Source organism: Sarcophilus harrisii, chromosome 4 (genome assembly GCF_902635505.1).
Source record: "Sarcophilus harrisii chromosome 4, mSarHar1.11, whole genome shotgun sequence".
Classification (NCBI taxonomy): Eukaryota; Metazoa; Chordata; class Mammalia; order Dasyuromorphia; family Dasyuridae; genus Sarcophilus; species Sarcophilus harrisii.
This window is the reverse complement of record NC_045429.1, coordinates 322,459,896-322,520,843: the sequence shown is the minus strand read 5'-3', so window position 1 is coordinate 322,520,843 and position 60,948 is coordinate 322,459,896. Positions and strand designations below refer to the sequence as shown.

The window sequence follows — 60,948 nt, the reverse complement described above, 5'->3', positions numbered from 1 at the left end:
ATCAAAAACTATTTAAAATTTTTTTGATTAAAGCTTTTTATTTTCAAAACATATGCATTGATAATTTTCAATATTCACCTTTGAAAAACCTTGTGTTCCAAATTTTTTCCTCCTTGCTTTCCCCACACCACCTTTCCCCCTTACCCCTTCCCTAGATGACAAGTAATCCAATATGTTAACCATGTGCAATTCTTCTGTACATATTTCCGTAATTATCATACTACACAAGAAAAATCAGATCAAGAAGGAAAAAAACTGAAAAAGAAAACAAAATTCAAGCAAACAACAATAAAAATATTATGCTTTGGCCCAGACTCAGTTCCCACAGTCCTCTCTCTGGGTGCAGATGGCTCTTTTCCTCACAAGACCATTGGAACTGGCCTGAATCATCTCTTTGTTGAAAAAAGCCACATCTGTCAGAATTGATCATCATATAAAAACTAATTTTTCTAAATTTCACAGGACCCCAAATAAAGAATTCTTACTCTAAACTAGAAGAGGGTCACATCTTATAAAATTCTCCCTCCTAGAATTTGTCTTCAGAAATTGACAAGTTAGTTGTTTAAAGGCTACCCAGCAAGTTCTAATTCCATCAAGCTTCGTTGAAGACCTTTGCACCCTTCTATAAAGGAGATAGCAAAAAATGTAAATTTTTCTTATTTAAAAACCTCAACATTCCTTTTTTTTCCTATCTACCTCCTTGCTTTCTATGGTTTCACCATCTGGGAAGAGTTGGGGTACAGGGTAGAAGGAGATGGAAGTCAATTGATAAGGAATGCTTTGATCAACTTCTAATCATACTTTCAGACCTTTGAAACTAAACTGCAGGCAACATTTACTAAAAGGAATTTTATTATAAAACATGCCGCATTGGATGTTCCGCTAATAAGAATAGCTGTATTAAACTTGTATTCAAAAGGAGGCCATGCATTCACTGAAATGTGGAAAATTATATGCTAGCTCATCAGAAGCTCTTTTCTATTTGTAATCTTCCCCAATAAGCATGTTTTTCTGTCTCACTGATTTCAGAGGGCATTTTTGCCAAAATAACAGCATCCTCAAAGCCAGAGAATTGTATTGTTGATCTATTATCCCTTCTGTATAGAAAAGTAAAGCAGATTGAAACAAATGTTGAAATTTACATTTGTATAGCAAACAACAAAGTCCTTTTAAGAATTAAAAAAAAAAAAACCAACAACTCCTCCCCTTTTCCCCCCCATGCTTGTGCCACTTTTCCTCCATCTTTGCTTCTGTTATCTACAACCTCCTGGATAATTTTCCCAAATTTTTCATTCACTTTAGTATTTGACTTATGGTCTTCCCTTTCACTCTGCCTCCAAATGATTTTTAAACAAACCAGTACTTACATGGAGCCACGGTCTTATTGGTTCAGAAATTTTCCATCCAGTGATGAAGATCACAATCTATATCTTTCCATAATTTGGCCAGAGGGAATCTTTCCAACATTCTAGGGGCCTAGATTTCTCCTGATATCACAAGAGTATATACTTGATGGGTACTCTCAGAAGGTCTTTGAACCAGGTGTTCAGTGTTATTCTATCTTCCAAGAAATCTTGAGTGATGTTAACGGTTGGATGGAAGATCCTTTGTTGTAAAAGAATGGGTGAGGCAGTGCTTTGTTCTACCAAATCAAATGGTTTTTCATAGCCAACAACTAATTAGCATATTGGGATCTTTTATTTTCTATATGTCATAATTAATTGTCAAATGGTAAAGATGTGGATCATTGTTGCATATCTCTTGTAGCTACTATTAATATTATTATCTTGATAATTATTTTATATAATTGTATAATTATATAATATTTTATAGTTTTGACAGTTATTTTAATGCTCATAATTCTTACATACTTTAATACTTATAATTTATTAATATAATCAATTTGTGTATAGATAACTCATAGAATTTGTATAAATGGGAAAGTAGACACATAGATTGGTAACTGTTATTGCTTTCATAGGTTTTTTTGGTATTAAGAAGATTGAAGAGTTTTTTTCAATACTCTTCCTCTCTTTCAAATTCCATGTTCTTTTTCTAATTCTTCTTTTAGCACATCTGGAACTGTGATGTTAAGATATTTTGTCATATTTTCATTGAATTATTTCCCCCTCCACTGTCATTCTTTTAGTTCAAGTTCAATGTTGGTCTGAAATGAGATACTTGTGAATTGCTGAACATTTAACAAAAAAGGCAGTTTATGTACCCTTAAAACAGCCAAGTAATTTGCAAGGATATACAGCCAATATATAGCATCTCTGAATGCCCCTCCCTTTCCTCCATCTGGAAATATCTGGTCAGTCAAGTTATCATGATATAGAGATTCTTTTGGTCTCTGCACCCCCCATGTCTAAGAGGCACCTAAACCACATGGATTGGGCTTTTTATTGGCCTGAGATCAGCAAGCTGTGTCAGAGAAATTGGGATCAATCACCTTTCCTGGGGGGAAAGAAACTTCACCAGAGAAAGGGAAACTGGAGCTGAAGGCAGCTGTGTGAGAGTTATTTGTGGAAAGAACACTGTGTCAAAGTAAGGGCAGCTGTAGTCTTAGCACACTTGTTTATCAAGCGTTGACCCCATGGTTTGCCACTTCAATTCTGTGCCAGGCTATCAAACACAAAGAAATGATAATTTCAGAGGAACCAGGAAGACTTGTAAAAATTGATGAAAGAAATGATTATTTTAGTTTAATAAGCTAATTACTGAATCAGGGCCAAGGATTTTCCCCTCTTTTTACTTCCTTATCTGAAATCAACCAGCATGAGAAATCTTGAGCATAAGCTATGGATTTCTGATCATTGCATTTACTCAGACAGGTCTGGGAAAATGTGGAGTCACATTTTGTCAGACCTGTGATGTGGAAACTGAGGTCTCTTTGACCAAGATTTAAGTGACCCAAGACCTTTATAGTAATAGAGCCCACCTCTCATTATAATATTTATTATCTCACTAATTGTTAACCAATCAAAATTAATTGCCACCCTTCCAAATACCTACTTTTCCAAGAGCATATATATAAAATGTGAGCTCATCACCATAAGGGATCTTTGACATTTGAGAGTATCATTGACTTCTTTTTATTAATAAACATGCTAACATTATTGGTAAAATGACTATCCAGAAATTATGTCTCTAGAACTTTTTAAATGTCATAATGTAGAATAAAGTGAACAGCTAGGACAGTTAAATGGCATAGTGCATAGAACACTAGTCTAGATTCAGAAAGTCCTGAGTTTAAATTTGACCTCAGACACTTATTAGTTGTGTGATCCTGGGCAAGTCACTTAATCCTGTTTGCCTTAATCCATAGGAGAAGAAAATGGCAAACCACTTAGTAACTTTTTCAAGAAAACCCTAAATGTCATGAATTGTCAAGATACGACTGTGATGATTAAATAACAACAAAGTAAGCAAAACCAGAAGGACAAATTATAGAATAACAAATTGTAAAAATGAGTGACTTTGTAAGTCTTAAGAACTCTGATTAATGCAATGACCAATCATGATTTCAGAGGACCTGTAATGAATGCCACCCATTTCCTGATGGAGAGATAATAGAAACAAGAGGCAGAATGAGATACACATTTTGGATTTCTTGACTATGAATATTTGTAAAAAAAGATTTTGTTTTTCTTTTTTTTCCTTCTCAGTGGGGAGAGGGACTGCAAAGGGAAAAAATAAATGTTGATTAGCTTTTTAAAAAATGTAATTGAAAATGGAAAAAAAAAATTGCACTAACTACCCCCCTAACCCTTTTGCCATCCCTGACCTATAAATCTTCATTTACCCTCATCATTCAGTTTTTTTATTTGTACTTCAGGGAGCCTATCACTATAGAAGTTTTCAAGATCCATTCATTCATCCTCTACAAATTTTGTTTCCTGCAACCTTAGGTGGGAACTAATTGCTACTCAATATTACTTCAATTACTGATTCCTTTTTTCCATTCCTACAGTAACTATTTCACAAACTTTTAATAATAACTAATAATAATAGTTAGCATTTATATAATGTTTTAAGATCTGCAAAGTACTTTACAAATATTATTACATAAGATATTCACAACTACCCTAAAGGAGTAGGTACTATTATTATCTTCATTTTACAGTTGAGAAAACTAAGGAAGGCACAAATTAAATGAGACTAAGTAAGATTAGATCACATACCTACTAAGAATATATGAGACTGGATTTGAATTCACATCTTTCCAACTCTATCTACTTCATTACCTACTTAGCTGTCTTTCCTTCTAGCTTATCAATATTAATGTACTGCTTATCCACACACACACAAATACACATGCACACATATACCATATCCCTTCATATTTATAGCAGAAGACCTGACCTTATACTTCCCTGAGAGTTAAAGTAATCCAGGAGAAATTTCTCAATTCTATCAGCATTCTCTCTCTTCTTCCCTTTGGTCAGAAAATTAGAAATATTTTACCCTTTTATCTGCCTCCTTGACTCCATATTATCTGATCTTTTCCAAAAATTTGCTTCAACAATTATCCTCTCTGTCAAACATCTTCAATCTCTCCTTTGCCACTGGGTCACTGTCATTTATTAAAAAGCATTCTCAGTCTCTCCAAATCTTAAAGAAGACTTCCCTTGACCATTCTACTCAGCACCAGGTTTGTTGTAGAAAGATGAATTTCTTGACCACAACAATTCTTGAAACCTCCTATTGCATAGTACACTTGAAATCCACTTTGGTGCAAGGAATTTTTAGACTGTTGAAATAATAATAGCTAGTATTTGTATGGCACTTTAAGGTTTACAAAGTACTTTACATATATTATTTCATTTGATTCTCCCAACAAGCCTGTGAGTTAAATATTATTATTATCTCTATTTTACTGATGAGGAAACAGAGAGAGATTGTTACTTTCACAGGGTCATTCAGCTAATAAATGTCTAAGGCAGGATTTGAATTTAGATCTTCCTGATTCTGATATAACATTCCTTTTCTATTTAATTATTTAAAATAAAGTTCAAACTGTGCGGCCTGTCATTCAAGACCCTCTATGATTTGGTGCCATCAGCTTCTCTTAACTCATATTCCTTCCCTCAATGAATTGTATGCTGCACCCAAATTGAACCATTTTCTATCCCCTAAATATAGTGTATATGGCCTTGACTCTGGGTATTGTCTGTGCTTGGAATGCTTCCAGTACCCCTTTTTTACCTATTGAATTTCTAATGTTACATTTGAAAATTAAGGAAAACTGAGAGACAAAGGTCCAAGCATTATCAATTTATTAATTAGGCTGGCAGTAACCAATAAATTGGAGGAATGATTCTCTCAATTACCAAAGACCATGAAGAAGTGCTTATTAGTCTTCATATAGTTTTGGGAAGTACAAGAGAATGAAGAACACAGTTGGGTAATAGAGGAAGAAGATATAAATGAATTCAGGGCAAATAGCATCATGGAAATGGCAACAACATGACTGGTGGCTAGCAACAATGTGAGACTAGTAACTATCCTCTCTGTCATTAAGAAATGTTAATTTTTTATGAGACATCTGTATCTTGTAATCTTTGCTGGGGATCAAAACTACCAGATTTGCTATCTTCTTGAAAGAGATTTTTTTTTTAAGTTCCCTTAGTTGCACAAGAATAGGCAAGGACACATGAGGTATCTTTTGGATACCTTAACTTGTGGGGCTTAAAAATAACAGAAGTCCAAGGGCTACTAGTGTGAGAAATGACAACTTTTCTTTTAACATCTTTAAACTAATTCAGAGGGAAAGATCAATTCTTGCGATCAACTCAAGAATATAGAACAATAGTTTTAGGCAGTTGTAAACTCAATTATGAAAATCAATAAAAAATAAAATAAATTATATTATAGAATCATTACAGAAACTTAAGAAAATATTTTGATCTTCTTACTAACCATTATTTAAAGCTCAATTCAAATGTCATTTTCTCCAAGAAGCCTTCCATGAATGTTGAGAATAAATGTTGAACTCCCTTTGTTTTATAACCTTCTAATCCACTTATCACATAATATTATGAATTGTGTTTATCTTCATTTTTTAGCCTTTACAAGACTATGGACTCCTTGAAGATGTTAGTATCTAATCTTTCCATCTCTGTGCAGAAATAAATAAAACCTATTGTTGCATTTGGGCTTTATTGTATTATATTACTAATGAGGTTTGGGATCCTAGGAATATAGCAGTAACTTCCCAATCCTTTGAACATGTATAATCTGTTCTGCTCTGGTGCTATCCTAATAGATGCTTGGAGAGCCTGTTTCTAGATATGCATAATGAAGGATCCAATCCTCCACTTCAAAGCATGTGCTAGGTACATAACTTTTTCCTTTATGCTTGCTACATTTTTTGAAAACTTTTACTTGGCTCCTGAGCTGGAATTGAGTGTGCATATAAAAAGCAATAACCAGCCAAATTGTTCTTTCGTACAAGTGAGTATCAAAACTATAGTTTTTCCAGCAGCAATGTCTGGCTGTGAGAGATGGATTATAAGAAAAGCAGAGCAAAGCAGAACACTTTCATCCTGTGGTACTGGAGAAGTCTTTTGAGAGTCCCTTGGATAGTAAGAAGGTTAAACAGTCAATATTTAAATAAATTAATTCAGGTCATTCACTGGAAGGTCAAATACTGAAGCTAAAGCTTGAATACTTTGACCACATAATAAGAATACAGGACTCATTGGAAAAAAGCCCCTGAAATTGGGAAAGATTGAAGGCAAAAAAGAAGAGAATAGCAGAGGATGAAATAGAAAGAAAGTAGAAGAACAAGAACGAGAATGAGAACAAGAAGGAGAATAAAAATAAGAATAAGAAGAACAAGAACGAGAATGAGAACAAGAAGAACAAGAATAAGAACGAGAACAAGAATGAGAACAAGGAGAACAAGAACGTGAACAAGAATGAGAACAAGAAAAACAAGAAGAAGAAAAGTGTAAAAGTTCACAGAAACAATGAAAGTGAACTAAGACTTCAAGAGGTGGTAGGGAATAGAAGGATTTGGTGTGTTATAGTCCATGAGATCATGAAGAGTCAGACAAAACTAGACTAGTGAGTGACAGCAACAACAGACCAATGAGATAAGAACTCTTAGCCTAGGTGGAGAGATGTGGTCCCAATGTGGCCTTGAACAGGTGGCATCTTGCTTTCTTTGCATTTTTGTGTTTATTCTTTCTGTTCTTGGGTAAATATAAGAGACGGAACAGACTAGCTTTGGCCTTGGGAGACTAAAAGGTCAGAAATGCCATCAGAGATTCAGAAACCAGAGTCCAAACCAGAGTCTGCTAGCAGCAGAGTTTCTGCTGGTGAGACAGCACAGCCTTGAGGAACAGACTGATTGACCATCCCCAACAAGATTAACTTACCTTGCAAGCAGTGGAGTGACTCTGTCCACTTCATTGTAAGCAACTTGAGGGCAGGCACTGTCTTTTGGCTCTTTTTGTATCCCCAAAGCTTAGCACAGTGTGTGGCACATAATAGGCATTTAATAAATGTTGATTGATTGATAGCACAATTAGAAGTGAATATGATAGGATGAATATTTGTAGGATCAACTTTATTAAGAGTAGTCACTCTTCATAAGGAGTAAGGTAGGAAAGAGAGAATGTGCCTTAGAGTTTTTTGGTTGTTGATTTTTGGGATTTCTTTTAGGGGAGTGAGAATGTGCTTTTACTGCTGTTCTTGCGTTATCTTCCCAGTAAATATCCTTTTAAAAACTGCTAGTTAAATAAATTTGTAGATTGAAATTATAAATTTAGAAGTATATTTAATGACAAAAAGATATGAATTGCTTATCAGTCATATCAAGGAGATATAATTATGTTAAATAATACTGAGGCAGCAATTACCAACGAGTTCTATTGGGGTGGGAAGGGGAAACACAACAAATGAGGACTCACCCTGACAATATTAGAAAACTCTAATGCCCCTCAGGAGTACTCCTAAGACCCTGAGAAAGAGATGTAGCCAACCATACTCTGGGTTTAGACTGTGTATGGATTAGTAAAATAAGAACATTATTACAAGAATATAAACTTAAAGATAGTAGATATCTTCGGTCACCAACTTTATCTCCCTCATTTTATAGTTGGAGAAACTGAATCCCAGAGAAGGACTTGTCCAACACTCCTGTAGAAAAACTGGGATTTGAAACAATTGTTAATATGCCAAATCCATCCAGCATTCTTTCCACTGAATCACAAATTTTGCATGTGAGGATTTCTAAGGGGTATTTTTTCTAGGGGTATTTTACTTTGAAATTTCAGTAATGAGTTTATCTGACTGACTAAAAACCATTACATTGAATTCCCAATCCCCATATTTATGCCCACCTGCATTTTTTATTTCCTTCACAAGCTAATTGTATAATATTTCAGAGTCTGATTCTTTTTGTACAGCAAAATAACGGTTTGGTCATGTATACTTATTGTGTATCTAATTTATATTTAAATATATTTAACATCTACTGGTCATCCTGCCATCTGGGGGAGGGGGTGGGGGGTAAGAGGTGAAAAATTGGAACAAGAGGTTTGGCAATTGTTAATGCTGTAAAGTTACCCATACATATAACTGGTAAATAAAAAGCTATTAAATTTTTAAAAAATGAGTTTATCTGACATGAGAGATATTTGGGTAATGAACCCTTCTTGCAGCCCCTGAAATATCAACAAAGCTAACTCTGTGTCTTATATATCCTTGATATTCTCCAAAGTGTCCCGCATGACACTGGACACAGAAAGATTGTGAGATATGGATGGATGGATAGATAGATGGATGGATGAATGAATGGATGGATATGTATATATATATATATATATATATATATATATATATAGTCAACAGTATTTAATTGAATATTTCCAGAATAGATCCACCAGTTTCCCCATTACTCCAAACAAGTAACTGTAAAAATCTTAGCATCAAAGGGGACTACTTTAGAAATCCTCACATGCAAACTACTCATCTTATATATAAAGGAAATTATGTTTCTCATTCCAGAAACCCCACTATATAGAGCATATAGTGCTTAGTTCTGTGCAGCTGTAATTCTGTGCTCTTACATCTAATATTCTCATATCTCTGTCCTGTCTCCCCTAATCAGCTGTAAGTATCTCAATAGCAAGGATAAACAGACACATCCTGTCTAATATCATTAATTGGTTCCCGGAAAACATGACTGTAGGTGAAACAAAATTATAGCGAACAATCAGTTTTATGGGTTATGAATGAGCAGTTAGCCAAGATGTAACAGGAGAGGGCTGATGAATAGGGTTTGACTGTAAGGTATTCTTCATGCTAATTGGAAGCAATGTTGGGAAGAAGTATACAGGCAACTCCTCTGTAACTTATGCTCTTGGAAAACTGCCTGAATCACTTCAAATTTAAGTGACTTGCAATTATAGTTTGTATCAGAGAGAGGGCTTGACTGAATCAAGTCTTTCTGAATCTAGGGTCAGCCTTTTAGCCAGTATGCAGAAGGAGCCAGATTTTCTACAACCATTCCAATTTCAGATATTCTGGCCTCTTGTCCTCTTAAACCATTAAATGTTTCAGAAACATTAGTTTCTTCAGTAAACAGTTACCGAAGAAATCAAGTCAACAAGTATTACAATATAGATATATATTCCAGATTTTAAAAAATTGAAATTCATTTACATTAAAACATGATTTAAATTAAATTAAAACATGAGCTTTGTCTATGGTTAGGCATGTAGTACGGATACATATGGCATTTGGCATAGTGCAGACAACAGAGGAAATCTTCCAGCACCATATTTCTTGTCTTAAAATACCCCTTTGCTCTTCCTTTTCCCACTTCTGGCAGCGGGACAAAATTGATTTGGCTGCTAAGGGTGTGCTAAAACAATGAATACTTTCAGGCACTAATATAAGTAGCTATTTTGTCTGTGGTTCAAAGTTATATTTCTTTTCTTGTCACTTTATTATTTTAAATTTTTAAAAAATGTTTGTTATATAGTTTAATATTTTCCTAAGACTTGCTATGTAAATAAATCCATGAATTAAAAAGCAAATAAGTTTTTGTCAAACCTCACATCTCAATTTGGAGCTAGGAAAATATGAGCCCCATATGAATAGTTGCTGTGATCTATATATATATGTGTATATGAATCTATCAAATTCTATTACAATGCCCTCAAATTTATTTTTTCTTCTTCCCTCCTTCCCTCCCTCCTTTCCCTTACTCCCTCTTTCTCTCTCTCTTTCTCTCTCTCTTTCTTTTTTCTTTCTTTTTCTTTCTTTCTCCCTCCCTCCCTCCTTTCCTTCGTTTTTCTTTCTTTCTTCTTCCCTCCTTCCCTCCCTTCCTTCCTTCCTTCCTTCCTTCCTTCCTTCCTTCCTTCCTTCCTTCCTTCCTTCCTTCCTTCCTTCCTTCCTCTCTCTCCCTCCCTCCCTCCTTCTTTCCTTCCTTCCTCTCTCCCTCCCTTTTCCTCCCTCTCCCAGCTTCTCTCTCTCTCTCTCTCTCTCTCTCTCTCTCTCTCTCTCTCTCTCTCTCTCTCTCTCTCCTTACACTTCCACTAGAGGGCAGATATTTCCCACAGATAGAATCTGCAATCTTCACAATGAGTTCCAGTTTCTGGCAGCAGGACACTCTATTTCCCTTCCTTTATTAGCACTCCCTCCTAAGTTTATCCTTCTATGAGCTCACCCTCTCCCTACCACTCACCATCTAATAAGATCCTCTTCTTTCTCTTTTCCTATCCCTTCATCTAGGTTGCCTGCCCTCTCTCATATCTTCTTAGAGTCCCACATCTATCTTTTGGGAATGGAGCTTACAGAGAAGGCTGTCAGTGTTTTGTTTTGTTTTGTTTTGTTTTTTGTTGTTGATTTTAATGAATTGTCTCCTACCAGTTCTTCCTTCTTTCCAACTGAGGGAGAATGGAACAGAAAAGACATCTCTTAGGCAGACAGGACTTATGCTCTTTCATTTGGCAAGAAGAGAGTGGCACTTTATATTTAGAGTCAGCTGCATTCTTGAATAATGAATTCCTGAAAAGCAGGATGGATAACCTTGGCTAAGCACCCCTAGCAACTGGCAGGAGACTGAATCCTTGATTGGGATGATCTTGCTCATAGAATAATTCTTGTGTTATTGTCACCTTGAAGGGGATTAGTCCAGACCTAAAGTTGCTCATATCCCCAAACCCACAGATTAGAGATCCAATCCTACTCCCCAATCACCGGCTATTAGGGATAGGCAGCTGCTTCCTCCAGATCTTTACCGAGGATACAATTTTCCTGGCTTTCCCACTGTATCTCCTTCTCATTTCAAGGCTCACTGAGAAATGTTTTTTCCTCCTCTCCTTAATCTCTCCTTAGGGATTATTTTAGGGTATCCCAATGATGCTCCTTACAGCACCAACAGAGCATTATTAAAGATCTTTTCATACACAGACTACACAGTCTGGGTACCTGGATACCTGCATATTCCACATATATCAAAGGCACTACAAAATGCTTTTCTCTCATATATAGAATAAATCCTGTTGCTTACTGAGACCTGTATGCAGGGCTGATCAGACCAATGAATTGATAATATTTCCAATAAGCCATCCAATCTAGGATGGCTACAGAAAATATACACAGGCATACATTGATTTTTATGAAGGACTTATCTGTAAGCATGCATATATATGTGTGTGTGTTGGCACTGCACAAACGTAGGGGTGCATGCACCTCAAAATGGGAAGTGTTTTCTCCAATAAACCATCGTACTCAGAGTGAGGCTATTGCTGCTTCGTACAGCAGTTCCCTTCATGCCTCCTCAAACAAACACACACACACACACACACACACACACACACACACACACACACACAATTAGCTCTGGGTCTCAGCAACAGAAGCAACTGAGGACAACACCTTCCTTGCTCCCAGCTGATGCCCCCTGCCTCCCTGCAGCTCAGATCAGCCTTTTTGCTGTCACTCAGGCTCCTAGCAGTAGAGAGATTAGTATTCAGATGGAGGATAAAAAACATATCAGGTCAGCTACCTCCTGTCTGCTTTCTGAGCCAGGATGCAGGGGGGAAGGGGGAGGGGGAAGAGAGGGTAGAATTCAGTGATATGAGGACAGGACACATGGAGAGAATTTGATTTCTTGGCTTGGGCAGGACTCGTGATGCCCTCCTTGCTCAAGGTCCCTGGGAGGATGTGGATCAGTTTATTGGCCATAAGGATGGTGACAAAGAATAGAGTTTTATCAGCAGGGAAGTTGTGGGGGAAGAGAAGGAGCTTCTAACTCCTTTTTCTTTTCCCATCCTTACCATTTCATTACCCTTGTCTCTATATGTCTCTATATGCCTGACTTTACCCTCAGCCTCAGCTATTCCTTGTCATTCTGTCTTGGAATTGTAAGGTAAAAGTAATTTGGTCATATTTTTACATGAAGAGGTTAGGAAATGGAAAGAACCACACCACACAGTGGGCAGGGGCAGGATCACCCAATAACACCCAGAGGAGAGGTTAGCAACCCAGGCAGTCTTCCCAGTTCTGTCTATATTGCTGTCCTTAGCGCCCATTGAAGGGGGATCTTTTCAAAACTTCTCATTACTTTAGGTCTTTCTCTTCTATAGGGAAGGAAAATGTCTATAGGGACACTCGCAACAAGTCAAGATGGATTTCCCAATCCCAAGCATCTTATTAAAGGTCATATATATATATATAAGAGGGATGGGTTGTTTTGCATAACTTCACATTTCTTTTCAATGAGGGAAATGATAGAGAAGGGGGAAGGAAGAGAATTTGGAACAATTAAAAAACAAATGTTAGAAATTTTTTTACATGCAACAGGAAAAATAAAATAAAACACAGAAGAGGAATGGATGGCAGATAATGGGAAGGGGTGTGTGTGTGTGTGTGTGTGTGTGTGTGTGTGTGTATGTGTGTATACACACACACATTCCATATAGATACAAGGAATAAGGATAGAGGGAGGAGAGAGACAGAGACACAGAGAGAGAGACAAAGAGACAGAGAGAGAGAGAGAGACAGACAGAGACAGAGACACACACACACACAGACAGAGAAAGCGAGGGAGGGAAGGACAGAGGGAAGGACGGAGGGAGGGAGGGAGAGCACATATACTTTTCCAAAGTGATCAAGGGTGGGAGTTAGGATGGAGGAAACCTAGAGGGCCCCAGGCACAGTTTTTGTGGAGAAGCCCTTCTGGCTGAAGGAGACCCAGCTTTCTGTAGCAGGAGAGGCAATTGTGCAGATTGTGTTGAGAACCTGAGGTGGGAGAGGCCCCAGGAATAACACGCAAGCGTGGGATGGGTGTAGGGGGAAGGTGTAAACACAATCTGCTCCCACCACAGCCAGCCTGCTTGCTGAGGGAAAACTCTCATCCTGCCCAGTACACATGTCCTCCCAGCTGCCTAGGGGCTAGGCAGTCTCCTAAATCCAGGCAACCAATTTCACCACCCTCCCCTTCCCTAGGAGTCTTCTCAGGGGTGGAGCAGGGAAGACCACTCCCCTAGAACTTGACCTTATAATGATGTCTCATTGGGAAGTCATCCTTGTAGATCCATCCATTTTTGGGTCCTGACCCAGCTACATCCCAGGAGGGAATGAGCAGTGGAGACTGTAATGAAATGACAGGAACATGGTGAAGAAATCAAGCAAGAGAGATGAGATCATAGTATCCCAAGACCCAGCCAAGGAATGCTATCCTTCTGCCATAATGCTGTCATTAATGAGGGAGCTGCCTGCCACCCAGGAAGATGACTAGATGACAGACAGAAGCAGGCAGCCATAAACAAGTCCTGAACTGAAGTTAAAAAAAAAAAAAAAGCTTTTCTTTTCAGCACCTTAGAACTGATTTTCCAAATGCTACTGCTTTATTTCTCTTTTAGTGTGAGGAGCCTTTCCCTAGGGATCTGCTTCTTTCCCCATCCCTCCAAAGCAGACTTCCTCTCTATCTCTGCTCTGCCCTCCATCTGCTCTCCTCTTCTCTCCTGAGCCAAAGGGTTCTGCCTCAAGAAATTCTGTTACTACCTCCATTTTTATGAACCACAAGAATGGCTACAATGGGGAGAAGCCAAATACAAAGATCCATACACTCCCAATTCAGGCAGTGGCAAGAATTGGGGAAGGAGGGAGGTTTAGGGACAGGAATATATGCCAGCATTCTTTTGAAGATTAATGGTCACGAGAAAATCAGGAGCAGCCGCCAGGATGGCTCATGTCTGAATTTCCAAGCAGAAACAGAAATGTGTTTTTACCTCTGCACAGGGTCGTGAAGGATTATACAGAGAAAAAAATGACAAAACAGCTGAGGGGGTGGAAAAGAGGAAGAAAAAGCTGAAGTTACTGAGCAGTGAGAAAATTGTCACCCAAAGTATCCTCTCTTCCTTCCCTTACTGGCTATTCAGTCAATTAGAAGATATATGTATCAAAAACAAAACAAAACATACAAAAAATCATAACCACTTTTTGTCTTATCTCCCAGATACATACTCACACATATATACACCTCCCAGCATAAATACAGACCTATATGCTTCATAGCACATATTATATTCCCAATATACATATGCCTTTCATTTCCACTTCCCCAAAACACACACACACACACACACACACACACACCTTTCAGCAATCACACTCCTAGACAGAGTACATTCAAAAGAGGTATTTGTTAGCTGTCCTCATTCAGTCTCAGGCAGACATGTCACAGATGCTACTGACATTTTTTTTTCACAGATCATCTCAGCAAAACAGCCAGAGACACAATGAGCTCTGAGGACTAGAGAGAGAAAGATGCTGTCTGAAGTGAGCGACAACCATGTTAAATTGTAATCAACACTCCTCTTGACAGAAAAATGAGATTTAATATTGTTCTCAAGTAGACAAATAACTCAAGTAGACTCAGCCAAAATTTCCAGTCATCCCTCACTCAAAGGACAGTTCTTATGTTAAAGATCCCAAGGATGTTTGGAAGTTCTGGGATCTTATCCCACCCACCTCCACTTCTGAATTTGACAACAGCCCAAAGAACTTTGGATTGACTTAGCCCTAAGGCCTCTTCCCACCAGGCCTTGTCGAATTGTGGACAGTTTCTGAGAAAAGGGGATAGGTTCTAGAAACTTGGGATTTTTTAGCAGTTTCATCAGTCCAACACCTGCCTTCATGAAAAGCAGTCCATCTAAGGGGGAAAAAATAACAGAAAGTATGCATCCATTGGTGCTCATTTTCATGGCTGATTATTCCTCCAACATATATCAGGATCCTCAAGAAGGAGGAGGACCAGGGCTTGAGCTGAAATGGAAGACCAAAATGTAAATGTTTCCAAACTTATGATAATGCTGCATTTCTGAATGTTCCCCTCTTCCTCAACCCTGTTCCCCTCTTCATTCTAACAAATTCCATTCCATACCCCCTCAAAGCTAGGTCCCTTGTATCAAGATTTAGAGTCACAAATGAATGTATTATTTACATCTTTGAAGCAGAGATTTCCAGATGTCTTCTTGAAGAGGCATAATACTTTATATTTAGGTTCCCTATAAGAACAAACTTTCCAGTTATTAAAATTATTTTAAAGGGACTCCAAAAATATAGATAAGTAGTAAATTCTCCCTAACTAGAGGTCTTTAAATGAAGTTTGGATGATAATTAGTCAAGAATACTCTGAAATGAATTCTTGTTTAGTTCTGTATTTGGATTACATGAGATCCTATCCAAATCTGAGATTCTGGAATTTAAAACTATTTTAAATAAACAACTGTCATCTGAAACCAAATCCTTGTTCTTGTTTATATATGTTCCCTATGATAACCATGTCTTTTTAACAGAGTAATTTTCCGATACCTTCCATCAACGAATCCCCTCTAGTAACAAAGAAAAATTTGAGCAAGCAGAGTTCTGACATTACTTCTGATAGCATAGGAGATATTCCGTATCTTTAGTTTCTCACTCTCATGGAGAGAAGAGGAATATTTCCTCCTCTTTTCTCTGGGACTAGGAATAGCTACTGCAATTGACCCAAATTTGAATCTGACAGTGTTTTAATGTTGTTTTCATTTATTCATTCATTTTTTTTTTATTCTCCAACCTGCCTGACTAGTCCTGTGCAGATAGTTTGTTGAATCAATGAATGGTTTGGTCCTCCTTTGAAATCTTGTAATTTTGAACTATTTAACACTTTGAATCACTTTGGTGCTTTCTGACTGAAAGATTGAATCACTGGGGGGAAAATGATGAGCTGAGAAGTAGGAAAACAGGAGGCAAAAAAGGGGGGATGGGGGAACAGCTTTTCACAGCTTGCTGTGTTCATATAGTATAGATTTAGAATTGGAAGGCACCTTCAAGGTCACGTTGTCCAACTCTCTCATTTGACAGATGAGGAAAGTGATCTGCCAGTAGTCACACAGACAATAAGTGGCAGAGCCAGCATTGAAAACTAAATTCTCTAACTTTAAAACAAGAACTCTCCACAACATTTTCCCTTTTCCATTGGTACATCCTTGTGCCAATCTATTCATCAGACTGACTCTGGAAAGAGAAGTGGGTTATCCACAAACAGATTAAAGCAGTTTTGGTTGTTGTCATGTCTGACTTTTACTAACCCCTTAGCAGGATCTTTTTACAGATGAGAAACGTAGACGAACAGGATTAAGTGACTTGCCCAAGGACACACAGTTATTAAGTGTCAGAGACCAGAATTGGATTCCGAAAAAATTGTCTTCCTGACTCCAGGCCTAGCACTCAATTCATGTATCACCTAACTGCCCTATAAAAGCAGTAGCTACTACCAAAGCCCTTATTCACTCAGAGGGAGAATATTCAGACAGCAATAAGGTATATTGTCCTTAGGGAGTATAGGATAACCATTCTTGTGCCTGGCATATGATATATGCTCAATAACTACTGATAATGACTTGGTCAGTAGGAAAAGGAAGAATAGTGGATTAGGCCTTTACAAATTCTCTCTAATTGACCTGGTATTATAATCGTGATGGTCCAGGACCTGGGCTTGAATCTTGGCACTGCCAATTACTACCTATTTGTCCTTGGCAAATAACTTAAATCTCTCTAGGTCTCAGTTTGCTAATATGTAAAATGATAAGAGAGAACTACAAGCTGCTAAGACTGAGTGGGGAGGTTAGAGGGGGAAAGGAAGGCATGAAAAGCTTTGGACTCAGCTATTCTCCATTATCCCAGTAGGCTTTGGACACAAGGGTTATTCCAGAAGAGATAATTCAGAGACAACATGATCTATGAAGGTTCTTTCTAGTTTTAAACCTGCGATTCTGTGATTGTATGGTCTACTTTAGGAAGATCTTCCCAAAATCTATATGCAAGGAGCATATACAGAGAATGGCCTTACACATAGTGAGTGAAGAGTGAATTAACTAAAAGGCATTTATTAAGTGCTTATTATGTACAAAAGCACCTTGCTTTAATCATCGAGCAATATGTGTGGATTAATAGATAATCATCCACATGCAGAGGAGCTTTTTGACCAGAACTATTTCACCATGCTTTGGAGGACAAGAATAAGATCAAGGATAGAGAAGTCACCAAGTTTTCAGACATATTCAGTCCTCAGTAGGATAAGTGGCCCCAGCCTAAGGAAGAGTTAATATCTGATAGCCACACGGGGTGGTGTCCTACCCACAGGGGCTGTCCAGCCAATGGGACTAAGTACTGATGATGTCATATTCCTTCAGCTCCTTCTATTGGGGACATGGCATCGAATCCTACTGGAGAGTTCAGACAAGAGAGAGCTACAAGCTGCTAGGACTGAGGGGGGAGGTTAGAGGGGAAAAGGAAGGCACGAAAAGCTTTAGTCTCAGCTAGTCTACATTATCACAGTAGGCTTTGGACACAAGGGTTATTCCAGAAGAGACAAATCAAGCATGATGGAAGATCTTTGGGCAGCCTCTTTCCAAAACAGGAAGGGAGTGGAGGGAGGGGGGTGCACTGGGGCAAAGGGGAAGAAGGAGAAAAATCAAAACTGCTAGAATCCAAATTTGAGCAACCAAACAGCCAGGACAGGCATTTGGATATATGTGAAACTAGAGGAAATATGTAGACTCTCTCCTTTCCCACAAATAAAGAAAACTTCCTTCACAGCCTACTTCTTCCTGAACCACCTTACAAAGTCTTCCCATGTCACCACTTGAATCTCACCTGCCAGAGATCCCTTGTCCCTTGTCTAAGCTGCTGGCAGCTGTCTCCTCTGGTCCATCTTCCTTTCTGGGGTTAGCACAGGGAGAAGGAAAATGGAAAGGTCACAAGAAGTAATAGTGGCAAATTGGAGAGTGGTATATCAGGTTCCTTTCTTCCACCTCCTCCCTTCCACAAACCTATCCCCAAGGGATGGAATAAGACTGTGAGAACTATGGTCCAAGGTCTCCAAATTATCCCAGAAAGAATTTTCATCATCCTGACCTATATATTTATAGGAATTTAAATGAGGACCGCAGTTCCTTCCACAGGGAGAGAGGGAGAAAGGTATTCTCCAAACACTCTCAGGTTCCCTCCCAGGTTTCTAGTTAGCTCCCCACCTGACTTCAAGTCCCACCCAAATCCAACCTTTACCCATTGCTTACGGATGGACCTGATTGCCGAAGTGCCTCCGCCAGAGCATGACCAAAGTGCTGAGCAAAAGGAACGTAGTACACATGCCTCAGCTGCCCCCATTCCCAGTCCAAAATAAGAGTGGGAAGGGGCCCCACAGTGATGGAGCCAGGACAAGCCGTGTTTTCTCCTACTAGTTCAGTAATGCTTTGTCCTGAGGCTCCCTTGATTGTTCCCAGGGCTGGATTAGGAGGATAAGGCTGATTAGCTGTGTCAGCAAAATCGACCTTGGTGGGACTGATTAATCTGGTTGAGCTCTTTAGAGAAGAGGAGTGGAACACGCAGTGGCAATCCTTCAGGGGGGACAATAAATATCAGATTCATTAGCTGGTCTCACTCAACTGACCTAAACCTAAGACTCAGAGAAAGAGATAGAGGGAGAAATGGAAAGAAGAGGAGGCAAGGAATCAACTCATCTCATCCTTTTTTCCCCCTCAACAGAAGTTCCTTCAATACAAGGTACATTCCCTGCAGAAGCAGGAGGCAAGACAGAGAGCTTCCATAGCCCAGGACTCGGAGGAAATGATAACTGGAGTTCTGGGTAAAGAACTCCAACCTTAGAGTATATTGGAACTGGAAAGGACTTTGGAACCCATTTACTCCAACCTTTTTCTTTTAACAAATAAGGATGCTAAGACTGAGAGAAATTATGTGACTTACATAAAAGCAGCATATCCAGGATGTATAACTAGATTCCTTTGAGTCCAAGTCTAGGATTTATTTCCACTATATCTAGGATTTATTTCCACTATATCAAACTACTTCTGTAAAGGCCCAAGATTCACTTATTCTTTGACTCAAATTATCTCTGTTTTCAGTACCTTTGGGGAGAAGGAAGGAGTTCATTGGAACAGGGAATCTTTTTGAGACTTCAATTTGCCAACAGTTAAGTAGTCTGAAATCTCATCTGATGCTATGGAAGGAGTGAAAGGTCATTGAAGAAAGAAGAAAAATGATGGTTATGTCTTATTAACCTTTGCATGCTTTGCACAGCATTATTTACCAAAGATGCTTGATATATTGGAAAGTCACAGAGGCACAGAAGCAAAGACAGAGAGCTGTCTGAACCAAAGAGCTAGGTTGGAAAGAGACTTTTAAGAGGACTGGAGGTAGCCAGAAAGAAGTGAGAACTGCTATATAGTCCCATCCCAGTTATTAAATATTGCTGCTATTTCTCCACAAAGGAACTTGAGGGTAATTTGAAGGAAAGTCCTGTATTTGGAGTTTGAGCTAACCTCTACCAAGTGGAGGCTCAGACATCAGAAGACTGGAGATTCAGGGAGAGCCACATAGATACAATTAAGTAGTATAGGCCTGAAATCTATCTCCTGCAATCTCTCTTTTGTTTGATCCTCTGGATGATTTAGAGTTGGAAGCCCAAGCTCTTCCATAAATCATCCCCACTCAAAAAAGATAGCAGCAGAAGCAGAGAGGGGTTTTGCAATTAGACACTGAGTGGAAGAGGCCCAGATAGCTGGAAATAGTTCATGTCGGAGAACTAGACCCCCTCCCTCAAGGAGCCTTCAAAGATAGTAGAAAGACGAGTTCCCGCCTTATTCTATCCTCAGCTCCTCCTTATCTTCCTAAACTAGACATGATCTTTCCTTCCCAAAAGTCTCTTTGCCCTCTTGCATATTTATAGTGTTCATGTTTCAGATTATTTGTATTCGATCACCTCAGTAGACTACAAGCTCCTCAAAGACAGGAATTGTCTTTTGCCTCTTTTTGTATCCTTAGTGTATCCTTAGTAGCACACTTGATAAGTTTACTGAATTTAACAGAAGAGAAAAACTGTTTCTTTCCCCACACTTACATAGATGATAATTGAGAAATATTTGCTGAATTGAATTGGATCGGATTGGAGAAAGGATCAATCTCCTGGAGGGGCCATGGGGTCCTGATCTTGACCCTTTGATCCACTTGCAAATATCTGTCAGTCTCCAACCACTCTCCAACTATGAAGATCCTCTTCTGCTATTGCTCTCTCCCAACTTCCACAGGACTTTGCTCTGCCCCGAACCCTAGTCCCACAGCTGGGCCTCCAGAGAGGGCCTCATTCTTGGTGTTTTTCCACATTTCTGCTTTTTCCTTGTCTCCCCTAACCCAGCCTCCTAAAGAAACCCAGCAGGAGCTTATCAGCATCATTCTGTGTATGCGTTGGCTGAGGACTGTGGAGAGGTGGGAGGTTAAGGCAGGAGGAGAGTGTCCGGTGCTGTTGCAAGCCGAACCTTCTATTTGCCTGAGTCTGGCCCCAGATCCGACGGTCACAACTGAGTTACCCCCCGCACCCAAAGGGCAGTGAAAAAACTGAGAAAATCCCTGAGTCATAAAAGCTGCTCAGCTGTCTGAGGGGAGGGGCGGAGCGGGGGAAGAGTTCTTGCTGCCCGCTGGTAAGATGGGGAGGAAGGAGAGGGAACCCATCTAGCAGCGCAAACCCGTCGCAGTAGCGCGTCCCGGCGCCGGTGCTGGCGCAGGAGGCGCTTTCCATTCTCCAGACCCTGGGCGGAGGTAGGAGTCGGAAAATGCCAGTGGTGGATGTTGGACTTTGAGTCAGTTCACCCGCGGTGCGAGGGACGCGCGCACGGACGCGCGAGGGCGTGCGCGCACACGAGTCCACACACACACACACACACACACACATCCCGATTCCGCCACGCAGGGAGATACACGCGCACAGACACAGATTTGGACACACCGAGACATGCGTGCGCTTGCACACACATGCATTGCCACTGACAAGCCACGCAGAGTGACATCCATCCTAAGTCGCCCAGACATACCAACGCACACCTACCAAACACACGCACACTCTGGGCTGAGGAGAGAGCTTAGAGGGCGGGAGTCAGATCTCCCACTCCTCAGCTCCAATCTCAGCCCGTACACTTCTGTGGTTGGTGGTGCTGGAAAATTTATCCCCCTCCCGCAGACCACATCCCCGCCCCCGAGGTCCCCCCACCCACCCCATCTCCCGCCCCCTGCTCCATATACATATACACGCACGCAGAGGGAGGGAGGAGAGAGAGGAGAGAGGAGAGAGGAGAGAGAAGAGAGGAGAGAGAGAGAGAGAGAGAGAGAGAGAGAGAGAGAGAGAGAGAGACACGGAGGAAGAGAAAGACACTGTCTCTGACACAGGCAAAGCGCACGCACCAAGGTACCCCGGTACCCTGGGGTCTCGGCATCTCTCTGACTCTCTGCAGAGGTGCCGCTGCTGCTTTCCTCAGCCCCACTGCTCATGGAGAAAGTGCCGGGCGAGATGGAGATTGAGCGGAGAGAGCGGAGCGAGGAGCTGTCCGAGACTGAGAGGAAGGCGGTTCAGGATACGTGGGCCCGGGTATATGCCAACTGCGAGGACGTGGGGGTGGCCATCCTAGTGAGGTGAGTGTCATTCCCGGTCCTTGACCCAAGCCGGATAACACCCCGGTCACTACTCCCTGACTCCAACCTGGAGCCCTAAAAGAAGGCATTTGGTGAGGAGCTAGCTAGGGTCAGTCTCTGGCTCTAAACACCCCAATGCAGTTTGAGGAGGAGGCCCTGGCCTCCAGTAGGCTTCTAGGTAGACAGGACTAAGCACCAGAGGTGATTTCCCTAGGACTGGGGATCAGCAAGGAAAGAAAGGCACAAGAATGCTTGTGCCAGCTAGGCATGCCATCTCTGCTGTTTCAGGACTCTCCACCCAGACCTTTGCAAATGAACCTCCATTCCAAAACAGTGCCCTCCCCCCCATCCCATCTTACCTTCTTCCTTTTCTAAACATCACAGTCAATATTTTAGCAAAGATTTGACAAGCCTTAATTTTGCTCCATCTCATATGAGGACAAAGGCTATGTTCTCCCCATTCTGGAAATGGGAAAACTGAGAATCATGGAGGGAAAGGAATGGAAAAGGAGTTTGCATCTCCTGTCTGATCAAAAACCACTTGATTGAGATGAAAAAAAGAATAAGAAAGTAGATCAGAGGGCATATCTAATTCTGATTCAGGCCTAGTGACCCTGATTTCCTTCCTATATTCTCATATATACCTTGCTCTTCTCCCTCTTCCCCTCTCTTCTCCATCTCTTCCCCTCCTCAGGCCTCTTAATCTCAGTTCTAACATCCTTATACCAAATGAACAGAACCAAGAACTGAAAAAGATGACCCTTCTGATGGATTTGCTTTCCCAAGACAAAAATTCCCAAACACAAAAAAATCACCTTCTCTCCAAGGATACAGTCCTAGTTAGGTTTTACAGAGTAAGGAAGGAGCTTCAGGAGGAAATTCCTTATCTTCTTTCTCCTTTCTATTGTCTTCTGCTAGAGAAAGAAAGAAAGAAAGAAAGAAAGAAAGAAAGAAAGAAAGAAAGAAAGAAAGAAAGAAAGAAAGAGGAGAGGAAAGAAGGAAGGAAGGAAGGAAGGAAGGAAGGAAGGAAGGAAAGAAAAGAGAAAGAAAAAAAGCTACTGTCCAGAAGGACTCCACCCTGCACTCTTTGAGTGGAGGTCTCTTATCTAGTTGTACAATTCCCACACCTTCTCGGGTACAATCTTCTTCTCAGACATAGATATAATAACGCCCTTACTCATCTAGGGTCTCCTAGACCCACACATGAGGTGACAGACACTACCACATGTTAAGATCACAACCCTTTCTCACATACAGGAGTTACCTCATACAGACTCAGCTACTACATAAAATGCCAACTTAAACTTCTGGGTAAAAAAAAAAAAAAGAACTCTACTGATAAAATTTGAGGCGGTCTCTTGAGGAAGGGAAAAAAAAAAAAAATTATGGAGGGAGTTCTAAGTCCAGCCCAGAAACCACAAAGGAACAATTTCAGGTACAGTGGACCTACAGACTTTCATAGAAACAGATATACTTATGTCTGAACCCATACAAATAGATTATTAATCTACAGGATATATTCATAATGCCACAGATTATAATCTAAAACTCTGTTCTTAACTACATATGCATATACTTGCACCTGAGCCCACAATTTAGCAACAGATAACTGAAACTAATGGGAGAGCAAGAGTTTGGGGGAATCAGACTTCCCCGAAGGAGGAAGGAAATCACCCCATGGATTTGAGGAGAGAAAGCAATAAAGAGGAAAAAAGAATGAAGTTAAATGCCTAGGCATTTCAAGACTCAAAAAAACAGAAAAAAAGAAACAAAAAAATCCCAATTCTTCTAATTCCATCCCTATTATGGTACTTAACCACTACTTTAGGGTCAATAATGACAGTTGCATAGATAATGAAGGCAATGATTGGGCAATTGGGTAGTTTAGTGTCTAGAGTCTGAACCTGGAACTAAGCACATCTAAATTATATTTGGCCTCAGGGACCTGCTGGCTGAGTGATCCTGAGCAAGTTATTTAACCTCTTTTGGCCTCAATTTCCTCTACTGCAAATAGGAATAATGATAGCACTCATCTCCCAAGGTCATTTTAAGAATCAAATGAGATACTATAATTTCTAAAAAAAAATTTAGCCCAGTGCTTGACACACTTAATAGGTGCTTAATAAATGCACATTTCATTTCTTCCTTTCCTTCTTCCCACAAAAGTATTTCTTAGATAACTAGATGGTTGTTCTATGGGATTTATTTCTATTGGATGGGTTTCAGTACTGGTCTGGGTACATGGGACAATGGCCTGGTTGGATGCTCATAGCTCTACAGTGAGAATCCTTAATTCATTTTGATGTCAGCCACATCCTTGATATGGGGCTCCATAGCAGAGAAAGGCCCTTTTGCTCCAAGGAGTGGGAGAGAACAGAACATAAAAGGTAACACACAGCTAATAGTTAATACCTAAATAGTGGCATATTATTCCAGTTTAAAACTCATAACCACCCTGTTCAGTAAATGCTATTATTACCCCCATTTTAAAGATGAGGAGTGACCAAGGGTCACATGACTACTAAGCATCCTAGTCAGGATGTGAACTCAGGACTATCTGACTCCAGATCCAGAATTCTAGCCACCACACTATCTAGCTGGTTACAGATGGTAGCTACTCTACAGGGTAAAACCTTAGGAAGTTCAAATTTATAGAAAGCTTTGCCAAGGGGAAACCAAGCAGTCCCAGAACCAGGGAGGAATTAAATGAGTTACAAATTTTTTCAACCCAGTCTTCTGTTTCATTGCCTCATTTTCCCTATTTCCCAATCAGCTACCCTATTTCTTGGCTTCACAGTCTCTGATCCCTTTGTCTGAGTTGGATATGTCAAAAGTTGAGTCATTTGGAACATGACTACTGACTAGGGACAAGATTTATGTCACATCTCTTAAAACCCTCTAGCTAAGGTCACCCTGCACCGCTATCTTTCTACCTCTCACAGGTATACCCCTTAAAAAGTTACACAAATGTAACTCATTGTGGAGCTTTGGGAGCTATTGCTTCTCAGCTGGAGAAAATGCAAAGACAGAAGTCCCGTCTGCTCTCCACACTCACCACCTTCTGCCGTTTTCCCAGTCAGTGACTCCTGAGTGAAAAAAGGGCATTAACTCTTCCCTGAACCCTCAGCTTTCACTATTATCTGTCATGGGATAGAGTGAGATAGAGAAAACAAGAATTCTCTATCCTCACAACTAAGGTAGTTATGGGTAAAGAATCATACATTAGGACTGTTTCTTTTCCCCCACCCCCCAAGTTAGGGTTCTACACACTCTATAAGCAAAGCAGTGAGGGAACACCCAGTACTATTCAGAGGCTCCCCTCTGGGTTGTAACTCTGACACCTTCCCCCTCACATTCAGAGAAACCTATTTTGGGCTCTCTTGGGAGGCCCAGCTGTCTCAGGGAGATGACAGCTCCAATGGACCTATTTGTGCTAGCTTTTTTTCCTCATAAGAGTGAGGGGACAAGAGTAATTGGGGAAGGGGTATTGGGAATTGGGATCAAAATATGTCTGACCAGCCCAGTCTCTATTAACTATATAGAAGTAGGCAGATCCCTAGGACACTGTTACACCAGGGCTTTGGTAGTTATGATCCAATAATAATAATAAATTATGATACATATTTTCTTAAAAAAAAATGAGACCCTATCCTTAGCTCAAATGAAGATACTGCTAATACATTCCAGGCATTCTTATATCTATCCTCATATTTGTCCTTCCTACATATCTTTGGTGTAGGGAATATTCTCCTTTATTTTTAATGTACAAAATGCAATTTTTGTCCACAGTCAGCAGCAAAGATGTACTCTTCTAAATTCTAAGTCACTGCCCAAACTATGCCCCTTGCTCCCCCTACTTTTGGGCTCAAAGCTTTGGCTTTTTCTGCTTTCCTTAGTCCTAACTCATATTTGGTACTCACTCTTTGCTACCTTCTATTATTATTATTATTATTATTATGAATGCGTCCTTTCCAATTAGCTTGAGAATTCTTTGAAAAGAGATTCATTGTTTGTTGATAATATCATTCAAGTTATTTAGTAGAAATTTTATGTCTTTTATATTTAGTTTTCTGTTTTCATGTTACTATCTATTCCAATGCCCCTTCTCCACCAACACATGCACGAGAGAGAGAGAGAGAGAGAGAGAGAGAGAGAGAGAGAGAGAGAAAGAGAGAGATCCTAGATATAAATTCATTTCTCCAAAGCAGTCTACAAGGCAGTAGGAAAAAGCTTTATATGTATCCCCAGTTTTATTTCCCACTAACAATGAGAAAGGTTAAGATATATTATCACAATTAACTAAAGCCTAAATTAACAATATTAGAGTTTCTAGAGGCTTAATTTAATAAATACTTTAATCTTTTGCCTCTATATGGATTGCAATTCATTTATGCCTTCTCCCTCTATTCATGGGATCACATAATTTTCAACAAATATTCATCAAGCATTTATATCAAGAATTCCGTTATTTATTAAGCACCTATTATGTGCCAGGTACCTTACTATGCCTTGGAGACCAAAAAAAAAAAAATGAAACAAAATGGTCCATGCCCTTAAAAACTTTTTTTTTTTTACTGAAGGGAGGAAGTGGGAGGGAAGTAACATGAAAATAAGTTAGATACAAAAGATTAAAGAGTTGATACAAAGTAATTTCTATAAATAACTGGAATTTGTATCATTGTAACAAACATTTACAATTGTCCTTTAGATAAGGCTCTCTGTATTATGTACCAAGAAACCTGTTCTCAAAGAATCTATAATCTAATTAGATAGAAAGGATACATTCATAGTAAGAAATAAAACTAGGTAGCAAATGACAATACCATATAAATGGAACAGATAGATAACTACTGCAGTATTCCAGGGAAAGGATTCTTATGGGCAGGTGCATTTGGAGAAAATTTTATGTAAGAGGGCATTGAAGGGCAAAACAAGGAGAGAGGAGGAAAGGCGTTTCAAGCAAAGGGAAATTCAAAGAGGCAGGCATGTGATGTATCCAGTTTGGGGAATAAAAGCAAACCAATTTGATTTGAGTGGAAAGCCTTGTGGAAAGGAGAGATTGTAGAGTAAGTAGAGGCAAGATTGTAGAACGCCTTGAATGTCAAGCTAATACATTTATACAATATGCCATAGGCAGTAATGGAAGGTCATTTAAGTATTTTTTTGAACTAGGTATGGTGCATAGAAAGAAGGTATTTTAGGAAAATTAAAAGCTGTGGGATATATTGAAAAGGGCTGAGACTGGGAGCAGAATAGATAGCTGCCCATTAGGGAGTTTCCAGTTTAGTGATAATATATAATAACACATTGAAGATAATGAAAATAAACCAACTAATCAACTGATAACTATTATGGGCTTGATATGGGTTATGAAGAATGGATCAGATAGAAAAGGATAGCCATTGGGTGTGTGACGTTAGAGAATTAACTTGAAGCACAGCAGGAAGGAGAGATGAATATGAAACTGACCTGGATAATGTATGTCAATAGGACACTCTTCTAGGCACTGGGTTAGAGTAAAAAGTTCAGAGAAGAACTAAGATTCTTGTCATTATGGAGTTTGAAATTTCATTAGAAGAGGATAACATTCTCTACATAAAATAGAAAAGATTATGGGGGACCTTGATGAAGGTGTTCTTCTCTTGAAGAATTCAAATAATTTTCTCCTATGAGAAAGTGAGAAGGCAATCTATCAATCAGTAAGCATTTACCGGCTTTGTACTAGGTACTGTGCTAGGTCTGGGTTTGCAAATGCCAAGAGTGAAAGAATTCCTTCTTGCAATCAGCAGACAGGAAGGAATGTCCTTCAATATAACTGGAAAGGGAAGGAGAGGAGACACTGAAATGGGGGAATAGAACAGGGATGAGACAGGGCTTCTGGGACAGCCATCTCTCATTTTCCTTTTTGCTGTTATTGCCATTTTTAATCTCCCACAAAATCCTGTTAATAAAAAATTTTTGGAAAGGAAGAAAGGAAGAAGAAAAGAAAGAAAGGAAGGAAGGAAGGAAGAAAGAAAGAAAGAAAGAAAGAAAGAAAGAAAGAAAGAAAGAAAGAAACAAAGAAAGAAACACAGAAAGAAAAAGAAAAAGGAAGAAAAGAAAGAAAGAAAGAAAGAAAGAAAGAAAGAAAGAAAGAAAGAAAGAAAGAAAGAAAGAAAGAAAAAGAAAGAAAGTGAAGAGAGGGAGGGGAGAGGAGAGGAGAGGAAGGAATGTCCTTTACCCTTTCCTCATCCCTCCTTAAAGGGCCAGTTAAAGGAGCTACTGAAATAGGGCCTCGGGGCAAATGGAATGATGACTGAACTGAACCCACTCTCTCACACCCTCTGACTCCTTCTCCTTTCTCCTCTCTCCTCTCTAGGTTCTTTGTGAACTTTCCCTCTGCCAAACAATATTTCAGTCAGTTCCAGCACCTAGAAGAGCCATTGGAAATGGAGCAAAGCCCACAGTTGCGCAAACATGCCCTTCGGGTCATGGGTGCCCTCAACACTGTGGTGGAAAATCTGCATGACCCTGACAAAGTGTCCTCTGTGTTGGCCCTGGTGGGCAAAGCCCATGCTCTGAAGCACAAGGTGGAACCCGTCTATTTCAAGGTATGTCCCAATCTTCAGATAAACACAGGGAAGCTATTGCTACCCAAAGCTCTTAGAGTCACCTGGAGCCAATAGGCTGTGCCCAGTCTCTTGCAAACCAGAGCTGCCTAGCAGTCTCACTGCGTCTATGAAAAGAGTCTCTGAGTGATTAAGGGGAGCTGTTATCATCACTCTGGACTTTTCATCCCTGTCCTGTCCATAGCTATGCTATTCACTGAGTTGATAAGATTCTGTGACTACCAACCCAAGGGTAGAGGCAGTTCACTGAAGATTAAGAGAAATGGTACAAGCCAGCTGTGGATCAGAAAAGGTCACTGGGAAAAACAAAGTGTACTGGGATTGAAGGCCAGGACTTTTTCATCCCATTCCCATGGGGTGGAAGACTCACTGTCTTCCCAGAATCCTGTAATCATAGACAACTCGAGCTGGGAAAGACCTTGGAGACCCACCTATTCCAAATTCCTCATTTTTTCATTGGGAGAACTGAGACTCAAAGAAGTTACTTTTCTAGAGTTATAGAGTCATCAAGAGTTGGAATTCAAGTATAGGTCTTCTGGCTCAAAGACCATACTTTCCCGTATACCACTCTGCTTCCTGTACCACTTTAAGTTTCCCTCAGCCTGATGCCTGATTGTATTAAACCTGGAGCTCTTAAAGAATTTTGTTAGCTTATATATGTTCATTGTGGGATAGAAGAGCCTGCTATATACTGAAGGGGATGAAGGGAAGCATAGAGTAGAGACAATTATTCACTCCGACCCTTCCTTCCTCAATCCCCAGATCCTCTCTGGAGTCATTCTGGAGGTGATTGCTGAGGAATGTGCTAATGACTTCCCATCTGAGACACAGAGAGCTTGGTCCAAGTTGCGTACCGTCATCTACAGCCACGTGACTGCTGCCTACAAGGAAGTGGGCTGGGTGCAGCAGCTCCCCACCACCAACATGTGAGCAGACTGGCAAGAGTGTGGGCAAAGAAACCACTACCATAACACCCCCTTTCCAACACACACACACACACACACACACACACACACACACACACACACATTTGTTGTCTTTTATTGCCTCTAGATCTCTCCAGGTTCCAGATTTTCCTTAGTTATGGCACAAAGACATGGAGAAAATTAAAGAGCTATTTTCAGGGTAGTTGGGCTGGGAATTTGATTGGGTTAGTAGCAGGAAAGGGAGACCTGGGATTTTGTTTTTCCTCATTTTGTAAACTAATTCAACTAGTCATGTTTCCCAGGCTCTTCCCCCTCCACTGAGCCTCCAATGAGGCCCAGTACAGTGCCCCTCAGAGAGATCTCTGGACTAGAAAGTTCTTTCCCTGAGGAGTATAGAACCTTCCTGAGGCTATGGATAGCCAAAGGACAGAGACGCCTCTTTGAATCCCAACAGGAATGTAGCTCATCAGAACTGGAGCCAGTTCAGACCAAGCCAGCAAAGGCTGCTTCCTCCCCTGACACAAATCACATGGGGATATGTGTTTTTTTTTAATCCAGTACTCCCAACTTCTGCTTTGACATGGGCTGAAGCCAGTAAAAATCATGTGGAGACCACACAGGCACACTTACAAGCCTACATATATATACACAGATATTTTTTCCCCAACTTACACACACATACACACACACACACACACACACACACACACACACACAATTTGCCCCCATACACTAGCTGGCAGGTGACAGAGAAGGTTTAAAGTCTGTATGGTTGAAATAGATAATTGGCTTACTGTGAGAGTCTCTGTGGCTAGTTCAAGAAGGATAACAGGCTCCTTTCCAGAACTGGCCATAATTACTCTAAGGAAGAGAATGAAGAGGGAAGAAAAGAAGGGGAAGCAAGGAATTGACCAGTGAAGAGGGCTTAGAGACATACAGAAATCAGAACAACCTGACGAGCACAGGCCCAGTGAGAAGGCTGATCCTGGGAGCTGAGGAGACAGGAAAAAATATGAACAAGAGAAAGTAGAAGCAGGGAAAGAGCTAGCCTGAGGTCAGGGAACAATTCAAGATCCACATTTTGAGGAAACATTCCCAGGAGTTTCCCATGGAAAACACAGCTTCTCTACCTCCCCCCCCCCACCCCCCTTCCTGCTTTCCACCATTGTGGAGAGCCTGCTAAACTCCTACTCCATAAGTTGCCTCCCTGATGTTGCTGTTGGGGAGGTCCCTGGAGTCCAAAAACAGAGTCTAAGCCTTCTGACCCTCATCTTCCAGCCTTCCTGTCTCTGACTGAATGAGAGGCTGCAGTGAATTTTTCTTTCTACTCCCCCCTCCCCCACTACCCTTTTTCCTGACATCATTTCTGGAGTGAAACCTGGACTCGGCCATAGCAAAGCTGACTGCAGATTGCAGATGTGCACATCTGGCCCTTGTGCCTGTCCATCAGTCTCTGGGGAGGAATGGGAAAACAAGGGTATTTTTACCTACTTGGGGAAAATAGGAACTGCCCTGACACAAGGATAGTTGTAGTAACCTGAGGAAGAGGAAAAGGTTGGGGACCCCCCCCCCAAAGAAGGTCATTTGGAGCAGATGGGAGCTTGTCCTCCAGTTGACTCTATACTCATGCAGGATCTCCAGGCAGCAGTTTGTTTACAGATAGGATATGAGACTTCCTGCTTCCAGAAAAAAAAAAAAAAAAAAAAAAAAAAAAAAAAAAGATTTTTACAGGAGCCTGGAGAGAGCTTTTGGATTCCATAACCAGAGCTGGCTAAACAGGCTGTTGTGCAGTACCAGTGAATCAGAAACATATGGAGGACATTTTCCTAACACCCTGCATCGTCAGCTCCCTTCACCCCAGCCATCCCAAGGGACTCCTGTTTTGCCAAATCCCAAATAATCTGAGAAATATTTTGGAGAGCTAAAATCTTCCTTCTCTACTTCTAAACAAGAGAAAGGAAATAGGTGAGAATTATCTACAAGACCTCTTCTTTCCCATTGCTGCTCCCCTAGCCATCTCAATGTTCTCTCTCCTGGCTCAAACTTGAATGCATCAGCTATGTAGATCAAAGAATATCAGAGAGCTAGACAGTCCTTTCAAGTCTTCACATGCTTTTTGTCCTTAACTGGGAGATCTGGTCTGGGAATGTCATAGGTTAACTCCTAGGTCACGACTTCCTAGATCTACCTTGTCATGTATCCCCTTGATCCTTGAAGGTTAGGTGTATATGTTGACGGGAGAGGTTCCTAAACTCCTGTTGAGACCTAAGGTTGGTCTGAAATTCTTAAATTGTTGGGTTGGAGCCAGGGAACTAAAGGACAGACATTAGAGCAGATAGAAAGTATTTTTCCCATTTTCTGTCAGAAAGGAAGCAGTACTAAGTTAGAAACCCAACTTTTTTGGGTGGTCTGCCATCATGGTAATCAATCAATCACCAAATATTTTTATGGGCCACACACTGTGCTATGCTCTTAAGATACAGAAAGAGGCCAGGCTGCTCCAATACCTACCCTCAAGGAACCTGAGATATTCCAACAAATGTATACAAAGCAAATCACACTCAGGATAAATAGGAAATAATTAATAGCGGAAAGGCAATAGAATTAAGAGTGTTTGGAGAAGATGTCCTATAGAAGGTGGGATTGTAGTTGAGGCTTAAAAGGAAGTCAGAGAGATCAGTAAGGAGCAACTAAGGAAAAAAGAGAATATTATAGGCATGAGAGGCAATCTGAGAGAATGCGTGGAGCCAAGCAATGAAGTGTCTTGTTTATACAGCAGTCAATCTGTATATTAAGTATTTAATTATGTGGATGAGAGGCAGCTAGGTAGCACAGTGGAGAGATCATTGATTCTGGATTCAGGAGGACCTGAGTCTGGCCTTAGACACTTACCAATTGTGTGACCCTGAGCAAGTCCCTTAAACCTGATTGTCTCCAAAAAGAAGAAGAAGAAGAAAAAGAAGAAGAAGAAAATGAATTAATTAATTCATTTTATTGAATGAATAATATAAATATTCATAAATAAATAAATATGTAAGTGAGAGATATGTGAATATACTGATATTGTGTGGGTATTGGGCCTGTAGATATCATATGCCCATAAACTCATATACATAGAGAGAGTATGTATGTATGTGTATATAAAGTAGTTCTTTATTAAGGGAATGTGTGTCTGCAGAGGTCTCCTTTCCAAAACTGTAAGGCTAAATCCCATGTATATCTATAACCTTGTCTCCCCCCCCCCTCTCTCTCTCTCTCTCTCTCTCTCTCTCTCTCTCTTTCTCTCTCTATCTCTTTTTCATCTTATCCACAGCCCAGAAGCCACGCTGCCCTCTTCTAGGTCATAATGTCCCACTCCCTCCTCTCCCACTCCCTGGCAGCACCTTGAACAGAAGGCCAAGCTCCAAGGACCAACTTGTCCCTTCGTACCTTGGTGCTGAAGAAGCTGGAAGAATGGAATCATCTCCAGAGAGTAAGGCTACCACTCTGGCTATTCCGAGAGCTGCTGGCAGGTGACCCTAGCCATCTGGATTCTGAGTGCAGCTCTGGGGCCCATCTGGTGGGAACTATTGGGGAGAGTTGTAGGGGACCTCCCTACAGAGCTGGGCCCACTATTTGTAGCTTTTCTATCCTCTGTTAGAGAGAGACCAGGCTGAGGGACTGGTGGACAGGCAGGGCAAGGTTTGTAATAATTCCTATCCAGGAATAAACCAGCCACTGTTTCTATCTGCCTGACCAGCATGTAGGTCTCAATGTGACATATCTATAGTATCATACACGCACATCTACCGCATATAAAAATATATTATATATACAGTATATATATACATTATATATATATTTATATATATATAACCTGTACCTGCAGCTGCAGGCCCTTGGGCCTAGGGGCACATACTAAAGCCTCTGTTTCTTCTTTTTTTTCTGTCCATATATGTCTCCTGAGGGGAGAGGTTCGTGGCCAGGCTCAGGGGATAGCTAAGGAGAAATATTCCATGGAAGTAGAGGCTCTAAGTTAGCATAGAAGAGCATAGAAGGCTCATTACCCTTGAGAAGGTGAGATGAATTCAAGCTCATTTCAAAGATGGAAGAAGTGAGGTAAAAAGTAGCCCCATCTTCAGGAGAAGGGCAAGGAGATCTGATATTTGCCCTGAGTTTGATCCCCAACTTTTTCCTTTGAACTTTTATGCATAAACAAAACTCTCCAATAAGGACTTGGCAACTTTTTGACTTTCCTTTCTAGTCAAGCTGAGTCAATGGTTTTGCTTATAATCAGCATTGAGAAGCTCAGGACAGATGGTATCAGAAATAAGGGACTACCTAGTTGAGCTAGACTGCCCTAGGGGTATAGTGAGCTCCAGGAATTTAATTACCCAAGTCCTAAAAGATCAGATGATGGGATATCTATCCCAGCCTAGTTCCCATCTCCAACAAAATGAAATGACAATGAAGGTACATTTGAAGGTTACCCTAAATGGGCTAGTTATCACTATGAAAACAGACCAGAAGCCTCAATACCTGGCTTTCAAATGAAAGTAGGATATGAAACCATCTGAGATTGATGGGGTTTCCTTCCATTTATATTCTTAGATTTTTCCTTTAGATCTAAAGTTCAGCCAAGGAGGAGAGAGGAAGCCTGAGTGACCCCCTCTCCCCATATACCTGTTGTAATGAGATGATCCAATGTTCCTTTTCAGTATAAGGTTCTATGACTCTGTCTGTCTTCCTAGGCTAGTGTTGCCTTGGGATCCCTGTGTTTCACCCTTGGTAATTTGTATCTCCCGTATCAACCCCAAAGGAAACCTTGCTACTGTAGCTGCTATACCTGTGTCCCAGACTCCTGTGATCATTTCTGTAAACTGCCTGTCTTTTTGTAGGTTTCTGATGTTTGTAACCAGACCCAACTGTATCATTAAACAGAGATGTTCTTGCTCATCCTGTGCGTGTCTCATGGTCATTTTTCTCCAGCTTCTACTGGACTCTGGCCTTCCCCCTATCAACTCCACACCTCACTTCCAGTTCCAGAATATTGCAAAACTCTCCTCAGCTCCAGACAGTCTTGGACGCCTTTTCTCATTTCCCAGGCAGAAGTCATAAATTTCATATCATACCCATACACATATGTACCGCAGCATACTATATCACCAAGAATGCATGCATCATTGAGCAAGAGTTCTTAATTTGTTTTATTTATGTACATTGGACCTATTTGGCAAAACCTATGGACTTTTTCTCAGATTATATTTTTTTAAAATAATTGAATAATAATAACTTTCAATTAGAAGTTAGTAAAAAATCAGTGTGTGATTTTTTTTCCCATCCAAATACACAAATTAAATGAAATCTGACCAAGGAGGCCCAAGGGGTCCCTACACCCTAGGATAAGAACTTAGTCCAAAATCAGGGCAACTTGAACTGAAAAAGGATGTGGGTTTTTGTAGTTTGTCATGTATCCCTATAGAATTCAACAAGTATTTGTTAAGTGTCTTCTATGTGCCATAGAAGGTACTGGAATTGCAAAGACAAAAAATGCAGTCCCTAAATTCAAGGAGCTTCCATTCCATTGGGGAGGATGCTAGGAAAGGATATAATGTCCTTAGGTAAATTGATACTGTGTAATTCAAGGAAAGACAGAGCACTAATTACTGGGTATGGGATAGGTTTAAGGAAGACTTCATAGAAGGTGGTACCAGATTCAAGTCTTCAAGGAAAATAGGAACATAGAGCCTGGCTTGTACAAATGTAGAAGGCTAGAATGGAAAGGGGGCTTCAGAGAACAGCTAGTATTTCATCTGGATTGGAATGTTTGGAGTCTAAAAGAGAATGCTAACTTCTGAGTTTGCATCAATCACTTGATGCAGTTGGAATGATTCAGTCTCATTTCAAAGAAGGAAGAAAGGCAGGATACCATACAACAAATACTTAACATACAATTACTTTCCCTCTTAGGAGAAATGCCTAGCCCCTTCCCTAAAGAAACTTATAGAGATATAGAGGAAGAGATTCTCATTTGTGTTTGGTTTCCTGATTGCTGTGGAGAATTGGTATTTGACACCCTAAACCAGGGGTCTTCAAACTACCACCCTCGGTCCAAATGCAGCAGCTGAAGACATTTATCCCCTCATCCAGGGCTATGAAATTTCTTTATTTAAAGGCCCACAAAACTAAGTTTTTGTTTTTACTATAGTCTGGCCCTCCAACAGTCTGAGGGACAGTGAACTGGTCCCCTATTTAAAAAGTTTGAGGACCCCTGCCCTAAACCATAGTACATCATTTACCAACAAGAGGAAAATAGAGACAAAGGAAACAAATTAATCTCAAATCCCTCGATGTTGGTCTTGTTCCCTTTGATCACATGCCCTTTGTCTTTGGTTTTCCAAACTCCATAATAAAAACCTTTCATAAATCACAAGCGGAATTCCAAAATGAAAAAAATAAGCAAAGGGTCAGTTTCTAAAATTATGTGGGGATCTTTTCAACTAATGCAGGCATATCAGGATACTTACTTGTGTTTTTAGTCTAATTTCTCCATGAACAAAGAATTATGAACTTTTATTAGGGCATTATTCTAGAGCAGGGATTCTTAATCTGAAGTCTACAAAGGGGTCCATGGATAAATTTCACAAGAATACGAACTTGGATGGGGAAAAAAACCTACACCTTTATTTTCACTTATCTCTAATTGAAATTTAGCATTTCTTTCCATTTACCAACATCCTAAGAAGGGGTCCATAATCTTCATAAGACTGCCAGAGGGATCCATCACACACACACACACACACACACACACACACACACACACACACTTTAAGAATTCCTGTTTTAGAGAGATAGTATTCACTCCCTGAAAAACCTGAACTATCTTGAAGCCAGAGCAGTGGAATTCTGCCAAACTGGGAGCTTTTGAACCTAGAATCACTCTGAAATGAAGCAGAGGGGGAGAACAATCTGCCAGTGGGAGAGAGGAGTGCAGACAAAGAAATAGAAGCAACAGCACCATGGTGATCAGGTTCCTGCAGGTATCTTGAAGTATCTGCTTCAGAATCAAGGACTAAGTGAAAAAGGCTAGCTTTAGGACATAGCTTCCAATCAATGGAGCAGAGACTTTGATTGAAGCTGCCTATTGCCACCACCACTTTAAGAATGAAAGAAAATTCCAAAAGATTTTATTCTTTAAATGACCTCCCTGCTTCCCAATGCCTTTTTGCTAATGGAAACTTGTGTATGTTTTTTTCTTACTATTTCTTTAAGTTTTCTTTATCTTGATTTTGTTGGTTTTTTATTTTATAAAAATCCATAGCTGATCATGAATCCTCTCTCTATATATGTCTGCATAATCTGTGCCAAGCAAGGGAAAAATGGAGGACTCAAGTGACTAGTTAGGATCCACAGAAAAATAGGTCAAGAGACCCTGTCCTGGCAACTAAGAATCAATTCCAATCTGGGGTCTCCAGATCTAGATGCATGAGAAAATTTTATTAATAGTCTTTAATAAACTTCTCAAAAAAATTTAAACTGGAATTGGGGCTTTCCTTGTGTCCCTTGACTAAAAGGTGAGCCATTGATATAACCAGATATGGCTTCTCAGAGAGTAGGAGCATTAGACAAATCTCCCAGTCTCTGCCAAATTCCTACAGAAGGAAAGAATTGTTTTTGTGGGGGGATTTTGTGTGTTCATCTTAGACTTTGCTCCACAGTGACATCTGCTGGTTACATTAGTCTTGAATGAACTGCCTACTTCTTTATTCTCCACTGACTCAGTTTTTCTTTCAATCTAGTCCTAGAGTCAGAGTAGGATTGCTTGGGCTGAAGAATATACCAATTCTCAGTGTCTAATTGATAGATTTGGTTTTGCAAAGTTAAGGCTGTCTCAGATCTTCTGGAACTCACTTTCCTAGCTTTTAGCTCTGGGTTCAGAAAACCCTAAGCTTTAAAGATATCTTCTTGTCTGGCCTCCCTAATGAAGCTACTTTCTTTTCATTAGCCATGACCTCTGAAGAAACCACATCTCTGTCTCTGCTCCTCCCCCAATGGCTCCATGAATTTGTAAACCATTTCCGTTTCTGGCTTACTCCCACATTCTCCCACTGGACCTGAAGTTGATTGCCATGCCAAGGTCATTTCTTTTTTTCTGGAGATGTTGGAACTATTAGTTTCCTTGAGCAGAGCAGTTCTCTGCAACTATCCAAAATAAAAGAGACCATTTTTGCTTCATTTCTTATCTATCCTTGATCACTGATTAAGCATTGCCTCAGTCAAACTGAGAACTATTAGCTCTGACTATTAACTAACAGCTATTAGAGTGTAACATGAAAGAGAGAGATATATTTGGAAATGAAGGTGATGTAAAAACAAATGTTATCAGTAACAACTAAAAAGAATATTTGAAAATAAAATGTAAATAAAACCAAATCAACAAATGAATAGACAGATATAGTGGAGTTTCAATCATAATAAGGTGAAATTTATAAGGGAAGACTTTCTGAAACAAAGAAGAAAGGAGTCAAGATGATAGCATAAAGGCAGGGACTCAAACCCTTCCCCCAAACTCTTCCAAATATTTTTGAATAATGACTAAATAAATTCTAAAGTGGTATAACCCATAAAAAGGTGGGGTAAAACAAATTTCCAGCACAATGCTATTTAGAAGATTGGCAGAAAATGTCATGAGAGAGAAACACAGTCCAACATGGGCAGCCCCAAGAAACCATGAGTAGGCCTGAAGGTTACAGAATCAGTGGCAGCAGTGGCAATTTCCAGACTTGTCAGTCCACAGATAACAAGAGAATCAGACCACAAGTCAGAAGGAGATTTACAGGGGTCCTTTTGCTGGAACCAGCAGTAGGACTCATGCATTGTCTATACTTAGGTCTGGGTCTCAGCTCTAGGTTTTAGTGCAAGGTCACAGTGCAAGGAAGAACACAAGCACAGCAGAGTTTGAGATTGTAGGGAAGCAAGGACCCTGGTCATAATTCTAGAGTTGAAAAGAGTGTTTGTGGTTACTCACAGACCAGTGCACAGCATAAGGGAGTATTAAAAAATACCTCTCTCTAGATCATACCACCTTGATGGAAAAAAAAAAAAAAAACCTTATAGGAGCCAGAAACACCTCTGAAAACAGCTGCACAAAAAACCTGAACCTCGGAACGGTGCTCCCTTCACTCGGGAAGCTGAGTCATACTTTAGCATAAAGTTTAAAAATCAAGAAATAAACTGGAAAAATGAGCAAACAACAGAAAAAAATTCTCGCCATAGAAAATTATTTATTATGATAAAGAAGATCAAAATAAAGACTAAGAAGAAGACAACAAAGTCAAAACTTCTGAAGAAAAGTATGAATTGAACTCAGGCCATGAGCTTAAAAAGGACTTTCCACATCAAGTAAGAGAAATAGAGGAAAAATTTGGAAAAAAAATGAGAGAGATACAAGAAAATAATGGGGGGGAAAGTCAGCTTTCCTGATGAAAAGATCAGCACAATACTGATATTTATGATATTAACAGATGAATGCTGATTAGGAAATTTGACTTTCAAATATAAGATGCAAAAGCATCATGAAAAGGTTGAACAGGAATGAAAAATTATAAAGGATTTGATATAAACTATATTACTACAAGGAAAGGTGATATTTATAATTCCTAAAAACTTTCTCATTATTAGGGCAATTAGAAGGAGTATCATAACACGCAGAGGTATGAATTCAATGTGATGATATGATTATCTAAAAAAATAAAAGTAAGGGATAAGAAAGAAGAATGCATGGGGAGAATGGGAAAGAGAAATAGAATGGGATAAATTATCTGACGTAATAGAGGCTTGAAAGAGGTTTTACAGTGGAGGGGAAAATGGGGGGAGAAGGAAGGGGGAAATAGAATTGTTTCAAAGAAAATATTATACACAGTTGAGTATAGAAATCTGTTATTATACAGGAAAGTAGGAAGAGAAGGAAATAAGAGAAAAGGTTGGGGGGAGCTGATAGAAGAGAATGCAGCTTGGGGGAGATAGAAGTCAGAAGAAAAACACTTTTGAGAATGGACTGGTAAAAGATGAGAGAGAATAAGATAAACAGGAAAGAAATAGGGTAGAAGGAAAAATATTGTTGATAATCATTACTATGAAAAAAATTTACAGTGAGTTTTTCTAATAAAGACTTCATTTCTAAACATAGAAAACAATCAAATTTATAGAAATAAAAGTCATTCCTCAACTGATAAATAATCAAGAGATATAAACAGGCAGTTCTTAGACAAAGTAATCAAAGCTATCTATAATCATATTGTTCAGGTTCAAAAGGAGACCCTAAAAGGTTGGGTTTACAGGCCAGTGTCATGAAGTGTCTCAAAAGAATTTGCAGGCTTGAACCATCTCCAAGTCAAGGGGCAAAGTTTATTATAATTGTAATGTCAATTGAAGCAGACTAAGTTCCAAAAGGATTTTCACAAAGAACCAAAAGCAAGAAGATAAATTTATAGGACAAGACAAGAGATCTAATTCTTAATGAAACTGATATGCTAATTTTATGACTTAGAGGTAGAATTGAGGAGTAATCTGATATGTACCTCAATATTGAATTTTATGGTTTAGAGATGGGATTGAGGAGTAGTCTGATATACACCTCACCATTTGTCTCAGAAATCCTGTAATCACTAACCAACATATTGATATCTGGCAGTCAGCAATGTTTATATGACTATAATATAGTATTCCTAAAGTCAGGAGACTTTTAGCATCATTGAAAAACAAATTGTTAGAACAATAGCATTCCTAAAATCTGGAAGTCTCAGGATTACTGCCATATTTCTCCTAGAAGCTGTACCCTATTAATTGAAAAAAAAAAAAAAAAAAAAAAGCTCTGCATTGGTCATACTTATCAGATTGGCTAATATGACAAAAAAAGGAAACTGATAAATTGAGACATTGATACACAGTTGGTGAAGCTGCATGCTGATTTAACCATTTTGTAGAGCAGTTAAAAGCTATAAACAAAGAGCTATAAAACCATGCAACCCTCTGAGCTATCAATCATCTAGAGCCATCTCTACTAGTACTTATCTATATCTGGCCACTGGATCCAGATGGCTCTGGAGGGGAAAGTGAGGAAAGTGACTTTGCACAGCCCTCCCTTAAATCCAGTTCTCTTGTATGTCATAGCATCATCATGGTTCTTTTTGAGAATGAAGGACAAACAACAAACAACAGCCTCTGTGAATAAAACTGGCCTAGAATTGGTCAGTTGTAAGATTCCTTTCTTTACTCCTTTCTTCCCTCCTTCCCTCTGTGAAAAGTATGAGAGAAGTTGGGTTTCCACAAATATTGTTAGAACAGGATAAGGGGAGGAAAAAGTGTTGTTGATATGTCTCCAGTCATTTGTGAGTTGAGGAACTGGTCAGACAACTGAGTTCCTAATAAAGGGAGTTTAAGATTAAATCAGCCCAAACCAGCTATGTGGTCAGTGACAAGGCCTAAGACTTCTTGAGGGAATTGTAATCCAACCTAATTGCTATTCAGGTAGTAAATCTGACCAATTATAATCAATCCTGATTGGAAATCTGACCAATCTAAACCTTGAAGGGAGGAATAAAGAGCAGAGCTACCAGTATAAAGTTTGCTCCCTCAAAGTATTCAGTGTGGTTTATCTATGAGTACACCAGCTTCTCATGAGAATCGCTGAATAAAGGATTCTTCTCTCACTCTAAAGAACACTAGTTATAACACTTCTCCTGGATCAGCTTGCAACTGGGAAAGCAGTGGGCAGTGGCAGCTCGTTCCAGGCTCACTCCCCAATCCTGCTGAGCTCCATGGAGTTCTTTGATAACACCTTCTTCCTTCATTCCTTTCCTCCTTCCCTCCTTTCTTTCCTTCTTCCCTCCTTCCTTCCTTTCCTTTCCTCCCTCTATCCACATAAGTTATCATATTCTTACCTACAGATGCTGTTTTTGTACCTCTGAATCCTTCCAAGATAGATATCTTGGAATTTACCAACTAGATTTCTTTCTTAAGGATCAAGCCTTAAACCAAAACCAATCTGATTCTAATTGGCTACCAATAAGTCCTAGGCCAAACCTTATTTGGTTATTATTTAGGTCCTGATTGACTCAGATTGAATATAAATAGCAGTCATTTCTGCTGTGGCCAGAAACCCTGGAAATCTTCCCCATCCAGGTTCATTCATTCATTCACTTATTTAATCTTTTTTTGATTAAGTGAAAGAGGAAATTCTTTGTCTCAATTGCTATCTATCCTTAATCACTAAATGTGTGCGGCCTTAGTCAAACTGAGACCTGTTGAAGACCTTAGCTTAAAATGGTCAAGGTCTCCCATTTCATCCAGGGCCATCTCCAATATCTTTTTTTTTTTCCTGAGGCAATTGGGGTTAAGTGACTTGCCCAGATCACACAGCTAGGACACGGTAAGTGTCTGCGGTCAGATTTGAACTCAGGTCCTCCTGATTTCAGGGCTGGTGCTCTATCCACTGCACCACCTACCTGCCCTCCAATAGTCTTAATCTATATCTGGCTACTGGACCCAGATGACTCTGGAAGAGACAGTGAGACAACTAACCTTGCACAGTCCTATTTCACTTAAATCCAATTCACTTGCATGTCATGGCATCACCTCCCTGATGTCATGGTCTTCTTTGAGAAAGAAGGATAAACAAAGATGGAATACTATTGTGCTTTAAGAAGGGATGAGATGAATAAACTCAGAAAAACCTGGAAAGACTTACATGAACTGATACAAAGTGAGGTAAACAGAATGAGAACCTTGTACCCAATAACAGCAATATTGTATGATGATAGACTATAAATAATTTAACTACTCTTAGCCATACAATGATCCAAAACAATTATATAGGACTTATGATGAAAGATACTGCTTATCTTCAGAGAAAGAGCTGGTAGAACCTAAATACAGATCAAAGATACTTTTTCTTTACTTTCATAATTTTTCTTGTTTTTTTTTTTTCCCCTCTGTGCTTTTCCCCCTGTAGAATGGCTTACATGGAAATGTGTTTTTCATGATTACATATGGATAGCCTATATAAAACTTGCTTTCTCAATGGGAGAAGGGGAAGAATAGAGAGAATTTAAATTTCAAAATTTGAAAAAAAATTTTTTACATGTAATTGGGAAGAAATAAAATATTAAATAAGATTTTTAAAAAGAATACTATCAAACGATGTTTAGCTGATCTATCAATCAACAGATATCAGTCAATTAACATTTACTAAGCATCTACCATATACTAGGCAAAGGGTCAAACATTGGGGATATAAAGAAAGATAAAAGCTCTTCTCTCCAGGAGATCACAATCTAATGAGGAAGACAATAAGGAAAGATCAGAGGAGTTTAAAAAATGGGGTAGAAGTTCAGGATAGTCTGAAAAAAAGAGGCACCTATGTGGTTCTCTGTGATCCTGGGCAATTCATTTAACCTCTGAATTAACTCACTGGTGAAGAAAATAGCAAACTACTTCAGTATCTTTGAGAGGGAGAAGGTTGGGTTTGAGGGATGTGGAGTATAGCAGACAGCTAGATGGTACAATGGATGGAGCACCAGGCCTGGAGTCAGGAAGATCTGAGTTCAATTCTAGCCCCAGATATTAGCTATGAGACACTTGTCATTTAATCCCTTTTAACTCCAATTCCTCATCTGTAAAATCACTCCAGTATCTTTACCAAGAAAATCCCATGGACATCATTCATGGGGTCATGTAGAGTCAGAAATAATTGAAAGATGAAAGACAATAAACTATAATAACCTAGAGGAGCCTTGGATGTAAAGGGATTATTCTGGACAAAACCAAAGCTGAGTGTGACTGTTTCCCTCTCCTAAGAATGGCTAGGGAGCAGAACAGAAAGAGGTAGACTTGATGTAGACTTAATTGGAAGGATTTCAAAGATTGGTAAGGAAGGCCTCTACATGAAGGGAATTGAGGAGGGAAGTTCCTGAATGGTGGGAAAGAATCTATGCCTATTTTTATTCTAAGGAATATAAGAACCTCTGAATCTAGCCCAAATTAGAATAATTCTAGAGAATTATTGATTGTCCTTCTTTCTTAAAGTGGGCCAAAATGTCATTGCTAAGTTGGGGTTAAGTACAGTGATTCCTCTTGTGAAAGAATTCCTCTTTCCCCTTCTCCTTACTAGCAGAGCTGTAAAATAATATATGCAACAATAAAAGTTTATTTTTCAAAACATAAAATATAAAGAAATAAGCAATCCACTCTAGCCCTGGATTAGAAATTGGAGAGGTGAGAACAGGCTATGTGGGGCTGAAGTAGCAAAGGTGACAATCAATCAACAACCATTTATTAAGCTCTTTCTGTATGCCAATATTAGAAACACACTCCTGACTCTGAAAATCAGATATCAAGGAAAATGTATTGAAGAAGAATCATAAGGAATTGTTTTAGCATTTCTGGCCAGAAGTGGGCTCCGCTCCTTTTCAGGAAGAGAGAGCCCTGAGCACATTATTAGTTTGGTGCAGTCCCTCTCTTCAGAGATTGGATTGGTCTGTTCCCTTTCAGGTTACAATCTTTCTGATACACCCACTACATGTTTTCCCCTAAATATGTATAAGCATGTTTCCCCTCCCTCACATACATCCCATGTTCAAAAATGGCGGAAAACTCCTCCTATGAGATGTGTTGTTTAATATTCAATTAACATATTAAGCAGGCTGTGATTTAGTCAAGTCAGGTCATTGACCCCAACTAGTTTGGACTGGATGGTTTTCTTAAAATCACAAGACTCTTTCTGATTGACTGAATCTACTTGTGGCTTCCTAGTTTCCCAGTTCCTTATTTGCTCAAGGCTTCTATTGATAATTTAATTGTTAACCTTTCACATTCTGAAAGCCTTTTAGTCAGTGGTACCTACCATCCTACACTACCTGCAAGCTTGCAACATTCTGGGAAAATCAAACTTTTTAGTATTTCTCACACCAAGTACAGTGATCCCTGTAAGTTAGACTTCCTAAATTTTTCTTCTTAGGCTGGGGGTGAGGGAACTGTTATCTGGGCAAGCCCCACAGTCCCCTGAAAAGGTTGGTACCCTTTAACCCTTTAAATTCACCAAGTCTGTCTTCATTTCTTCCAATCTTCCTTTCCCCTTCCCCCCCATTTAAAGAAAGATTGAAGGTAGAAGTTTCCTGGGGCCAAAATCCTGAAGGGGATTGGCTGCCATCAAATAGTCACACACATAAACCTAATACTTAACATGCTGCACAAGCTGAAGGAATAGATAACACATATTTGCCAAAGAAAATGCAAATTAACTCAAAAAATCTTTTTAAAGTTGATTTTTAAAACTTTTCTGAACTTGACAAACACCAGTAAACATAAGTGTATTCATAATGTAAAAAATAAAAAATTAATATTGTATTATACAATGAATCTCCACCATGTACAGTTGACCCTTTTTCATTTAATGTATACCATGCATTTATATTGTAATAAATATATGTAATACAGTATAATAAACAAGTATGATTATTAAAAACATATACAATAAATTTATTATGATATAACACATACATTTCTTTAATATATGTAATAATAAATTCAGTATGTTAGTTCCAAAACCATCTCATTTGTCTATTTTCCTTTTTTTTTTCTTTTGAGGCAACCAGGGGTAAGTGACTTGCCCAGAATCATACCGTCAGTAAGTGTCTAAGACAAGTTTTGAACTCAGGTCCTCCTGACTTCAGGTACTTTATTCATTGCAATCCAAGTGCCCCCCACTTCTCTATTTTCTGTTTAACCTTTTTCTGTTCTCTTCTATACACTTTTAAAAATTCCTTATTCATATGCATCCTTTTATTTATTTATTTTTACACCAACTCTCACTTCATTTCCTCTTTTCTCTCCCCCAAAAGAAAAACTCTCCCTTTTAATAAATGAGTATAGTCAAACCAGACATATTTGTATACTGATCATTTCTGAAAATGTATTTTTCATCTCGTATCTTTGTCAGAAGGAAGAAAGATGTTTCATTATCAGTTCTCTGGAATTGTGGTAATCATTACATTAAGTGTTTTTTGTTTTTTTTTCCCCATACAATGTTGCAGTTAATGGATAATTTTTTTTTCTTCTGTTTCTGCTCATTTTACTCTGTATCAGTCCATATTCGTCCTTCCAGGTTTCTCTGAAGTCATCATTTTCATAATTTCATAATGTAATAGATTTTTTGTTATTTTCATATGCCTTAATTTGTTCAGCCATTCTCTGATTCATGGGCATTCAGAGTGACTTGTAGTAGAATCTATGATCTAGAAATCTTTAAAAATAGGAGTGATAAGAGAGAGCTGACATTGACACAATTTGTCAGAAAAATCAAGCAAGAATTATTTTGGGCTGGGTTCTCCAAAGGAAAGTTAAGACACTTGAAAATGATGAGCTCGTGGAAAGTGAAATGTAACATGTACAACAGCAATACTGTAATATGATCAGCTGTGAATGACATAACTATTTTCAGCAATACAACGATCCAAGAAAACTCTGAGGGACTTACGATGAAAAATATTATTTATCTCCACAGAAAGAACTTAATGTTAATGTCTGAATATAAATTGAAGCATATGTTTTTATGTGGATTTATTTAGTATCCTACAACTTTGCTAAAGTTGTGGATTTTTTCTAATAGCTTTTTAGTACAATCTCTGGGGTTCTCTAAGTATATACCATCACATCGTCTACAAAGAGTGATAATTTGGTTTCCTCATTATCTACTCTAATTCCTTTAATTTCTTTTTCATCTCTTATTGCTGAAGCTAGCATTTCTAATGCAATATTGAATAGTAATGGTGATAGTGGGAAACCTTGTTTCACTTCTGATTTTATTGGGAATAGTTCCAGTTTATCACCATTACATATGAGAAGCATATGTTTTAAAACATTAAAAAAAATTTTTTTTGAAGGTGTGGTTGTAGGGATTTTTGTTTGTTTGTTTGTTATGGTCTATGTTTTATTTCACAACCTGACAATTATGGACATTTTTTGCATGACTACAAAAAAAAAAAAAAAGATAATTGGGGATTCCAGTTTTGAAAGGAGTCAAACAGAAGCTGCTCTGCTTCTGCACAGAAAAGGAGGATGGGTGCAGTGTGCCATTGTTCCCATATATTTTCACAATGGATAGAAGAGAACTGAGTATTTGCCTAAACTAACTGTGTCTGGGATCAGATGGAAAAGGATCCAAGGGGATCTGGACCAACACTGCCTTTGAATCTGACCAGGCTCCTCCAAGTGTCCTTGGGATTAGAGATAAAAATGAGAGAGGAAGGGAAAGTTTGTTTTTCTTTTTAGCATCTCTAGCTGAGAATAATCTTTGCAGAGCAACCTTACAGTGACCCCTGCTGACCAACACAGGAAACCTTATCAGAGCAAAATTCATTCCCTTCTTGCTCCACATTTTTTGCTACTGTTGCCAGGTGGGGAGAAGATGGTTATAATTTCCCAGAGGTTGGGAAAGCTTCTAAAAAAGTTTAGATCATAGATGATGAAGAAAAAGGAAGAAATATGATAGGGTACAGCTTGTAGGGGTGATGTGGCAGTAGTCCTAAGGTCACCTGGCTTTGGGAGTGCTGTAGTTCCACAAATAATGCTAGCTGTCAGATAACTATCTGCTGGTTAGTAGTAACAAAGTTTCTGAGACAATGATGAGGTACATAGTAGACTACTCAACTCCACCTCCAAGCCATAAAATTCAATAAAGAAGTGCAGACCAAATCACTCTTCAGCTCTGTCTCTAAGACCACTCCTCAGTTTTACCTCTAAGCCATAAAATTAGCATATCAATGACATCTCTGTCTTTTTTTTTTCTATAAATTCTTTGTTCTTCACTAAATTCTTTTGGGACTTAGCCTACTTCAATTGGTGTTACAATTATAATAAACTTTGCCCCTTGACTTGGAGATGAGTTTGAGCCGGCAAATTCTTTTGAGACACCTCGAAACATTGGTCTGAAACCCCAAATATTGGGGATCTTCAAACCTCAACAGTCCACATCCTAAAGGAGAGAGATCTTTCTTCCTCTTCTTCCCTCTGCTTTTCCTTCCTTCATAATTATTTATTAAACATTTATTGAGGCTTCCTACTTGTGTGACCTTGGGAAAGTGATGTGACTTCACTGGGAATTAGTTTTCTTATTTGTAAAATGATGAGATCCTGAATGGCGTTTTAGACCAAGAGAAATTAAAGCATTGATCCCTGAGACAAGCAGGCAGAAGGCTCTAATAGAGATCAATTTAGCTCCATGGTCCCATCCTTTGGGGAGGTGATTCAAATCCAAGTCATGCCAAACTCCTGACACCCTTTATAGAAATCCCAGTGATGTCCCGGAGGTTAAATTTTCTTTATAAAACCTACTTGTGGGCCATCCCATTGGGGCTACTTTCCTTTTTGGTCAATTTGCCACAGCATTCTGACTGATGATGTCTTTCTCTTTACACCTCACCCCCATGCTACATGGTATCTCCCCTAACTCCACTAATTCCCAGTCCCACATGTCCTCCTTACAGCTAATTCTTTTAGGGTGTGAAATCTCTTTCAGGATTTAGTCTGCCAGCTAAGGGCATGCCCCAACCTAATGGGATGCTCTTGTTGATCTTCAAAAGGAGACCTCAATAGGTTGGGGTCACAGATTGGTGTCCTGAGGTGTCTCAAAAAGAATTTGTTGGCTTGAACACATTTCCAAGTCAAGGGGCAAAGTTTATTATTAACACCAATTGAAGTGAGCTAAATTCTGTATGGAATTAACTGAGTGAAGATACTCTCATGGTAATATAGCCTTAAACTATATCTTAATTGTGAATTTATAATAACAAATAGAGCTATAGCTAAAAGTGGCAGGTATTTGTACCCTCCTATTTCTCACTACCTCTTATTAATAGGCATTTAAGTACCTCTTTTAAAGATAATTATTTTTTTCTGGCTTAAATTTCCTTGATTAGAATGTAAAACCATACTCCCCCAACAATGGAAGAAAAGGCCAGTTTGGGGTGGTGGCTTCTGCATTCAGGATATTTACTCTTGTGTTTTTCAGTTTATGCTTTGCACTTCTTTATTGACAAACACCTTGTCAGATGGGAGATGCACTGTCTCACAAGATTATAAAAAACCCCTCTTTGCTTTTTCTTACTCTGAGAGTCTGATTGTTTTTGTGATCAATACTGTCCCACTCAGTTCCAAAAAGATTTAGCAAAGAACAAGGAGCAAGGAGACAAATTATCCAGTTCTTCAAATCACTGATATGCTAATTTTACTGATCCAGAGGTAGAACTAAGGACTGGTTTGTCTATTTACTATTGTCTCAGGAATGTGGTTTTCACTGATTTTCTAGCAGATTTTCTATGAGACAGTCAACAATATTTGTAGGACTACCCTAAGGCCAGAAAACTTTAGAATCATTGATGTACAGATTATAAGAACAAAAGCACTCTAGGGTCAGGGGCCTCATCACTGAAGTTTCCCCTAGAACTTTACTTCCTTCATTCCCTTTCTAATGGGTAATTATGAGTTCTGATGCTGTTAATGGCAGTGCAGAGAGTTGTGAGAGTCCCCTTTTGGTTGGAGGCGCAGGTCCAACGTGAAAGAATTCACAAACCCCAAATATTAGTGGCAAAAAGGAAGTTTTACTGGCACTCAGAAGTCAGCTTTGCTAGGGAGGCAGACTTTCTCAGTGGCAAAGTCCTGGTAGGGAAATAGAGGTCCTAATAGAGAAATCCTGGCAGAGAAATAAAAAGGGGTTATTACTGAGAAGAGAATGTCTTTACAGCAGGCAAGAGTCCTGGTAGGCAGCTGTGCCAAGACAAGAGAGAAATCCCTTGGCAAAGCATAGTACTCCGGACTTTTCTGCAAAAATATGGAGTTTAGAATTGTCCTTTATAGAAGTCTGAGGCTAAGGTTCCCAGTTAAAAAGAAAGCCAATGACCTAGATATGTGGAATTTCAAGCTACTCAATATCAGATCCAGATCTCCCAATTGAATGAAAATCATTTTGGAGACTTCCTGAAGGGAGATCCAGCTTCTCAAAAGATCAATTTGGGTGTGGGTATGGGTGTGGGTGTATGTGTATGTGTGTGTGTGGGGGGGGTTGCCTTAGAAAGGTCCAGTTTGGAAAATATGCCTTCTCATACTCTCTGGAGTCTGGAAAGCCAGGAATCAAAGGGGACACAATTTCAGAGTGATTATTTTACAGATTAAAGGGGACACACTTTCACCCCTGTCAGTTCCACTGAGAGACTTGTCTTTCATATGCTCTACCAATGATGGTGCCTGCCATCATTTGGTGAAAAGCCCCACACCATAGATCACATCAAGAGGGCTAGCTCAAATGGTCTCTGAGAGAATAAAGTGAACAAAAGCATAGAGTTGGGGTTTTTTGTTTTTTTCTTTTTCTTTCTTTCTTCTTCCTTCATTCCTCCCTTCCTCCATCCTTCCCTCTCTTTCTTTTGATGGGGGTGAATCCTGAAACTGTCCAAACTCTCCTCTGAAAGAGACCCACCCTTCAGGGCAGTTAAGTGATCTCATTCAGGTGTGATTGCATCCTCTATTGAGTTGATGATTAGTCAGAAACCACCCTCAAGATAAATAAATCCCAAGATAAATCTCTTTTCAGTTAGAGATCTAAGCCTGGGGCATTATCAACAATTGAGTGAATCTCTTTCAATTTTGAATGGAAGCCCAAGCCTCAGATGGCTAATAAAAGACAACTCTGAACCTCAAATTTTTACAGAAGTCCTAAACAGGATTATATTTGCCAAGGAAGCTGTCTTGGCAAGCTGCCCTGCCAGGACTTTTGCCCACTGGTGAAGATATTCTCTTCTCAGTGTTAATCTTTGCTATCTTCCTAATAGAACCTTTGTGTCCACTAAGGAGCTGGCTTCTCTGTGCCAGTAAATCCCTTTTTGCCACACAGATTTTGGATTTGTGAATTTTTTCTAATAGGACCTGTGCCTCAGACCAGAGAGGATTTCCCACCCCAATTCTTGCACCTCCTCACAGCTACCACTAACCTCATCACTTTTTCTTTCTTCCTTTCTTCTTTCCTTCCTTTCTTCCTTTCTTCCTTCCTTCCTTCCTTCCTTCCTTCCTTCCTTCCTTCCTTCCTTCCTTCCTTCCTTCCTTCCTTCCTTCCTTCCTTTCTTTTCTTTCTTTCTTTTCTTTCTTTCTTTCTTTCTTTCTTTCTTTCTTTCTTTCTTTCTTTCTTTCTTTCTTTTCTTTCTTTCTTTCTTTCTTTCTTTCTTTCTTTCTTTCCCTTCCTTCCTTCCTTCCTTTCTTCCTTTCTTTCCTGGATAACCCTATCTCAGCATGGCTAGAAGTGCAGTCTTTAAAAAAAAAAAAATGAGAATACTGAAGGGAAAGAGTAGACTGACATTGATATAATTTGTCAGGGAAGAATTGTTTTCAGGCTGGGTTCTCCAATTTAAATTAAGGATACTTGGGAATGCCATTTCTTTTTTTTTTTTTTAGCTGTGAGGTCTTTTTTTTTTTTTTTTTTTTTTAGCCTTTTTTTTGGTTATATCAGGTAACTTTACAGCATTAACAATTGCCAAACCTCTTGTTCAATTTTTCACCTTTACTCCCCCACCCCCCCCAGATGGCAGGATGACCAGTAGTTTAAATATATTAAAATATAAATTAGATACACAATAAGTATACATGACCAAACCATTATTTTGCTTTTTTTTTTTTTTTTTTTTTAATTTTATTTAATAGCCTTTAATTTACAGGATAAACATGGGTAACTTTACAGCATTAACAATTTTAAAACCTCTTGTTCAATTTTCACCTCTTACCCCCCCACCCCCTCCCTAAATGGCAGGATGACCAGTAGATGTTAAATATATTAAAATATAACTTAGATACACAATAAGTATACAGCAAAACATTATTTTTGTTACAAAAAAATCAGACTCTGAATTATTGTACAATTAGCTTGTGAAGGGAAATAAAGATGCAGGTGTGCATAAATATGGGACTGGGGTTCAATGTAATGGTTTTAGTCATCTCCCAGGTTCTTTTTTTCTGGGTATACTAGTTCAGTTCATTTTGCTCCATTAGAAATGATTTGGTTGATCCGTTGCTGAGGATGGCCTGATCCATCAGGACTGGTCATCATCTATATTGTTGTTAAGTATAAATGATCTCCTGGTCCTCTCATTTCATTAGCATCAGTTGTTAAGTCTCTCAGGCCTTTCGAAATCATCCTGTTGGCATTTCTTACAGAACAGTAATATTCCATAATTTTTCATAACCACAATTTATTCCCAAATTTCCAACGTGGACATCCATTCAGTTTCATTTCTAACCACTACAAAAGGGCTGCCCAAAACATTCTGCACATACAGGTCCCTTTCCCTTCTTTATAATCTCTTTGGGATATAATCCCAGTAGTAACACTGCTGGATCAAAGGGTATGCACAGTTTGATAACTTTTTGAGCATAGTTCCAAACTACTCTCCAAAATGGTTGGATTCGTTCACAACTCCACCAACAATGAATCAGTGTCCCACAAACCATTATTTTGTTGTACAAAAAGAATCAGACTCTGAAATATTGTACAATTAGCTTGTGAAGGAAATCAAAAATGCAGGTGGGCATAAATATAGGGATTAAATTCAATGGTTTTTTTGGTCTCACCCAGGTTCTTTCTCTGGGGTGCTAGTTCAGTTCATTACTGCTCCATTGGAAAAGTTTGGTTGATCTTGTTGCAGGATGGCCCTGGTCCATCAGAACTGGTCATCATATATATTGGGGGGGGTTATAATGATCTCCTGGTCCTGCTCATTTCACTCAGCATCAGTTTGTGTAAGTCTCTCCAGGCCTTTCTGAAATCATCCTGTTGGTCATTTCTTACAGAACAATAATAGGGAATGCCATTTCTAAAAGGAGTCAGATAAACAACTTTAACCTGCTCTATTTTTCTTACCAGACTAATTCTTCTCATTCTAATAAGCCTTTAAGATCTCTGCGCCTAGGGGCTCATCATGAAGCAAATTGTGGTCCCTTTCAGAAACTGTATTTGTGATTCCTTTCAGATTGATCTGTGATTCCTTTCATATTCCCAGATCCTCTTAGCTGATGCAGGTCCAGGATGCCAGGACCTTTGATTCACAAATCCTGGTCAAAAGCACCCCTTTGAATTCCAATAGGAGATCTGGATTTGTCCCAGCCCCATTGGATCTGAGACAACTTAGGGTCTCCCAGCCCCCATTCTTATGAACTGCTTGGGTTTCCCAACCCCCACCAAGACAAGCAATATAATGAGCTTCCATCAACTAAGGTCTTTGCAGATGGACTTTGGAAGTTTCCTTTATTGCCAGGACCTTCTGCCCACTGAGAACTGCATTCTCAGTGCAAAACTCCACTTTCCATTGATCTGTCCACTGGAATACTCTTTCCAGTGCCATCCTCTCTTTACCTTCACCTATTTCCCTAACTAGATTAACCTTACTTCCAATCCCCATAATAAACCTCTTTTATCAATCTAGATTTTCAGATCTGTAAATTCCTTTACAGAGAACCTCTGCGCAGCCAGAAGGGAGTCCCCAAAACTCCCTATCCTTGTGTCAAATCCCAAGGGGTTTCAGGGGAGCTCCATTTGATTCCCTGAACCCCGAACCTGCCACTAGACCTCATTTAACTCCCTGACCACCAGAAACCCTAATTTCATTTGGGTTCCCCAAATCTAAATCTCATCAATCATATTTGTGGCAGATTTAGCTTAATGATCTTCTATCCACTCAGAACTCCCCAGCTCAAGCATTCTACCATCTTCAGTTTCCTCCAGTAGCAGAAATTACAATGGAACACCACTATGCCCAAGCTTAAAAGCATAGTTTAGAAAGAAGTGGATACTTATGTTCCCCTTGATGGTTGTTCTACTTTCTAATTCCAAATGGGGTGTTCTCTGGCATTGGGGCTATCAATATATTTGTCTCTAGATGTACAAATCTCACTTATCCCCTTTACATAGTATAAGAAACAAAATATCTTACCAAGATCTTTCCTGAGTGTATTAATGCAGGAAAAATTTATTTTACATTCTTGCAAAAATGGGTGCCTAGGTTAGTAGATACACCTTTGAAACTCCAAAGGCAGGATTTTATTTCTTATCTTGAAGCACAAGTTTCTCCCTGGATTCCCATTAAGTGGATATTACAGACCACCCTCATTATATAGCTAGTCCCTGCCCCAAAGGAGCTTCCATTCTAGAAGGGGGAAGGTAACAGAAAAGGGCTTAAGGCAAAGAATAATAAAAGACTCTTCAAAACTCAGATCCACCCCCCCCCACCCCCCACCACAAAAGTCAGTCCCTATCCCCAAGGAACTTAAATTCTTTTGGGGGAAGACAAACTATCCTTGATTATTCCTTGATGTCCTTGTGGGTTTCAGTTTTCTAATTTAAGTTTCATTTCTGCAATTTAATTTTCATAACTATGGAAACCAAATGCTCATCCATTTCTCACAATTTCTACCTTTTTTCTTTTTTAATAATTTGATTTCCACATCCTTAAACCCCTCAAATTTGGCTGATTTTTTTCATGCCACTTCATAAAAGTCTATTAACCTCTACACAGATCTTCTTACACAGGATGGATAATTAATCCCTGAATTCTCTGCTAATTTTTCTGATAGGATTGTACTGGGAGTGAAACTATCTCCAATTATAACATGTTTCCTTCTTTTTATCAATAACCTTTCTAGAGTAATTCTATTTTCCATGCTATTCTACTAGTGGCATCTAATTACTTGGTCATTGCCTTCACTGCTTCTCTGGTGTAATTTATCCAAAAATATTTACTTACCCAGAATAGGAATGACCCAAATCCAGAGCTGGATCCTAGCCTTGAATTTATCAGTTACTGTTTTTGATTTAATTCTTCCTGATTCAAGCTTACTTTCTTCATCAAATGCCAGGATAAAAGGAATAGCTAATTGAGTTAGTGCACAGGTGCCCGCTCAGTTCCCAGGCAAAGCAGACTTAAGATTGCTGCATCCACAACACTACCCAAGGTTTGCTTGGAATATGCTCAACTATGAATAATTGCCAGAGCTACCCTCAATTACATTCCAGACTCAGCTACATACTAGTACAATCCTTAGATTTGGGAATCTTTCATCTTGCCATGAGAGGCAAGCTGATTGATCTCCACAGTTAAGGAGCTAATATAAAGCACTGCAATTCTCCCCAAGAATATTATTTTGGGAACAGGAAGAATTGACTTATGTTTTTCCATACCCAAAGGAATGGTACGATCTGGGCATGGCTCAACCCATAGCACAAACATAGAAACTGCTTTTTGTCCAGGCTCTTTACTTCACCAATTCTACCCAGACATTGGTATCTATCACTTGCCTTAAATCCCTAATTTGATTCCAAATCTTCCTAGGAAATTTATACTTATTACTAACTAATTCTTTGATTTGCATTTTCTAAATATCCAGCCCTTATAGCAAACCAAACATTATTCCAAATTGAACAGTCAATTCCATAAAATTCCTCTTTTTCTTTTCCTAATAGGACACAAATACTTATTGTCTCAAGCCTCTACAATTCTGTATTTTGACAAATATCAAACTGAATTGTTTGTGGGCTATCTTTCTCAGTAATATTAACCCAAATCTTAACCCAATTTCCTCCTTCCTGAGTCCCAAATATTATTACATTACATTACAGTACAGCACCATTAATGCTCTATAACATGCCCCCTTCACAGGATCAATGAATTCTTTACAGGAAACCCACTCAGACCCTGGGTAGTTTGGGGCTCATTCACCATTTTCCAGTTCCTTCTCAAACAAATGGGGTCCAAAGTCCTTTGGGGTAAGGGGCAATGATCTCATCTTCTGAAATTACTTCTTGCTGAGAATAGGTGTTGAGCTGGGTAATCCTACAGAGCCCCATTGGGAGAGGTTTGAGCTGATTGAAAATCCAGTGGGTTGAGTCAGATCCCTGAATGTTGGTCAATACAGCTGTCTAATGCTGTGAAGGTGAATTGCTCAAAGCCTATGGAAAACAAACATAAGAGAACTGGGAGAGCAAGTACAAAGAGTGGAAGCCTCATCCTTGGGAGGTGTGCTTAAAGGTTTCCTGAAGATTTCATAAATAGCTAGTTAGGCATCATCTCTTTTAATAGGGACTACATTTTATAACCTAAAAGCAATTTTGAGAAAGGGAGAATCTTATCAGAACAACCAAAGTATTCACAAAATCCTTTCTTCACAGGTCTTTTCATATAAATTATTCAAAAGAAAACATGTGTGTGGCATAGGACATACTATACAAAGAAATGTTATTCCCACATTAGTTACAAACTTAAATAAAATTGACTTTTTTAATTGTAGAGGGTCACAGACAGTAGGGAAACTCTAGATAAGATATAAGACCCTTCAGTCCAAAGGAAATCTACTAACAAGGTCTTGTTCAGCTCCCCAAACTTCCCTAAGGAAGTTTCCCTCAGCTTCCCCCTCTTGACCTTTCTGAGAAGTCAGGGGGTGGTGACAACCTATGTTGTGATTTAAGCAGAATGATAGTAGGTGGCAAAGAGTGGCAAATATTGGGCTTCCACAAAGTGTTGCAAGCTTCTAGGTAGTATGGGATAGTGGGTACCACAAGACCAAGACTGAACATTTCAGAATGTGAGAGGTTAAGGAAGGTTCTACAGAACATTTAAGTGATCAATAGAAACCTTGAACAAATAAGGAATTGGAGGACCAGGAAGGCACAGGTAGATCTAGCCAATCAGAAAGAATCTTGTAGTTTTGAGAAAACCACAAACAAAGATTATTGCTGATGTCTTTTAAGAGCTCAAAGCATATGAGCCTTTTGGTCTCAGAGGCAAGATGAATGAGGCAGGAGACTCATAGGATGTGAAAAGAACTTCAATTAATTATGCCATATAGCCTTATTGATATACATTTTTGCAGGCATTATCAGCACATTAACAGTATGAAATCCCCAATCACCATTCAGAAAAGCAGCTCCTAAGTTTTGCATATGCATGACATCTATCAATGAGAGGAGAGCCAATCTAGCAATTTAGCAAGTCACTCACAGGTGGGAGGCCCTGTCAAGGTGTCCCTTCTCATGAGCAATTAGCTGTGACCCTCAGTTTACTTGTTCCCATGATCACAAATCAATGCTCCTTACTTAACAAGGGCGTTTCTGCAACATGGCAGAAAACTTATTGTTCATCAAAGGTCAAGATGGCCTCAGTACTCCCTCTCGGAAGAATTTCATAACTTAGCAAAAGATAATAGCAGATCCAGCCCAAACTAGTTGGGGTCAATGACCTGACTTGACCAAATCACTACTGCTCATGCTTACTAGACTAATTGAATATTAAACAACACATCCTGTAGGAAGAGTTTTTCATCATTTTTGAACATGGGATATATGATGGGGACGAAAGAAGATCATGTTTTATATATATTAAGGGGAAACATGTAGTGGGGTATCAGAAAGATTGTAACCTGGAAGAAATGGATCAATCCATTTCTCTGAACAGGAGGGGCTGAGCCACATTAATAAATATAAATGTTCTTCCACTTGTATGTTCAGTGCTCCCTCTTCTCAAAGAAGAGTGGGACCCATTTTTGGCCAGAAATGTTAAGATGATTCCTTAAGATTCTTCTTTAATAAATTTTCCTCAATATCTGATTTTCAGTGTTGAGTGTAGTTCCAACAATTTTGGCGCCCAAAATGGGGATTGATTTGCAAACCTTAAAAGGAGCACGGTAAGACTACTTGGGAAGAACACATCCATTGATTTCAGTGGTGCTGAAAGTTGAACCCCATTCCTTTTGAACTGGTGACTTCAAATCACAAGCCTTGAGGTAGCCTAAAGAATCTTAATGATCAGGTAGCCAGCCTGCAGACCATGCAAGTTGATATATCAAACAATGGTAAGAAACACCCTTTGTTGGTTGAGAATGTTTCTTTCCAACAGAAGGCCAGAGTGGTTGGAAATCTTGCAGAAACCATCTAGTAGAAATCCATGTGGAAGTCTTGAGCAGGCAGTTTTGGGCTGTGCCAAAACTTACTGGATTTGCAAATGGGAGGAACAGGTTCTGGGCCTAAGGAAAGGGGAGGAATCCTCAGGAAGGGATTCGGAGGACACTCTCAGTAGTAGGGGCAAGGAAGGAATAAAGAAGTGAGGCCCTGGAAAAGAAATGACAACTCTGTACTAGAGAGAAGGAATAGGAATTTAAAAGCAGTTTGCATTTGTGTGTTTCAGTTTGTGTTTGTGTAATTTTTTTGTGTCTGAGTGACTCTGTGTTTTATCTTCTTTGTTTCTCTCAGTCAGCTAAATTATAAAGGAAAAGAGATCTGGACTTTGAGATTTAACAGCATTTGTTTTGTTCATAATTGAATTTATGCAAATAACTTTTAATTACAGAGAAGAAGGATTAGTTCTGAGAAAGGGAAAGTTTTAACTGCTGCATCAAAAATAAAAGAGAAAAAAAACGTGATATATATATCTGTGGATATAGGACTGACCAATCTGATTCTGCAGAAATAGTTAATGTTATAGAATTGTCAAAACATTTCAGAGATAGATAGATAGATAAAAATGAAAAATGGAAAAAAACACTTCAGCAGATTCTGGAGTTTTTCAGACTAATCATTAAGTTGCTTGGCACTGTCTCTCAATCAGCTAACTGGAGTTAGTCTATTGTATTTTTAAGTAGGCCTAATTTATATGACTGTAAGCCTTCTGAGGACCTGAACCTGAGGCTTACAAAGAAACTGCAAAAGGGGGGAAAAATACCCTCTCTGGGAGAGGGTTGTGAAATCTATCCTAGCTAAGCTGGTATCCCATGCTGGCCTGGATTCTTTTGGAGTTTTCACTGGTGCCCTAACATCTTTGACAGTCCCTCTTTACCACAATTCTGGCATGGAGGATGAGTCTTCAGACCCGCAGCTGGGCACCTGGGTCCAAATTTCTCTGACCCCTCTTCCAAGATCCTAAAGTCTGCCAATTTCTTAAACCCCTGTAGAGAGACTTGCAAGGGCAGTTTTCTGCCACCTTAAATTTTGGGGTCATGTATGTTTGTGAAATTGTTTACTCTGGTTTTATATTTTAGAAATATGTATTAATATTGAAGTATTGCTACTAGAAATTTAAATCTATATTCGATTTGAAATTTTCAAAAATTGGGTATTGAAACAAAATTTTCTGGCAATCTAAAAAAGTCACATATTGTATCTCCTAATTGAACTGTGTTACTTTCTAAATTGTATATTGAGTAATTTGCAAAAATTCTATGAGCTATGCTTTAACATTTTGTCAGCTCTGCTGGATATGTGGCACAAATTTTGTGAAATTTGGTTTCACAAACTTTTTTTTTTTGTAGAATATTATTTAGAATTTATTTATTTGGAATATTAATCTTTCAGATTTGTCTTGTTTTCTCCCCTTAGCAAAGAAACAAAAGCAAGAAAATTTGGCACATAGGGATGTTGAGGTTGAGCAGGGGACCCAAAAGTTTGGGGTCACAGATTGGTGTCACAAGGTGTCTCAAAAGAATTTGCAGGCTTGAACCCATTTCCTTGTCAGGGGGCAAAGTTTTATTGTAATTGTAATGCCAATTACAAGCAGGCTGAATTCTGAAAGAAATTAGCAAAATTCTAAGAGAGAGGAGATCCCTTTATCTAGCTTTCAATCATTGATATGCTAATTCTATGGCCCAAAGAAGTGGTTTCCAAACTTTGATTATCACTGACCAACATATTATCTATTTGCCAATCAGCAATGAACTGAGAGTGGCTCCAGAACTTGGTTCCCACTAACAAGATTGTCAGTCAGCAATGAATTGAGGAGCAGTCTATTCAGAATCAGACAGATTGGGCATGGAAGTTTCCTGATTCAGACTCCAAAACCAGAAGATTTAGAATTTACTTACTTATTATTAGAATAGAAGCTTTCCTAAATTCAGGGGACCACAAAATCATATTACAGCAGGGATATGTGTAATTGCAGAACAAATTGAACCTAAATATGGATTGGGAGAGACTAATAAATCTGATAATGAAACAACTATTTGGTGTGGAAATAAACAAAATCCTGCCAAATTTTTATTTGTCCCAGAAGCTGGAATAAACCTTTTGGGAAGAGACTTCATTTTAAAATTAGATTTAGAGATAAAAGTGGTATAGGAATGATTGACTGTTAGACAATATTTGTTAAGTACTAAAACCTATAAAGATATTAGACTTGAAGTTTGGGTAGGAGAAGGGAACGGTGGGGGGATGAAAGTTGGTCCAATAGAAATTAAACTAAAAAATCCTCAGGCTGTAGCTTGTGTTAGGCAGTCTCCTATCCCAATAGAAGGAAGGAAAAGGCTACAGCTGATTATTGATCAACTATTAGGGGAAGAGCCAGAGCAGTTTGGTTAAAAGAGAAGGAAATATTTCAACAGGTAAAAGCAGGCTCTGGTATTGGTCCCAGTATTGGCCCTGCCTACCCTTAATAAACCTTTCCATCTATTTGTTACTATAAATAAAGGAACTGCTTTGGGGGTTTTATCTCCATTATGGACCAAACTAAGATAACCAGTTGCCTTCTTATCCAAATTACTTGATCCCATCTTTAGGGGATGGGAGGAACAGGGCCTCACAAATAGTAAAGGGAAAGGATTTGGTTCACAACTAATCAAACAAATGTTAGAAAATTTAATATTGCCATCAAAAATAGCAGTGATACATGTCAAAGGGCACCAAAAGGGAAGCTTGCTAGAAGTGAGGGGAAATAGGCTTGCAGATGAAGAAGCAAAAAGAATTGGGCTAAGTGACAGGGAAAACCCCATGTTAGTTTTAATACCTCAAATAGAGTATCCCAAAGTGATCCCTGCCTTTAACCAAAGGGAAACAGAAGAGTTGTCTAAATTAGAGGCTAATAAAGATGAGAAAGGATGGTGAATACTCCCAGATGGGAGAAAACTGCTAAGCAAAGGGATAAAGAAGAGAATTGATGGGAATTCTCCATAGGCAGAGTCATGGAAACCCAGGCACTGTTGGATAAGATTCTTAAACAGTTTGGGTGTATTAGGATTTATACCATGGCAAAACAAATCACAGAAAGATATATCATATTGCAGGGTAACAAAAAGATTCTGAGGAAACAAATGAAGGGGAGAAGGGAACTCTTGCTAAGACCATTCCAAAGCATTCATGTGGATTTTACTAAAATGCCACTATTTGGGAGACTTAAACATTGACTGGTAATTGTAGATCACTTAAGTGGATGGATGGAAGCCTCCCAGAGCTCAGCCGCAGTCGCTGAGGTCAGCAAAATCCTTCTTGAACAGATCATTTGGGTTAGTTGAAAGGACTGACTCAGACAATAGAACCCATTTTACTGCTAGGATATTACAGAATGTCATAATGTGTTTAGGAATTAAATGGGAATTCCAAC

At 39.2% G+C, this 60,948-nt stretch overlaps 1 protein-coding gene across 2 annotated transcripts; it reads left to right on the top strand.

Moving 5' to 3' along the window:
- Positions 1 to 21,681: 21,681 nt before the first annotated feature.
- On the top strand, positions 21,682 to 34,459 carry CYGB (cytoglobin). Of its 2 annotated transcripts, none has more exons than XM_031965871.1 (4): positions 21,682 to 21,990; positions 28,349 to 28,580; positions 29,361 to 29,524; positions 32,843 to 34,459. In XM_031965871.1, the coding sequence occupies exons 1-4, from the start codon at positions 21,848 to 21,850 to the stop codon at positions 32,862 to 32,864; spliced, it is 561 nt and encodes a 186-aa protein (XP_031821731.1). In that variant the 5' UTR covers positions 21,682 to 21,847; the 3' UTR covers positions 32,865 to 34,459. The 2 variants fall into 2 exon arrangements, with proteins under 2 accessions (XP_031821731.1, XP_031821730.1); XM_031965870.1 differs by having other exon boundaries at positions 32,838 to 34,459.
- Positions 34,460 to 60,948: the final 26,489 nt, after the last annotated feature.

Bases quoted from the DNA above. Each gene is read 5' to 3' on its own strand.
- CYGB (XM_031965870.1), top strand. From the start codon at position 21,848: ATGGAGAAAGTGCCGGGCGAGATGGAGATTGAGCGGAGAGAGCGGAGC. The intron at 28,581-29,360 runs GTATGTCCCAAT...CTCAATCCCCAG, and splicing joins TGGAACCCGTCTATTTCAAG to ATCCTCTCTGGAGTCATTCT. The intron at 29,525-32,837 runs GTGAGCAGACTG...TCTTATCCACAG, and splicing joins CAGCTCCCCACCACCAACAT to CCCAGAAGCCACGCTGCCCT.